Genomic DNA, 70,567 nt, shown 5'->3' with positions numbered 1-70,567 from the left:
AAACAGCCATCTAAGCTGTTTGTCTATCTGTCTGTCTGTCAGTTTTTTTCTTAGTTTAACCCCTCTCGTTCTCAGTGTGCATGGCACTGGAGTGAGTGATTTCACAAGTGCTTTTCTAACAAAGAGGCATGTTATAAACATGCTCCTTCACATGCCACAGACAGGGAGTCTCAGAATAGACTCCCCTCCCTATAAACACCTCCATCCTAGCGCACTGGCCAAGCAAACACACCTCATTCCTGGCGTATACGTATACACGTACACACACACACACACACACACACACACACACACACACACACACACACACACACACACACACACACACACACACACACACACACACACACACACACACACACACACACACTGATACTGCCCAGACAGGCAGACTGCAGCAATGAACTTTCACACACTAGGCTGGGAGCTATAGCTCACTCCTGGGCACAGGGCCAACACAGTACAGGGAAAGATATCTCAGGCTCGGCTCTCCACACTAGCGCGCACCACACTGCAGCACAAAGAGCCCTTTTCTTCCTTTTATTTTTTTCAAAATCAATATGAATCCTTTTTTCATACGGCGCCAAATTAAATGAAATGGCTGGTTACAGAGAGAGTTCAAGTGGTGTCAGCGTCTTGTGTGGTCTAAAAAAATAACCGAGTGTGCTTACAATTAGTCAGTATTGTTGAACAAGAGGAGATGACCAAGAAGAGCGGAGCCCACTTACTTTTGTCATGGTTCTAAAATCATTTTAATTTAATGACAGTCAAATAAGATGGGGGAGAGTGGATTCAGGAGAATGAAATATCCTGTCATCCTCCTGCTTGTTGGACCTCATCAATATGCAACCGCACATATACAATTTGAGCACTTTGTCCTGTGTAATTACAGGGGATGATGATTCCAATCAAAATTTCAACAAACATAACATTTTGATTGTATAGTTTCCAATACTCAGATCCAGATGGAAATGTTGTAGAATCATTGTTTGTTATCTTTCACACATAATGATAACTAAGCGTCTTTCATTGAGTGACCATTTGACCATGACGTTGCTCTGATATGTTGCTCGTGTACACACCTCTTTCCAGACAGGTGTTTTAATCTTTTAATCTTTGCCCTGGGGTGAACCTTTATCCAGTTATCTCTCAGCCTATAATTCGTCTCGTGGTTCCCCGAAAGACTGTGTGTTTGCAGGTGGTCAAATCTAATAAATGACGGGTTCAAATTCAATGGGTGCCCTTGGATGCAGGGAACGTCATTGTGGGCAACCGTACAACGCTTTCGCGCAAATGTCCCATTGGAGTTACGCGCGTAGATGTCGAGTTAAGATTCCACCGTTAGAAAAAAGGTTTCCACCTAGAACCAAAGACGGTTAATTAGCGTGTTAATTACATGGCACCAAAAGGGTTCTTCAAAATCGTATCATACTGGGACAGCTGAAGAATCATTTTACCTATCTAAAATGTGTAATTAAAAACTATGTTTTTATTTGAGGGGTAACTGCTGGAATAACCTTAGAAAAATACACTATTGCCACAATAGAGTTATTTGGCCTTCCTCTCAGCATCCCATAACGTCTGAATTAGAGTGCTGCTTATGGAGGTTCATCGACTCTCGGGCCGTTGTCATTATGCAACCTTCATATTATGTCACTCACCACTTTGACCACTGCTATCTTGATCATGCTTTCGTCATCCATCTCCATCGTGTCTGTCCCAGATCCAAACCATCATGGATAATGTGTGATCCCTCGTGTAAGCCAGTGCCATCTACTGCGTCCAGCATACCACACGATGTCCTACAATAAAATGTATTAAAGCTTTCAAAGCTTTCAGTCACAGATAATTAATGGGTATTGGGGGTTCTAGAGAGGAGGCTGTGCCAGTGGGGAGCAGAAGGGGCACAGATTATTATTATTATTGTTTTACTATTAAAGAATGTCTGCTGCTTAACTATTATTCATTAGAAATTACACCTCAGCATCAATAGGCACATGCTGTATTGTCACACATTCTGTATAGTTCTATGACATTCAAACATTGAACATGCTGTAGCCTATACTTCAGCTCAAGTGAATGCGGGCAATCTTTGTAATCTTCGTGTCTTTAGGGTGGAATCCGTACTCGAGATCCGCGCGCCTAACTCCGACGTTTGCGTAAATCTCGGATTCATGTCAATTGGAAATTTGCGCGATGATTCGATTTACGATTTCGAGTTAGGATTCCACCCTTAGTATATTGATATGAGAAATTACTCAGTAGCTACCGATCAAACTGTCTTTAAGGATCATGAAGTCTAACCTAGCTGATTACAGAGCTAGAGAGCTTTGAATAACACTTTATGTAGGTCTACTGTATGTCATGATTGTCATCACACGAATCAGAGCACTTCTGTATGATTAATGTTTTTACGCCATTGTGATGTACAGCAATATTCATTATATCAAGCAGAATTGGGGCACATTGTCCCTTAACCCTCCTATTATGTTAGGGGTCAATTTGACCCGATTCAATGTTTACTGTCTCTAAAAACATGGTTAACATACTTTTTTCAGCCAGATTTTTTATGACTTTTCCTAACTTTATGGGGTAAACATGGTAAACATGAAATGAACCAAAAAATTTTAAAAACATGTCCTGTACACATTTTGTACGCAACGGTCGTGTTGGGGTCATTTTGACCCCTAGCACTATTGTTCTATAAAACCCTGATTTCTATCTCGTTTTTGTTGTGTTGGATGATACTGAGGGCACCTACACGTTCGTCTGTGTGTGTGTGTGTGTCTGTCCTTCCTTGTGTGTGTGTGTGTGTGTCTGTGTGTGTGTCCATCCGTGTGTGTGTGTGTGTCTGTGAGGAGAAAACATAGTTCCCACGAGATCTCTGATCATTCAAGAAGCAATGAGAGAGGGAGGACATATTTCCCGTGAGAACTCTGACAGGACTCATAACAACTATGACAGTTCTCATAACAACTATGATAATTCTCACAGCATGGGGGGTGGGGCAAACATATAACCGCGGGAATAATTCTCGCAGTATGTGGGGTGGGGCAAACATAGTTCCCACAACAACACTGATAATTCTCGCAGTATATGGGATGGGGCAAACATAGTTCCTGCGAGAACTTTGATAATTCATGCAACATGGGGGCGGGGACAACCTTATAATAAGGGCTGCACACACAGCCCTCTAAACCATTCTCTTTGCATTTGTGCCTCAACTAAACATTTTGAAAATGACCACCAGACAGAGGAAAAGATTTGCTGCCACTGAGGTTCTGTCACAGATCTTTCAGGATGGAAGTGATATAGATGAGGATGTGTCTGAGACAGAGGATAATGTTGAGGAGGACTCTGATTATGCGGCATCCTCCTCTGACGAGAATGAAGCCAGTGAGATAGGACATTCTGACCCTCCTGTGGTTTCTCAAACACAAATAAACCCCCTTGTCATATCTCAACCACCAAGAAACATGACATCCAAAAATGGAAAGCTGCTATGGTCTGGATCCCCAGTTACAAGACAGGGTAGACTGACTGCAGCTAATGTCATCAAAATGGTTCCAGGCCCCACCAGATATGCTAGCAGTCATATAAAAGACATACAATCTGCATTTAAACTCTTTAATGAGCACTTAATATCAACATAAAGCCCTGCAAACACCAAAACATAATTAGTTTTTCATTTTAGGTCAATGAATGAGATAGTACAGTGATTTGCATATTTCGCATATATACAATACTTGATGTATAAGGGGAGGTTGGGGGCAGTCATGTATTATTTACTGGGCTATAAAGATGGTCAGTAGAAAGGCCTAAAGTAGCTGAGAAAGAAACTTGGTTAAGACTTTCCGTTAAAATCATTTTCTGCATGTTTACATTGCTCGGGTCAAATTGACCCGAAACATCAAAGTTGTAAGTTTATTTGAACATAATAGGAGGGTTAAGTAAAGCTTTGATAAAAAGCCTGTAAAAAAATTGATGCTGACACATCAATCTTTCCTGATAACCTTTGCTCTCAATCAAATGTTTACGCGCGAATCTATATATCTTTCGATACTACTAGAGTAATCACATCCTATGAAAATTTAAAATGTTTTTGTTCGTCCTATATCCTCCAAAATGTTAACCTCAAACGCCCGTTCATACTATCTAAAGGCCTACAGTCTAAACATTTCAATGTTCAACATTTCTCTGAAAATGAGAAACTGAGAAATCTGAGAAAAAGGCTGTAATGCCTTGAATACACGAAAAAGAAGAGCAAACGCCAGAGCAGATTCCAAGTACAGCCTTCATTACTTCATCGCGCTGGGCGCACACAGGCGTTTTGGAGAGCTTCCAGTTAGAAGGAAATCGAGGATTTTCTCTCCAGTGCTCGCGCCAGAGGCGAGCCCACATCAGGAAAACCCCGAGTCAGCAAAGAATATAGGCTAGCGTATTGCAATACATTCTCAATGCTAGACCTTTTAAAATCAGACAATTGGGAGTTCAAACAAATCCTTAAGGAAGCTTGCTTATCACGATCGCGCACGTTGCTCAAGATTACATAGAGCTGCATGTAAATATTAATATAATTCTAGTCACAGACCCAAAAGCTGGACAACTCATTCTATAAGGTTAGGGTCAATCAATTTGTGAAAGTAGACAAAATTATCTTTCCAATAGGCTATACCAAGGGCCATTCTGGTGACACTCATTATTCTCTGAAAAAGGTTTTGAAAACGACATGACAATTGATTTGGCTAGGCATTCAATTTCTTAACTCATATGCCTTTATGTAAAACATCTGAATAGCTATATCGCAGCATTAGCTCTTGCAGAAGTTCAAGTATAGCCTACAATTATTGTTATAACGGACTCTTCCCTTTCTCCGCAGTAGTAGGCAATGTCACTCTACAGAAAAATGCATTGCACCAGAGATGTTTCCATATTACTGATTACCACATATTACTGAGAAAAATACAGAAAAAAATATTATTTACCCTCCACGTGTGCGCAGTTTTGGGTTGGTCTAACTTCAGCCATCTGATTGGACACACCTTCGAAATAGTCCACGCCTATACTATTCCAACCCTTGCCACTGGGCGGGGTCTACGCCAAGATGCCCTTTGATTGGCTCAAAATAAGAAACTTAACATTTATGCTGCGGCGGGTCTGAGCTGAGCCTGAGTCCGACAATATAAATTCAGTGTTTTTGTAAAAGATGTGCACCGACACCCGACAGCCTTGCATTCAACAACCAGTCTACGGCCTTATCCAAGATGCTGCAGCAAGCCCTCAAAGTGTCCGGTCGGAGTGCGTCTCCTCTGATAAAGTGGATGGAAAAGTGGGCTGATAGCGCAACTGGCCTGAAGAAGACCGATGCGCGCCCGGTGAAGACTCTGAAAGAGATGCCGGGACCCTCGGTCGCCAACTTCGCGTGGGACCTCTTCGCCAAACGAGGTCTATCGCGCCTCCACGAGTTACAGGTACAATTGTCACGATGATCCGTTCATTTCTATGATTATTATTTGTAAAGTGTTCTATGCTTAGCATAATCACAGTGATGAATGTTCAATTACCTGCATAGGTAAATCTTTCATTCTGTTGTGTCTTGTAAGCAAATAACTGCTGTTGTTGGTTATGGTTGTTAACCCATGACCATAACCCTTAACCATGTACAAGGCTCTCCTTGCACACTGTATAATTGAACCTGTATAGTGTAATCATAGAGACAATTACTGTACAAAGGCATGGGATTGTCAGATGTGTTGGTTATGTTATGCATACATCAGTTCTGTTACATTAACAGCAGGCTACTGCATTTGGGGTACCTGTTTCCTCGTCAGGGATGATGGAGAACATAAGCAGTGAAGGAGAAAGATTTGGATCACAGTTTAGCAAGGGGGCTGTTCCAGGATGTACTTGAACCATAGTCACAAAACAGAATCTTTGAAAGAACAATAGAACAGTCTGCACACAACAAAATGATTCCACAAAAATAATATACAGTCTCTTCAAAGTGCGTTACAATATAAGCATGATTCAAAAGATGACATTTCCAGACACTGTTTTCTTGCCAAGGTTCACTCTTACATTTCACTTTTGCATTTAAATGGTGCATGGTGAGCTGACCTGTTGTTCCTTTCTCAGCTGGAGGGTGTTCAGCGGTACGGGCCGATGTGGAAGGCCAGTTTTGGGCCCATCCTGACAGTGCATGTAGCAGATCCAGCGCTGATAGAACAGGTGCTGAGGCAGGAGGGCCAGCATCCCATACGGTCTGACCTCTCCTCCTGGAAGGACTACCGGAAACTCCGGGGACACGGCTATGGACTGCTGACATCGTGGGTACCACACTTCTCCTCATCTGGCCTTTATTTTCTATCCTCTATCCTTCACTCTCCACTCTTCTCTTCTTGTCTTGTTTCTCCTTTCCTCTCTTTTCCTTTCCTTTCCTTTCCTCCCCTCCCTTCCCCTCCCTTCCCCTCCCCTTCCCTTTCCACTCCACTCCACTCCACCCCTCCCCTTTCCTCTCTTCTCCTCTCCTCTCCTCTCCAACTTTACAACAAAATTCAGACTGCCAGACACATCTCATATAGAACAATGACATTCTCAATCACTCAAAACCCAGAAACAGATGGTAAAATGACTGTGACTATGATGATTCATCAACATAGAAATCCCCTTATCTGTGATATATTGTGCTTTGCTCACAATAGCATCTGTTTTTCATGGGAGTCCATATTTCATAATATCTCTACAACATCATAACACCCCAATTATCTTCATGACAAATGGGATAGGTGTCTGACTCAATGACTTTTCATGCTGATCTAAGTGGTCTCTACATCACAATGGTGTTCTGACAAGAAATGAAATACCAGAGGTCAAACAAAGACTTTTGACAGAGGAGGAACTAGTCTGCCGACCAGACAGTGAGTCAAAGGAGTGAGAAAATGACAGGTTACACTCTACCTAGAACCGTAAAGGATTCTATTGTACCTTGAACCCTCTGTGAAGATATGGTATCTACCTAGAACCCTCTGCTATTTTCTCATGTATTTCATTTTAATTTTGGTTATAAACCTAACCCTAACCCACTATAAAAAAGAAAAAGTGTGTGATGTATGTTGATGTGTGCACGCTCATTATATCATGCATTCTGTGTTTGTGTCTGTGCTCAGTGAGGGGGAGGAGTGGCAGACAGTACGTAGTCTCCTGGGGAAGCACATGCTGAAGCCGCGGGCAGTGGAGGCTTATGAGGGAACCCTGAACGGTGTGGTCAGTGACCTCATCGCTAAGATCCGCATTCAACAGAACCAAGACCCCCGTGGCCTCATCACTAACATCGGCAGTGAGTTCTACCGCTTCGGCCTAGAGGGTAAGGACTATTTTTCACGTTTTCTGCTGTAAACAAAAACAAAAATATTGTGTGCTGTGTACACCTGAGTGTATACAGTATATTAGACGAGACCCTGGTTGAATTGCCATTAACAATGTCATTTTCAGTTGATTCTAGTGTATATCGACCCCATCCCAAAGTATCCTTAATATGGTTATCTGACAGGTCTCAGATTGATAAATGTGATCTTTATTGAAGAGGGCCAACCAGAAAGGACATCCTCCTCTCACCTTTTCACCCTGCCCTCTGTCTGTCTGCAGGGATTTCCTCAGTGTTGTTTGAGTCCAGGATCGGTTGCCTGGATCCCATTGTTCCCACGGAGACTGAGCGTTTCATCCAATCTATCAACACCATGTTCGTCATGACACTCCTCACCATGGCAATGCCCAGTTGGTTACACCAGCTGTTCCCCAAGCCCTGGGACACCTTCTGTCAGTGCTGGGACTACATGTTCCAATTCGGTGAGCTGCCATCTTGGATAGAGTCATATTTTGTTCTAAATTGTGTAGTTACACATTTCTCTTTGTCCTAAACTTGATGTACAAAGGGCAAAAGGGTAGCAATAGGATAGTAATGGGATACATTTTTACCAAAACATTACATTTTGCCCCCCTGACCTGAATTTCATGCCTCATGATAACCTGAGGGGTAGACAGTTACTTGGCAGTAAGGTCCTTTTCACTGTTGAACAAGACCCTAAGGGTCTTTTAATCTGGTTGTCTGCCATTCATCACCAATAATCCTGTTGTAAGATTTCCGAGAAATCATTTTAATCTCTCCAAACTCTAGTTGGCTAGGGCTCTTTAACTCTCATCTTGACCCCTGACCTCTCTCCTTCCAGCCAAAGGTCACATTGACCAGCGTATGAAGGAGGAAGCAGAGAAGGTAGCACGAGGAGAGGAAGTCGAGGGACGGTACCTTACCTATTACCTGTCTCAGGCTGGGCTGCCCATGAAGGTGGTCTACAGCAATGTCACAGAGCTACTTCTGGCAGGGGTGGACACGGTGAGCACCATCTCTCTCTTCTCTTCGCCATCTCAGTCCTCACCTACTTACCTTCGACCTAGCTCTTTACAGTTAGTTGATCACATAGCTATAGCTATGTAAGTATTGTATATCAGTGAGTAAATCACGCTTCCCTGGGCCCTCCTCCGTTTATCTTAAGTCTGACTACCAACGGTCAGGATAAGCCGCAACTCACTGTACTCTCCTTTCACTGGTTAGGTGACTATGGAGAATGACCTCTCAGTCCCACTGACCCTTAGGCCTCTTGTGCCCTGTGTGTGTTCAGATCTCCAGCACCATGTCCTGGTCCCTGTACGAGCTGTCCCGTCACCCTGAGGTGCAGGCGTCACTGCGGCAGGAGGTGCTGACCGTGCTGGGGGGCCGGAGCATACCCGGGGCTGCAGATGTGGCACGCATGCCCCTCATGAAGGCTGTGGTCAAGGAAGTGCTCAGGTAAAGATAATGATGATGAATTTCATTGACTGGGAATTACGTAGCGATTTTCCAACTGCTCAAAGCGCTTTACATAGTAAAGGAGGGGAGCTCACCTCACCCACTAGCAATGTGTACCGCCCACTTGGGGTGAACAGTCTGCCTTGTGTTTCAATCAAGCACTGCCATAGAGCAATCGATCAATCACACTAACATTGTCATGTTTTGGCTTTTCCAGACTTTATCCTGTTATTCCGGCCAACGCTAGGGTCATTGCAGAAAAAGACATTGAGGTCGGGGGCTACCTCATCCCCAAAAATGTGAGTGTTGACTTCAAGTACTTTTCTCCCACAACAGAGACATTATAAGGCACTTTGTATGGGGCTATATTTATTGCTGGACCTCAGTATTTCCCTTGATGGCTCTATAAATGCAGTACCAATAGGCTGTAAGTTACAGGACCTGTACTCGATTGACATTTTCATTGTATGTCTTTTTTAACTTGTTTTCATCACAGAAATTACTGTTAATGTATTTGTAATTATCCACCACAATTTACAGTACCTGGAATACATAGTTTGCTGCTCTACTGTAATCTAAAGGAAAAAGTAGATTTTAACTGATAAACGTTTAACTGACAGTAGAATCTCATGACTGTCCTATCCAGACCCTGATCACTCTGTGCCACTTTGCGACATCCCGGGATGCGTCAGTATTCCCAAACCCAGACACCTTCCAGCCCCAGCGCTGGCTGAACCGTGACCAGGGACACCACCCCTATGCTTCTGTGCCCTTCGGTGTGGGCAAACGCAGCTGTATCGGTCGCCGCATCGCTGAGCTAGAAGTCTACCTAGCACTTACACGGGTGAGTAGAGTTATTCTCCCCTCCTTGAAGTATTCAATAATCTGAAATAAATGTATGAAGTGGAAGCATTAGCCTGGGGTGGTCCAGCGGTCTAGCACCATGGCCTGCGGACCACATATCCTTACGTTCCTGTCTTTCTCCACTATCTCTATGCAAAAATCTTGAAAATTGTTATTTTTTTAAAAATGAAGTGAAAGCAAGGGGTTCCACTACGTATCCTTGACAGATCCAGTCATGTCAGACTTTGATTTCAAGGAAGGAGGGAAAGGATTCAAACTGGGCCATTAAGTCCCTGTTGAGTCACAATGGTTTACATGTCTCATTACCTGAACACCTTTCCTGGTCTCTCTCAGATTCTGATCCATTTTGACGTGAAGCCCGACCCGGAGGGCGGTGTGGTGAAAGCCATGACCCGGACACTTCTTGTTCCGGAGAGTGAGATCAACCTGCAGTTTATCGAGCGATGACCTGCTGAACCGTAAAATTACTTGAGAATGACTGAAAATCCCAGTCTCTTGGAAGCAGAGGAAAACACTTTGGGATGGAGGGAATGACCGGAGCTGTGAGCATGCTGCACTGCATTGGACCATGCCAGGGCAGAGCTATCCACAGACAATAGCCCCTGCCCCTCAGATCTGGCGCCCAGCCTTTTTGGGCTGGCGTGGGTTTTAGGTGAGACCGAATAGGGACAATAAGGAATTACTAAGGGCTGAGCTGCTTCTTTGGGAGAAGTTTTCCTTTCTACAGTACCTTTGTGTTTTTGACAAAATTCTCTCTATGGGCAGTCAAAAGTCAATGAACTGCACTTAATTCCCACACTTTTGCAAAGAAAAGGGGGCTTGGAGAGAGTTATAGGATAATGCAATATTTGAAGTGCATATTAATGGACAATGTTGATGTGCCCCCACATGCAGAGCAAAATGTGTAAAACTTGAACTACTGACTTAAACTTGAAAAGTGCATCAGGACAAATTACCTGACATAGTACTTGAAAGGGCATGTCCTAAATGCATGTGTTTTTTCAATATCAGTTTGATTTTTCCCTGCACTGCTGAAATCCCCCCCCCCCCCCCCCCCCACATACACACTTTTATACTATGTGTTGCTCTTATAAAAGGCTTATACAGTATGGTGCTTTGTAGAATCTTAGTGAAGATGGTTTACAGATACTTTTCTAAGTTTTTTTTTTTAATCTTTTGATTTGATGATGTATGAATACCCTATGGTTAAACAGTTTTTGTATTGTATTTATTCTCAATAAAGAAATCTCCTTCATGTCTGTGTGGTCTATGGCATGTTGGAAATTTGAAATTCTTCCAACCTTGTGGTAGCTTTTTTCCTGTAAATCGTTGTAGTCTAGTTTCTGATTGGAGCTAGTCTATAGACTAATATTTAGACATGTAAGATGATTCTGAGAAAGCCACTGCTGAGTACCGCTGTTCTTGTGGGATGTGTCCATTGGGACGTCATTCTACAGTGCATTGGTCAGTGTAGGTCAACAGTTTGCATCACTGAACTGCCATTCCCACTTACATTCTAACCCTTGTCCAGACCAACCCAAACCACACTGGAACCAAGGTTGGGACTGACAAGGAAGGACCCCTCTAGAATCTATCCTTAGGCCTAATGATTTCATTGCATTGGATATGCAACACTTTGAAATTGAAGTCTCAACCATACTTTCTCACTATCCAAAATGATGTGTTTGACACGATTACTGGTGAATTAGATTAACAGAATTGACTGTCCATATTTGTAATATAAGAGTACAATAAATTAATAATGTGTTGTGCTGCTGTGGTGGCCGACTTAGCTTAAACAATGAAAACATCCATAGCCCTTTCACCTGTAAGAGGTGAAGTAGGTAACCCTGCATAAGTAATGGGACAGTGAAGCATTTTTTCTTCTTTTGGCTCTACACTCTAAAAGTTGTATTTGAAATCAAACAATTACTATGAGGTTAAAGTAGCTTTTATTTAATGGTATTTGTGTACATATTGGTTTCACCACTCAGAAATAACACTTTTTATGCATAGCCCCCGTTTCAGGGTACCCAAAAGTGATGGGACACATTGTTTAAATGTCCCGATTAAGCACTCATGTTTAGTATTTGGTCGATAATCCTTTGCATGCAATAACTGCCTGAGTCTACGACCCATTGACCCCACCAGACACTGGGTGTCTTCTCTGGTGATGCTCTGCCATGCCTGTACTGTAGTCATCTTTAGTTGTCATTTGTTTTGATGTATTTTTGCCTAAAATCTTATCATCAGGAGATTTAAATCTGAAGATTGACTTGGCCAGTCAAGAAGAACTTTACTCTTTTTGGCCCCGAAAAACTCCCTAAATGCTATGGCAGTATGTTTTGGGTCATAGTCTTAATGTATGATAAAGCGCCATCCAATGAATTTGGAGGCATTTGCTTGTACTTGAGCAGACAAGATGTTTCTATACACTTCAGAATACATTCTGCTGCTGCCTTCAGCAGTTTCATCATCAATGAAGACAAGTTAGCCAGTTCTAGTGGCAGTGATACATGCCCTAACATTAACACCCCCTCCACCATGTTTCACAGATAAGGTGGTATACTGTAAATCTTGGGAAGATCCTTTTTTCTCCAAACTTTCAACTTGAAATCTCTCTGGTATATGATAATATTCATCTTATCTGTCCACAAGACCTTTTTAGCAAACTGTAAGTGGCCATCCTTTTTGACCATAACTAGTGGTTTGCACCTTGCAGTGAAGCCTCTGTAGTTCGGCTGGTGACATATTCTGCAGATGGTAGTCTCTGACACATTCAAGACTACCATCTGGAGAGTGTTCCTGATAAGTGGGAGAGTTGTTTTGGGGTTTTTCTTTTTTATGGTGAGCATTCCTCTGTTGGTCCTCCACTGTAGAAGTCTGCCTTGACCTACCAGCCTGTTTGCAATTGCTGAGGTCCACAGTGCTTTTTTTCTTTTTAATGATGCTCCAAACTGTTAATTTTGGCAAGTCTAAGGCTTTGGATTTCTTGACTTTCATTGACACCAATAGCAGACTCTAAAGACAAACACAAAGCCTAGAATCAATACTGAACGTTGACAGCTCTCTTATGCCTGCACAAATTATGTGACAGAACACACCTGACTTACCAGAAACATCTGTCAAGCCAATTGTCCCATTACTTTTGGGTACCCTGAAACAGAGGGACTATGCATAGAAAATGTTGTAATTTCTAAATGGTGAAACCAATATGTACACAAATACCATCAAATAGAAGCTGTGAATCTCTACTTTAACCTCACAGTAATTGTTTGAATTCAAATCCAAACTTTTGGAGTGTAGAGCCAAAAGAATAAAAAAATATTCACTCTCCCATTACTTACGCAGGGCACTGTATAATTCAATGGTGAAGTCAGTGCGAAAATGTACTTCAAAAGCGTAAATGATTAATGGGCTCCAGGTTAGCTGACTCTGAGGCTGACTAGGTCAATGTTGGGCTGAACTTTGGCAGCTGAGAGTGGTGTGTCTGTGCGAGCCTAACTCAGGGATCTTGCTGCCAAAGGGAGGCTACTTTAGGAGTAGTGTGTGGTTGTACGGTTGGAAAAATTCACAGTTCATAGAGATAGGAAGATTAATAAATTGATTACTGGTTATTATGAATGATTATTATTTCTCTTTAGTCTAATTGTTCCGCCAAATTTAGAAATAATATGGAAAGGACCCTCTATAAAAGAAAGTTATATGTATTACACCATGGGTTGGTAGAATAAATAATAGGTCAAATGGTGCAATAGGTCAAATAATTTCATAAACACAGGTTTTGCGGGAGGTTTGTGTGGAGCCCAGTGAATATTAATTCTGGAATTATACAGCAGAACTTTCATCGAGTAGGTTTACTCCAGGCCCGTAGGTTTATTCCAGGCCCGTTGGTTTACTCCAGGCCCGTAGGTTTACTCCAGGCCCGTTGGTTTACTCCAGGCCCGTAGGTTTACTCCAGGCCCGTTGGTTTACTCCAGGCCCGTAGGTTTACTCCAGGCCCGTTGGTTTACTCCAGGCCTGTAGGTTTACTCCAGGCCCGTTGGTTTACTCCAGGCCTGTAGGTTTACTCCAGGCCCGTAGGTTTACTCCAGGCCCGTAGGTTTACTCCAGGCCCGTTGGTTTACTCCAGGCCTGTAGGTTTACTCCAGGCCCGTTGGTTTACTCCAGGCCCGTAGGTTTACTCCAGGCCCGTTGGTTTACTCCAGGCCTGTAGGTTTACTCCAGGCCTGTTGGTGGCTGTACCGTCGTCGGTCAAAACAGCTTCTCCAATCTTGTTTACACCGGAAGTGTGGTCTCTGTTATCGTTAGCAGATCGTGCTACGATAAATGTAGCCAACTAGCTTGCTTGCTTATTAAATTGTAGCTTAAATAATTATATTGAAATAACAATACAATTCATTTATTTGAAGTATAAGGTACTTGACTACGCCAGTTGGCTGATAAATCAGTCTCAGAAAAGGTAAGAAGCGGAATGAGTGAAGACGTAGGCTAACCTCGTTAGCTAGCTAATGTTAGCCAAGGATAGCTAGCTAACTAGCTTGTAGTACTCAGAATGGTAGCTATCTACGTTTGCACGTTAGCTATCTAGGTTAGACAACAACAACCAACCGGTTAGCTTGCATTGTATTTACTTTCTATGTTGATTGATTTTGCTAGCTAGTCTAGGCATAACGTAACACCTTCCTATCTTCGACACAGTTCTTTTGCCAACTGACCTGTGATAAACTGACTGGGACTCGGGTCTTCATACTTCAACTTGCCGAATGTAGCTAGCAACGTTTCAATATCAGAAAGCGCTGAACAGTGCCCAAGAACATGGATAAAGGTATTAGTTTACAACTCGTTGGTTTATCTGACTCATGGGAAGCTATCTCTCTTACTTGGATTATCGACTCTTTGAAACTCTCGTATAATAATGCAGTATGTCATTTCACAGTAGCTTAGATGTTAGATCTACAAATGAGCCACCCAGGACACATGCTCTTGTACCTGAGTCATATAGCTTTCACCTCTTCATCTGTCTATTCTGAAAAGGCTAGAGTATAGGCTATGGTGTGGTACCTTCATCCCTGGTGTACAGTATACAAGTGTGTTCTTTTCATGATTCGATAACATCCCATAACAGGATGGGATGCTTTCCACAACTAGATAAACATCAGCATCCAGTTTTGGCTATAGGATGACATTGTCAGGGGCGGTTTCCTGAACACAGGTTAAGACTGGTCCTGGACTAAATCTTACTTTCAGTTGAAAATCTCCTTAGCAAATATGTTTTAGTCTCAGATTAGACTTAATCTGTGTCCAGGAAACTGTAGTGTTTTACTTGATATTTTGATTTGTGTCTCCGTATATGGACAGATATGCATGCAGGTGCTGCTGCTTCGTCTGTGGTTGGGGCACCAATGGGAGCAGCTGGAACACAGAGTCGGTCAGAAGATGAGGAGTCGACGGGGATGAAAGATGTGAAAAGAACGGCAACACAGGCTTTTTTAGGGGGTGGTGGTGGTGTGCCAAAACGCCGAAGTTCTTCCAGGTTTAACTCACTTTGCTGTCTGTTTTTTCAGTAGCTTTGTGGCCACTTCTTAACAGCTTCATAAAGCATGTATTTCTACTCTTACCCAGAGATGTGTCTTAGACTTAGACTCAAAGATGATCATGCAGCCATGTACAGTTCAGTGATTGGCCGTTAGATGGCACACATTTGGCTCACTCACAGTAATACATTTGAAATAGGCCTGTTTGATAATGCTGTGTGCAGTTCGAGTGGCCGTATCCAACCTGTCCCCGTTCTGCCATCAGGTCAATCAAGAGGAAGAAGTTTGACGATGAATTGGTGGAGAGCAGCCTGGCTAAGTCATCCAGCAGGGTCAAGGGCCCGTCTGTAATGGAGCCAATCCGTTGTTCTGGGAGTGAACCCTCGTCCAATGAGAAGAAAAAGGTATAAGAGTTCACACTCTTTGGAACACTCTCCCAAACCACATCAAAGAATCCAGCTCCCTCTCCTCCTTCAAATGAACCCTTAAAACCCATCTTATTTTTTTTTTTTTACAATTGTTGTTTTTACCGATTGTGCTTTTGTTTTACATTTTATTTATCTATTCTTGTTATCTCCATGGAATGTAGTCTCTTTGAGAAATGAGAAAAGTGCTAGACAAAATAAATGTGTTATTATTATTAATTAAAGCTTTTAAATCTAAAGTGAAAGTGCTATGTTGATGGGAGCAGGAGTTTATGGTTGAGAAAATTAGCTAGAATATTTAATGTCCAAATTATGTTTTAATTTTTAGTCCATCCTGTTAATTTTCTTTTATCAAGCTATAATGTTGCTGTTTTTATGTCCCTCTGGAACAGGTTTCCAAGTCCAGCACTGCTCTCACACCGCCCCTCACCATGGTGATCACCCCCCCGCCAATCACTAAGAGGGTGAAGAAGAGCAAGCAACCTCTACAGATCACTAAAGACCTGGGCCGCTGGAAACCCACAGACGACTTGCTGCTCATTAACGCTGTGCTACAGGTAACAGGCCTCGAGAGAATCAGAGTATGGATATTTATAAACCTTTGGTACTACGTTTTATAATGATTGCTTTGACTGGTGTGAATACTCCATGTGTGTAATCTGTGTGTGTGTGTGTGTGTGTTTAGACCACAGACCTGACCTCTGTTCACCTGGGGGTGAAGTTCAGCTGTCGTTTCACCCTGCGGGAGATTCAGGAGCGGTGGTACGCCCTGCTCTATGACCCCGTCATCTCCAAGTATGAGCACCATGACAACCCAAACACCTGTTCTACCTCACGCTTTTCTTCTGCTCCCTATTTTCACTTCCAGTCTTCTCTCTCCCTCTGTATCTGTATCCCTCCCTCCCCCCCCCCCCTCTCTCTCTCTCTCTCTCATGTCTTGTCTACCTTATTTTCATTAATCCCCACTTTCTCTCTTTGTTAGACTGGCTTGGCAGGCGATGCGACAGCTCCACCCAGAGGCTATAGCTGCAATCCAGAGCAAAGCACTCTTCAGTCAGGCTGAGGAGGCACTGCTGGCTAAGATTGGCTCAGTGAGTGAGAGCGGGGGAGTTATTCTATGGTGTTTGGGCAATATTGGGATAGGGAATCCTTGCCTCATAGCGAGATAAAAGTCTATGCATTTGATTTTGTGTATTTGTGTTAGTTTGATTACGTGTGTTATTGTTTCTGCATGGACAGACCAGTCAGCCAAAGCTGGAGGTGTTCCAGGAGCTGCTGAGTAAGCACCCCAGTGTGTTCTATCCTTCTCGTACACCAAAGAGTTTGCTGGTGCATTGGCAGTTACTCAAACAGTACTATCTGCTGGAGGACCAAAGCGGTGAGTTAAGCTGGGCTTATCAGGCCATTATGAAAAGACTGTTTCTATGTTTTCTATGTGTAGCATACCTCTCTTTTAATAGTACTATTTATATGTCACACACACACCCACACACACTTGAGGCTTGACTGGTGAAAAAACTGAAGCCTGTCTGTCAGTGTTCTATATTTGATGTGGCCTTTTTGTATATTTTTTATGTTTTGTTGCAGTCCAACCTCTCCCTAAAGGTGACCAGGTCCTCAACTTCTCTGATGCTGAGCAGCTGGTGGATGATGCTAAGCTAAAGTAGGCTTTAATTACATTTTCACTGAAGTCTGTTTTAGACCTCCTCCTGTATCTGTCATTGTAATCTGTGTCTGTTCTTTGTTACCCAGGGAAAGCAGGGATGAGGTGCTGGAACATGGTGAGTTATCTAAACAAAGACAGAGAAAGCTCACAACCTTCAACTTGCATAAAATTACATCCAACATCCGTCTCAAAAGGGACACCGGCTTAGATTTTTGCATGTTGGAGGTTTTTATGTGGATAACTGTCTCCTCTCACTTTTTTTTCTTTCTCACTCTCTTCTCCTCAGAGCTGATGATCTCTGACCGCCATCAGAAGAGGGAGATCAGGCAGCTGGAGCAGGAGTTGCCACGCTGGCAGGTCCTGGTGGACAGCATCACAGGTGAGAGCAATGTATGTGTGTTTGTCACACGTGTGAGAGCAGGGTGTATTTGTAGAGGTGCCTGCCTCTCCCACGAGCTAGATTGTGTGTGGGTATGTGTATTTGTGTGAGAGTGTTTGTGTGTGGGTATGTGTATTTGTGTGAGAGTGTTTGTGTGTGTTCCCTGTCAAACAGTGTCACATATCATGTGTCTGTGTGTATTTGTTACATTGTATAAGAAGCCATTCTCACAGCACCTTTTGTGTTCTCAGGGATGAACTCTCCAGACTTTGACAACCAGACACTGGCAGCGCTGAGAGGACGGATGGTCCGTTACCTCATGAGGTCACGCGAGGTAAACCGTCATCTGAATTTTCAAAAGGAACTGCACCAGACATACAGTCCTCACTCCAAGATTCACAGAGAAGTGTTAAATATATTTTAGGGCATTTCTGCTTTATTGGGATAGAGATAGTAGAGATTGACAGGAAGGGTGGGTGAGAGAGAGGAGGGATGACATGCAGGATATGTCGATGGCCGGAATCGAACCAGGGACCTTGCGATGATATGGTATGCGCCTTAGTGTGCTACACCACTGAGCACCCCAGAGAAGTGTTGATGAAACCATTTTTGAGCCATTATTCAAGCGCAGTGCATAACAGATTAACACTAAAAAGCCTTTCTGAAGTGGCATATTTGTCAACAGTGTTTCTCCCTCTTAGTTTTGTACATAGGTTGCTGCTATTTCTCATGCCATTATCAGGCTAATCTGACTGTCTTCCACCAGATTACTCTTGGCAGAGCCACCAAGGACAAGCAGATAGATGTGGATCTCTCTCTAGAAGGGCCTGCCTGGAAGATCTCCAGAAAACAAGGTGACAGACTAGCTACAGCACCATGCCATAGCCCAATTTCACTGTACCTGCATTACCTGAGTCTGAAGTTGAGCTGCTTGTGCTAGCTGGGCTTTAAATGGCATGAGTTTTTGCTTGTCATCACACTATTGAAATTGGACCCTATTGACATGAGAATGTTTGTTGCTATCAATCATGATAAATGTTGCTAAATGTTTGTGTGCAGGGATCATTAAGCTGAAGAATAATGGGGACTTCTTCATTGCCAACGAGGGCCGAAGGCCCATCTACATCGATGGCAGACCAGTTCTGTCGGGCAACAAGTGGAAACTCAATAACAACTCTGTTGTGGAGGTATGTGGAGGGGACTGAAGAACAAAGGGTGGATATGATGACATTGCTGACTGGGAAAGAATGATATAAAGGCAAAAATGTATCTTAAAAAAAAAAACTAAAACATTGTGAGCAGTTAAGATACCTAATTTTAATTCTGGCTTTAATGCACTTTCCCCATTTAACAAACATTTACACCAACAAATACACAGATGGTAAGACATTACTTTAAGAAACAACAAACTTCACATGTCATGAACAACACATTTGTCTCCACAGATTGCTGGTCTTCGCTTTGTGTTCCTGATCAACCAAGAGCTGATCTCACTCATCAAAGCAGAAGCAGCTAAGATGAACCAGCAGTGAGAACCATGCTGCCACAGTGGAGGAGGGAGGGGAGGTCCAAATCCAACATCTGGGTCCAGCCAGCCCTTTCTTTCAGGGCAACAAGCTGTGGTCTTCTTGATCAGACACACTGTATGCTACTAGGAACTTGACAGGCAAGAGCAACATGAAGGACCATAGATAGACCTGAAAGAGAGGAACCTTTGGCTATTGGTACACCAAGAAGCAAGATCAGGACACACATGCACAGTTTGAAACTTTGATTTTGGTCAAACTTTTTTTTTTTTTTTTTTTTATTCTCCTCTGCTGGACATTTTAGGGGCAATCCCTAAACCCTCAATGACACTTTTCTAATTACAGGACCGTATCACCAGTTTAGTCTTGTTTTAAAGTTTAAATTGGGATTCATATCAGGAGGTTCCACAGTGCCTATAAGACAATGCATTGATTATAAACTGTGTTTCATATTGTTCATTCATCATTTATGCTGAACTGGCACCTGTAAAGATACACCTGGATTAATAGGAAGTCACTTGTAGTAAAATTGTGTAACTCTTAGTACTGTTCAAGGTAAGCTAAAGCTGAGTAAAAGTAAATGTGTGGGGCTATAGTCGTTTTGAATTTAGTATTAAGGATTAGTTGTGTATTCAGGGAGACATTCCTAGAGTATTGTAAAGTGCTAATAAACACGGAATATGTTCATGGTTTATTGGAAAAGATAATTGAAAAATGTATTAGAAAAAAACCTGCCGGAATAACGATGAAGTCTTGGAAAGCCCGACATTAGCAACTAAACCTTGTTTTTTGTTGTAGAGCTTTAGTCAACCACAGGGTGCAGCTGTTGGACAAGAACCAACCAAACTGGCGCACATGTTATGGACATTTGCACAGGTCAAAGCGAACTACTCCTGCGCTTCCATTTGTACTTTCTCTTGCACTCGTGGAATTCGCCATGTTCATGCAGTCCAAGTAGATAGTTAATATCATGTAGGATTCAAACATTTAATCCGCCGCAATATACAACATAAAAGAGGCATACACCGATAAGGTAATTGTCAGACGTGTGAAATCGAGATACTGATGATAGATATAGACCTAGCCTAATAGATAAGGATATAATAACTGAAAAAACGTGTAGTAGAAAAACTGTTCTTGCAGGTCATAAATGGTTTTATGACTTCCATAATAGCTCCAGTCCAGATAAAATATCTTTCTTGGTTAAACTTCAATCATCTTTTGACGGGGAAACAACTGGCAGAATCATACAGCGATTCTAAATTGACTTTTTTGAAGTCATCCCCACCCAAGACAATTGATGCAATGCATAAAGATCAAGTAACCACCTGTCAATTTCTAATGATTTCCTATCAATTTCTAATGATTTCGTGCGACTGAAGGGAGAGCAACAGACGTAGGCTAGGTATTTGTGAATACATTGGGGAGACATTGAAGCCAGAATCGGTTTACGTTTGTATGCCTGTTTATATCGCGTTATGTGACTTGTTTCTGAACCACTCGTGTTCGGGTTGTTTTTCTGCTGAAGTTTTATTGGGGGTTGAACTTTATTTAGGCAGGGCAGGGGGGTCTACTCGTTTTGCAAGTCAGCACTTGTCTGAAGTAGGTATGGGGCGGAGGAGAAATTCACCCAATGATGATTTAAATACACTAGTTTACCTTTGTAATAGAAACAAGTACCAGGGTTTCCGTTAGGTATAGAACCAATTATATTAGATACAGTATGTTTGTGATTTAGCTAGCTACCTATCTATCTTTGAGTTAAGAAGAATTTTTAAAATCGGGTTAGGGTTAATCGGGTGTAAACTCCTCCCAATCAGGTACAGCAGGGTTACCCGTGACTCCAAATCGTGCCTGCCGAATGATTCCATACTACGTAATCAACCGGCTTGTGTGCTGGTGGAGGGCAGCTCGGGCTTTGCGTTTTTGGAAGCACACCAGTGCATCTGGAATAATAAACTAAGACACAAGAAAGGTTTAGGTGAGTAATTTCGCTTGCTCTTTAGCTAATATGAATGTCTAATTTAGCTATACAGAAACGGCTAGTCCTTTGAATGCAGGTACATATGGACCTACCCCCTGACTCTTTTAACGTGTGATGAAGTGTGCCAATGGTTGGCTAGCATAGCTAGCTAATGTTGTCTGTAAACTTGACAGTAATATAACCTGTCAGTTAATGTGATGTGAACAGTGTTGCCTGCTGCTACTTATTTGGGACCGCTTAAAGGAAAAAGTCGGGACTTTCTCAGACTGACCACCATGTGATGTGATGCTGTTCTGTGGTTCTTCTAGAGATTTCGAAAATGTTTTTGCTGCTAGCTAGCTATTCTGAATAACAGCTGGCAGAAAACACTTTTATTCAGATGAATAACATCCACTATCTGTAGCTACTCCTGTCTTGACCCTGCAAGCCACCACTCGCATTTTACCCCATATATGTCCGATGGTAGAAAGAGGCTAAACAATCCCCAGTACATCATGGTGATCATGGTTGAAAAATATACAGTCAGACACTGTATTGTTGTGGCTTCAGTCTCAGTTGTCTACACTAGGCAGATGGTCCGTGATTAACAGTTAGATTTGCATTTTGGTGGGCAGTTGATAGCCATCGCTGTTTCACGAGTTTCAAGTTCAAGTTTATTTGCCATTTATTTGGTATTTAAAATGCATGCATAGGAATGTGTCTTTGTGGAGCTCTCAGTATACAACTACGCAATACGAGATGATAATATACAAAAACACACTTGATTAAAACCTGATTTCACTCACTGCCTTCACATAAGAACTGTCACTGTACCTGGTGGAGGAGGTTTAATACACCTGTACCTCCGCCCAAGTAGGGTTCGTTGGCGGATCCAGCAACTGTTATCTGAGTCAGGTGACATATTTATGATGAGCAATACATCACTTAAGAACTCGCGGTTTCTCTCAGACCTGTTACTCTGGTCACAGTTCTGGTCACAGAATTTCTACTCATCTTCTATCAGACTCAAGCTGCCCCTCTACTCTGGTCACACCCCTTAATTCGGTTGGTAGGCAGGTGGCCCCTGATTGGCCAGGTGAGGAGGAGTTGAAGGAGTTAGAAAATCCAATTGGTCACTAAAGCGGTAACCTTTTTGTAAGCTTTAAGCCTTAGCTCTGCTAGGGTGAAATATGTGTTTTCAGCTTGTTTACTGAATTCTATTTCTTTTCCTTCAGACTACCAATGCAATGCTTCTTCTCAGACACTGTCAATGCCTAACCAGAGTAGGCCTTCTCAAAACTCAAAGGTATGTATAAGTGAAACAAGCCACTGTCCCTTAACTACCTTTTGAACTTCTAAGTAAAGTGAAAGTCATAAATAAAAAAATAAAAATCTTAAAGAAAGCCTAAATGCCTGACCGTTTATAGACCTGACATCTGCTTTGTTTTATTATTGCCCTAGTATGGCTTTAGTGGCCTATTTGTTTCTTGCCCAATCAAAGGACAGGTTTTAGTAGAGCCAACGCAGCAACAAAAATCTGTCATATCTCCACACAAAAAAAAACGGTTTGTACTGTATGTCCCACTCTGGGCTGCCAGTGATGTGCAAGGCAGGACCAGCCTTTATTGACCTCCAGTAATCATTGTCTCCGAACCCAGTCAGATTAATCATTGGCAAGACACGAGTAAACATACTTAATTGGTTCCTTATCAACAAACTTCTGAAATACAGATTAGAATCAGGTCTAGACATCATTTTAACAATGATGAAGTTCAATGGGCCAAAACTTTGAGTATCAAAAGAAATAAAACAAATGCAAATAGTTGAATAAGACTACCTGCTATGGTATTACAAATAGCCTAGTTTTTCACAGTTGCATAGTCATGTTTCTGGTCATTTTTTTACTACCAGGCTCTACCAATGAAATTTGCACTTACAATTTACCACAATTAATGGGAAGTGGTTAATAGAAGTCATGACTTTAATTTCCCACTTCCCAAGAATCCATGCGATAACACTGTGGGTGTAATGAGTATCCTGAGTGAGTAAGTGGTTCCTGGTTGTCAGATTGTGACATTTCTATTACCCCTGTGTTATCTCCTCCAGGATACAGTTGTTGCAGGGTGTGGCTTCTCCTTTGGCTGCGTCTGCAGGCAGCCTCTGTGCCCGCTGGGGCAGCAGTCATGGGGGGCAGGAGTCAGGGGAGCAGTACCTGCGTACCCACGGTCCCAACTGGAGACATGCCTTGGCAGGGCTGCTGGCTGGGACGGGTGCTGTGTTGGCCTATGGCCTCCATCACAGCCAGGTGAAAGGGGAGATACTGTATACTTGATGTGTCTTAGATTCCGCTACAGGGGGTGATACTATAAAGAGTAATTGTTCTTCCATCAACATGCAGTGTTAACCCACTTGTTTTCATGTAGTTTGCTCATAGTGTTTGTCTGTCTGTTTCCTCTCCAGGCTGAGCGCGCAGCCACTACTACGGTGAAGCCCATAGACCAGGCCTCCTCTCTGCCCGTCTTCACCCAGGACGAGGTCACCAAGCACTGCTCTGTGAAAGAAGGTGTGTGGGTCACCTACAAGGGTAGCGTCTATGACATCACTGAGTTTGTGGCCTTGCACCCTGGTGGGGATAAGATCCTGCTGGCGGCAGGCGGGGCTCTGGAGCCCTTCTGGGCACTGTACGCCGTGCATGGCCAGGACCACGTGTTGGACATTCTCTCAGAGTACAAGGTGGGTCAGCTTTGGTGTGTTTGTTTGTTTGTGTTAAAGGGGCAATCTGGGATTGGTACATACATGTTTTGACTTTCAAATTAATGATATAGAGTGCCCTCCATAAGTATTGGAAAGAGGAAAAAAAATAAGAGTAAAAATATCAATTGTTCACAAAATACAGGTGGGCGTGCTGAGTGCAGAGGACAGGAAGCTGCAGCAGAGTATTGTCTCGTCTGACCCCTACTCCAGTGACCCCGCCCGCCATCCTGCCCTGCGCGTCAACAGCCTCAAGCCCTTCAACGCTGAGCCCCCGCCCGAGATCCTCTCCGACAACTACATCACCCCCTCGGCCATCTTCTTCAAGAGGAACCACCTCCCTGTGCCGCAGGTGGACCCGACCTCCTACCGGCTGCAGGTGGAGGGGCTACCAGGAGGGTCCTTGAGTCTCTCCCTGCAGGACCTGAAGACACGCTTCCCCAAGCACACCATCACCGCCACGCTACAGTGTGCAGGCAACCGCCGCTCAGAGATGAACAAGGTCAAGCAAGTGAAAGGGCTAAACTGGGGCATTGCTGCCATCAGTAATGCCACCTGGAGTGGCGCCAGGCTGCGGGACGTGCTGCTTGCGGCCGGCTACGGGCCAGAGGTGGCTGGTAAGGCCCAACACGTGCAGTTTGAAGGGCTGGACAGCGATGTGACCGGCACCACCTATGGAGCGTCCATCCCTCTGAACAAGGCAGTAAATGAGGAGGGTGACGTGCTGCTGGCCTATGAGATGAACGGGGAGGATCTTCCTGCTGACCACGGCTATCCTGTTCGGGTGGTTGTTCCTGGCACGGTGGGTGCGCGCAATGTGAAGTGGCTGGGCAAGATTGTGGTGAGTGAGGAGGAGAGCAGTAGCCACTGGCAGCAGAACGACTACAAGGGCTTCTCCCCCGGCACAGACTGGGACACGGTGGACTTCAAGTCGGCCCCAGCCATCCAGGAGCTGCCCATTCAGTCGGCCATCACCCAGCCAGCAGACGGTGCCGTGGTGGACCGCAGTGCTGAGGAGGTGACAGTCAAGGGCTATGCCTGGAGCGGAGGAGGCCGGGAGGTGGTGCGCGTGGATGTATCTCTGGACGGGGGAAAGACGTGGCACGTGGCCCAGCTGAAGAGCAGTGAGAAGGGGCAGACACCGTCACCCTCGCCCCCTCCGGGCCGTGCCTGGGCCTGGAAGCTGTGGGAGCTGACAGCCCCTCTGCCCCCTGGTGCCCAGGAGCTAGAGATCATGTGCAAGGCAGTAGATAACAGCTACAACATGCAGCCAGACTCGGTGGCACCCATCTGGAATCTAAGGGGCGTACTGAGTAATGCCTGGCACAGAGTGAATGTCAGGGTCAGAGAGGATGAGGAGGAGGAGGAGGAGGAAGACTAGAGACTCTAGGGTGGTGTTCATGCTTCGAGAGTGCAGAGGGACATGGTTGATGGCCCAATACCCTGCCTATCTGGACTGTCTGGTGATCCACTCAAACACAGTGGGGAAACTGACCACAGGTCTTGTATGGTACCCTGAAAAAAGACTTGTCTCCTGTCTTTATGCATGGCAACCACTCAGTCTGTGCTGTGGAAATGGAAAACCAAAGGTGGGCATCTATCTGTGCCAAGGTTAAGCCTCACATTTGTACAATGTGGTCTGTAAGGTTGGAAAGAAACCCAAACATACAAAACACAGAACAAGATAAGAGGGGCAAGTCTGTTGGTGTCAATCGTTGCTTAAGGTCAGTCGTTGCTAAAGTAAAAACAAAAACTTTGCCAGTGCATATCTGAAGTCTTCTCTCATAAGAGAAAGGATCCTGAGGTCTTGTCATTTCACTCGAGTAAACTATATTATGTTATAGTTTTGACTTGGACAATAAATCAATGGCTTTTTATTAGTATAATTTGTGGTACCCTGAGGGTATTTAAATAATTTGTATAAGTCACATTGTCTTAACTATGTATTATAGCAATTTCTAAATTCATTGTCATGTAATTCAATAGTTCGGATTATGTCTGTCTTCAGACAGTATTTACCTGCAGCATTCAAATGGCAACATCCATTTTAATCAGTAGTGTTCAGAAGTCAGATACTATGTTGGTTTACTTTATTATACGACAAAACAGTTCTCAGAGTTATATTTTCAGAGATTATTCAGAGATTAAAATGATTGTTTTTTAATTGATGCATTAAACTAATCAGTTAAATTGCTTTTGAGATGTATTTTTTCCACTATCAAGTGTAATAAAAACATATTTTCTCCACCTTCTGACTTATGTTCATTTCGATCCAGTAAATATAAAACTTGATAAAAGGATTTATTAAGGATGTATGTACATTTATGGAAATATACACAATACTCTGATTTGATACATTCTCACTCAAACTACAGACATACAAATTGTTATGAAATGTTTCCTTTCAGTCGACTGGTCTTATTTTTCCACTGTCTTGAGTGATACATTGCTGCCACCCAGTGGCCAAAACAATATTTACAGAAGTTGAGGTCATGTCCGGTATGTCCGGCTGTATTTACATAAATGCAGTACATTGACTGACCACTGTCCTGTTGGGAGACAGAAATATGGGAGACTGAAACACCTACTATACAAAGTGCATTGGCAAAGGAAGGGCTCAAGCAATCCTATTAATATTTCTAAAGTTAGTTATAATAATAAAACATATTTTGCCCATATTCCACTTGTGGACACCCTGAAAAAGCTGCCTGACCCCCATAGGCTGTCTGTTACATCCCTGCCACACAAACGTTCAGCCACACAGTAATGACCAAATATGACTAATGCCAGAATATAGGTCAGATCAACTTGACTACTCACCACAGAGCAACACATTCTAGGTAAGGTGACCAATTACTAATAGGGACTATTAAAACAATATAAATTGTGACGTCCTGTATAATGACAAAACTGGAGTCAGACTGAGAGATGACGTTGTTCTGACTTTATATGATGAACAACAACTTACCGCACTCTCTTAGTTGCCATAGTGAGCAGCAGGAAACCACGGTAACGTCTCTTAGTTGCCATAGTGAGCAGCAAGAAACCAACTCTTGGACGTCATAGTGGAAATGTTTTGTGGGAATTTGAGACAATCTTTTTGAGTGGACCCACAACTATCAGTAATTCCTCAAATCAACTGCAAAGCAAGCAAATACATATTTATCTATTCAACCATTTCATTAGTTCGGCTCAAATTGCAAATGATAGCAGCAGTATCATCTCTGTTAGAAGCTAAAGGCTCATACATTTGTTGTAGAACATTCTTCCAAAGACTTTTTTTGACTCATTTGGGAGTGAATTTCAGTTTTTACGAGGTTTGCACTTTAGAGTCACCTCTTCCCCTTTCTCTCTCCCTCACACAAACACACACATCTGTCATCACTTGTGCAGTTTACTTTGTGATGTAAAATGGAGGCACTGATCGTTTGTTCTGCTCATTGAACTCAATGATGCACAGATGTGGTGACGTTGGACACGAGATGTAAATTTGCAGAGACAGCTTCCAGGAAAGGAGGGAAGAAATCCAGCTGGCAAGAGAGGAAGGAGAGAGAAAGAAACAAACAGGGTGGAGTAATGGAAGAACGAGAGAGAGTGTGTGTGAGAGAGAGAGAGAGAGAGAGAGAGAGAGAGAGAGAGAGAGAGAGAGAGAGAGAGAGAGAGAGAGAGAGAGGACAGTCAAAATAAAAAAAATACTGGAGGAAAGCAGAGGCGACCAAACGAACACATGTACAGACCACTTTGGGTATTTGTGTATAAAACAGCATGTGAGAGTTTGCTTTTCTGTAGTGAAGTCTGATCCAGAACAAACCTAATGTCTCAATGAATGGGAGGAGAGGGGAGGAACGAGTGTGTAAGGGCATAGTTCCAGACAGAACCACGCAGGTACCCTCGTAATGTGCAAGACACGAGACTCGCTGACGGTGCACATTACCCCCACCCGCCACAAAGGATGGACCCCTAGGGAGAGAGGGAGGAAAGAAAGAGAGAGAGAGAAGATAGCAGAACATCCAGCACATCAATCAATACCTAGTTAGCTACATTGTTTTGCATGAGTATAGAGGCTCAAGTACATGTTAGGTATCAACTGGATTTGCATTTCATTTTTGTATCCTTCCAAAAGGAGTATTCTTTGCTGGGAAACCTAGTTGGCAGGCATCTGTATTCCCTTCAAATGGTATTATAAATTGCTGTGCTTCCATGCAGATGTGACCTGATGTGTACTCTATGTCTTTTTTTCTATGACTCAAATCTGACTAGTCTTGGGATCAGCAGCAGAGAGCACACTGGATATATACAAACACCATATTAGTGCATTGTTTAGACATGTATAGGACCCTTCTTTGGATTTACTGTTTTGTTTCAGAGAGTGCCCTGGGATGTCCTGCTACGGAGGCTTACTCACACATGACCGGATGCTTTTATATTTACAGAGTGGTATACATCAGTGTGTGTCATAGGTCTCTTCAATACTCATTTGATTGTGTTAGTAGTGAATTAGAACTGGAGGGAGAGATCTACAGGAGGGATACAGCAAAAAAGAGAGTCCAAAGCACCTGAACAATCAACCTTGACAATGTTCAGTCTAATTCCAAGTAAAACCTTTACTTTATATAGTGACCTTACTGTAAGCACAGAAATTTATTTCAAAACAATCACCTTTCTATGTAAGCATTCGTCTGGCCATATATCCATCCCTCTTCCTGTTACACACTTATGCCAATATTCTGACCACTGGCTCTGGCAAATGATCTAGGATCCACAGTGCACATACACACCCAGTGGAGACCGAACATTGCCAAAACCACACAAAGCCTCCGACCTGCCCCCGAGTGTCTCCGCTGTCTGCACCTCTTAAGGCTGATGCGTGATCGGGAGCAGGTAGCATTTATTACAGTGGGTGTTAATGACAGCTGTCAACTCCTGCATACTCTTCCACACCAGCCTATCATCTCGCAGCTGTCCCACGACATATCTCCACTGGCACCACCATTCTTCTTTTCCAGCGTGACATGATAATAAGATGAACTGACTGTCTTGTTAAGATATCGTGCAGATGAGTGATGTGTTGTGTGTTGGTTAGATGTGGGAGCCAAGTAATGCTCAGACTACCCTGCAGCCATATGCGGTGAGGCAGAGAGGACCTGCTGACAAACACCAGACACGTCATCCAGAAAACGTCTGCTCTTTGTCTTTGTCTCCAACACCCTCTCCCTGTCCTGGCCTGTGAACGTCCCGTTGTAATGTGCAGAGTCAGAGACGAGCCGCTGTATAACACAAGACTGAAAGTGTGCCAGCTGTAACGTACTCGTGTTGACAAAATAGCCATACTGTTACTATAGCGACACACATACTTTACATGCACGCATACTTTACATGAGCTGGGAATTTCAGGGGGATGCACAGCATTTCAAGATTGTGTCTGAGTTATGGTGTTTCTTCAATCTCTTTGGGGCCAATGGTAAATGGATAATAAATGTTTACTTGGTTGCTGAGAAAGCAACCCTGATTCAAATCTGATTCACTTCCTCATTAATCTTATGATGGATGTGCAGCAGCCCTCCGGAAGAAGAAACAGATACAGTCATACATAATGTCCACACAGGATGGGAAGCAACATTAATAAGACAACCTCAGTACTGAAAAACCTCTAGGGTAGGACAAAAAAATTGCTGATGGTACGATTTTATCAGTGGATAAATAGCAGTCATCTGTTAGGGAGAAGGACAGGCCACAGCTGTAATAATGACTATTGGTGAGGTCATCATTTGTGTCTTGATTAGATTGTACTGTAAGTGCACATCCTAAATAATGTGTTTAAAAGGTCAATGTTTCCTTTAGATAAGTGAAAGAAGGCTAAGTTACTCCAATACACAACAACAGACTTCATTAGAAACAACACAGAAAATACACTAAGAACCAAAAACCCTGTTGTAGGCTGACAGTCCACTGACTGTTACATTGTCGCCATGCCGACAGGGCCACATTCTTCCTGTAGAGATAATGAAGGGATCAACAATAAAGTGCATAGCAGTCTGTCCTTCAGAAGTGTATATTGTAACATCCTCATAATGATGATGACAAACCGGACGAACAGTGACTTGAAAAGGACACCAATTCTTCCCAGTCAAATCCTGATATTTCAGGATTCTGCAGATGCACTACATGTCAGCACATTTATTGAATTCTAACACACTGCCTGCAAACCAGTGCACTGTATTTCTGGGTCTGAGGTTATCCTGTGGTTTGGTCATTAGTATCTGTCTATAGCACCTTGTTGCTTGTTGAGGAATGTGCAGCTGTGCAGCTTTGATCTGGTCTTCAGCATTTCTCCAGAAAGTGTCTCTTTGAGCTCCCAGTGATGGCAGGAGTGCATGGAAATCTATCCAGGAAAACCTCACTTAACTGTGTGGTAGATTACAACTTCAAAGCACTTATCACAAAATCTCTTTTTGAGACCCATTCATGATTAAAATGGAATTTATAAAGCTGCCCTTGTGATAGTCAAATAAATAGGTCACCTAAAGGAGACAGTTTTGTAAGAACTGATTTACAAATGCATCTTTACAATTCTTGTATCATCCAAGGGAGAATTATTTAACCATCCACTTATCTTTGGTATCTTGCTTTGGTATCTCTATGGAGAATAAACTGCAGATATCATTGTGCCAATGGTTCACGAATCCAGGAAACGTTTAAATGTTCCCTTGTACCATGACGTTCGAAGACGTTTGTACCATGTACCATGACGTTTACTCTTCTGAGTAAATAAGTAGCCTCATCAGAGATTTACAAGTAAAACAAAAACTCAAAGTGCATTTGGCCAACCTGGATGTTTGCACAAAATCAACTCCAGAAACCCTTTAATAAATTCTACATCATATCCCATAACCTACAGTAGCCTACGTCTACTCTTTTCCCGCCAAAAAATACATGTTTCGAGTTTATTACAGAATCAATGACTCGGAGTGTGGGAGAGCTTCGAAAAGCATTACAGCTGCACAATTTCATTGCTAGTGGCAAGCTGTCGCTTGGCAGCTGTTCCAATTCTCATTCTTCGGGGAAGGATCATCATCATAGTGGTTTAAGGGTGACTCACTCGCCTCTTGAGTTAAAAACCTCCTGAACACACGATAGGAAACCAGAGTAAAAGTTGTCGAGAGTTGGCGAGACTAACGGAGCGTGAACCACGGAAAAAACCGTATCATACTGTGAATGTTATGCTTCAGGTTAAATTAGCAGTTCGGTAATTAACAGAAGTAGGCCTACTTTATTCTTGCAATCTGTGCGGTAGGTCGACCATACGGACTTTACATTTTGGTTTGGCATACCTTAGAGCCGTTTGCACGCATCGAACTTTTGAGGGAATGGGTTACCTGTTGCAGGTGACGGCGCTCGCCGCACTTCAGCTATGCTCGATGACCGCAGTGATGGATAGGGAGATGGAGTCCACTGAAGCAATTGTAAGTATATGCTCTGTTTCTTACTGTGACTTTCACTGTTCTGTTCAGCACAGCAGAATATATAGCACGGTTACAGCTTCTAGATATTTACTAGGCTGTCCACCTATAGGGTATGTTCACACTTCAAAATATGACGCATGCAGAACGAATACACAACCTACATGAAATGAAAATGGAGGCAGACCCCTAAACGCCTTTCCCACCTCATCTACTGTAGGCATTGTCACCCCTGTCTCTTCAATATGAATATGATCACATTGAAACTTCTAAACTATTTTATCTCCACTGTGTTGTCATTATCTTACCAGGCATACCTGAGGAAGTACGGCTACCTGAACACTCCTCTGGACCCGCAGGAACAGGGCTACCTGGCAGAGGACCTACCAGAAGCCCTTAGGTAAAATGAACCCTTGGCAAAAACATCACCTCTGTAATTATGTAGGAATGCAATTCCCAACACACATGAGCAAGAGTAAATCTGAACATCTAAATTCTAAATAATACATCTTTATGTGTACAGATCTAAACACTACTCTTCATACTACAGTGCCCTCCATAAGTATTGGAAAGAGGAAGCATTTTGTTTTCTTTTAGTTCTATACTCCAACAGTTTGAACAGTTTAAATCAAACAATTACTATGGGGTCAAAGTAGAGATTCTCAGCATTAATTCAATGGTTTTTTTTCTTTCAGATTGTTTTCACCATTTAGAAAGCACACATGTTTTTAAACATATTCCCCTTATTATAGGGCTCCAAAAGTATTATATAATGTCCAAATTGGATTTAGGCACTATTTAGCAAACTGTAACTAGTGGTTTGCACATTGCAGTGAAGCCTCTGTAGTTCAGTTCATAACATATTCTGCAGATGGTAGTCTCTGATACATTCACACCTACCTCCTGGAGAGTGTTCCTGATCAGTGGGACAGTTGTTTTGGTGTTTTTCTTAATTGTGGTGAGCATTCTTCGGTCATCCATTGTAGAAGTCTTCCTTGGCCTACCAGCCCAATAGCAGACTCCAAAGGAAAACGTAAAGGCGAGAATCAAAACTAGGCATTGACAGCTCTCTTATGCCTGCACAAATGATGTGACAGAACGCACCTGACATACCAGAAACACCTGTCAAGCCAATTGTCCAATACTACTGGTTCCCTGAAATAGAGGGGCTATGTATAACAAGGGTTGTAATTTCTAAATGGTGATACCAATCTGAAAAAAGAAATGACTGAATTAAAGCTGAGAATGTATGATTTCAAATCTAAACTGTTGGAGGACAGAGCTAAAAGAAGACAAAACACTTCCTTTCTAATACTTATGAAGGGCACTGTTTAATTATAAGCCCTTTGCAATTCACTTTGATAAATACAATGCATTAAGCATCAACATGCCCATTTGCAGGAAATGTTACCCCATACAAATGTGCCGTATCGGCAGTTCTAGCTTAGTCCCTAAACCCCTCCTCTACTCCAGGGTGTTCCAGAGGGTGATGGATCTGCCCATCACTGGAGAGGTAGACGACGCCACCCTCGAGGTGATGAGGCAGCCTCGCTGTGGTCTGGAGGACCCCTTCAACAAGAGATCTTTTAAATACAGAGTGCTAAGTGAGTGTCAGCGGGGGGGAGACGCCTTTTTTACGCACTTTTTGAATGCGGGTGAATAGTGCTCACAGTGTTTTGGACGCGTGTGTTAATTGTAAAATGCGTGGATGTTCTCTGATAGGCTACTGGCGCAAGAGGAGCCTGACCTACCGCATCTACAACTACACTCCAGACATGGGAAAGTCAGAGACAAAGAGGGCCATCCGGTCTGCCTTTAAGTACTGGAGTGAGGTGGCTCCCCTGAGCTTCAGGGAGGTCGAGGTCGGACGAGCCGACATCAAGATCTCGTTCCACAAGAAAGATGCCACCTGTGCTGAGCCATTCGACGGACGTGGTGAGTGTTCCCGGGAAACGTAAACAGTTCTGTGTGATTACACTGATGTGTGATGATGCAACACAATGGCTGCCCAGCCTATGTTGATTCCCACACATTGTGGTTGTGTTCCCTCACACAATATAAAGAAGGCTACCTACGGTTCATCATTGAATTGGAATACAAAATGTCCAACATATACAACATGTGTGTCATTATCTCCTTTAGGTAAAGTGCTGGCCCACGCTGAGCGGCCAGAGTCGGGCATTGTCCATTTTGATGAGGATGAGTACTGGACCGAGGGGAGGTACTATGGCACTAACCTGCGCATTGTTGCAGCCCATGAGATAGGCCACGCCCTCGGGTTAGGCCACTCCCAGTACAGCAGCGCTTTAATGGGCCCTGTCTACTCCGGCTACCGTGCAAACTTCCGCCTGCACTCTGACGATGTGAAAGGCATCCAGGCTTTGTACGGTGAGTGGAGCCTGGTCGTGACAGGCGGCTTTGCCTCTGGACTCTAGATTGGAGTCTAGGGGCAAGTCTTCCTATCAGAGAGGTCTGTTACAATGATTTGAAAACATTAAAGAAAGCCTCTTATGTGATTATCTCTGTCTTAGGTAAACGTGACCCCAGTTTTCCAGTTCCATACTCCACGCCACTCCCCACAACAAGCCTCCCTGATACAGGGGGAAACATCCCAGACCCCTGCACTGCCAAACTAGATGCCATTATGTTGGGTAAGTTGTCTGCACACATGCTGATGGCAAGTCTAGAGCAGCGATATTGATTAAGCTAATTTGGTCGCTTTTAGTTTTATCTCACTAATATGCAAGAGTGTATTGATATTTCTTACTCTGACTAATTCAGTTAACATTTTGGCTTACTGCATTGAAGGACCGGCTATGAATAGATATGAAAAGTTCTATTTCTTGCTCCACTTTCCAATAAGGTCCATGGAGGAAGACCTTTGCCTTCAGTGGTGATTATGTGTGGACCGTGTCTGACATGGGTCACAATGCACCAATTAAGATTGATTTGCTGTGGAGGGGACTGCCGGGGAACCTAAACGCAGCTGTTTACTCTCAAAGAACTAACAAGACCTACTTTTTTAAAGGTACATTACTTTGACTTTATGGGCACATTAGGTACTGTATAGTGAAATGTTCCATAGTCTCCAAAATAGGCTGGAATTGTTTGAGCTTTATGATATTTTTTAGTCATGGACAGCCTTTTGGCCCAGAATTTATGAATATGTTGATGTTCACTGTAACTGCCCACCTCAGCCCTTCTCAATGAGATTGTATCTGATCACAGATGATAAAGTGTGGAGGTTCACCAGGTTTAGTCTGGACAACGAATACCCCAAACAGGTGAAACGCATCCCCCCTAACATCGACGCAGCCTTGTACCTGGAGAAGAACAGGAAGCTGGTCTTTTTCAAGGTGAATTCAACACAACCAAATCAGCACCTCTTTAACAAAAACAATACATACATCACAACTAAGTTTTATAGTTTGTGCTATGTGACAATATGTGATAATATTACAAATACAAATATTACAAATATTGACAATATTTGACAAATAACGATAAAATGAGCCATTCACAGCTTTCTACCCACTTGAATGTCATGGATTAATCTATGACCTCCTTTTGAAATAATGACATCTATTTGTGTCTGTCATGTTTCTTCAGGGCTCTGGGTACTGGCAGTGGGATGAGCTGTTGTACAATAACCTCAGTGTGTACCCCAAACCCCTCTCCAAACTGTTCACTGGGCTGCCCCCCAGCCCCGATGCAGCCTTCACCTGGACCAACGGCAAGATCTACTTCTTCAAGGGAGACAAGTACTGGCGTGTGAACAAGCTACTGTCCGTGGAGAGAGGCTACCCACTCAGCAAGAAGGAACGCTGGATGCACTGCTAAGGGTCAGACACTAGGCGGCAGCAGACACCATAAGGCTCAATAGGGTGCTGGTGTGATGTGAGCTCAATTGACATTCAGGGAACCACACAACAACCATAACCACACTGTGATAACACTGTTCTCACTGTGAGGGTGCTGGTAACCAATAGCAATGGGATTTTCTTGGAAATGGAATGGTCCGTGAAATGCAAATGGTATGCAAAATGTATTCTTCATTGTTTGCAGACTATTTGAAGTGTGTCACGAGTGAGACATTAATTTGAGTATTGTGCTCCACTAGGCATCATTTGCAACAGTGTGGAGAGGTTGTTTGTTATGATCTCAGATAGGTGACCTCACAACACACTATATGTGGATGGGGTTGTTCAGTTAATATGTCCCCTTTTCTCCGTATTTATACTGGATTCAATGGCGTCTATACATCACTTCACATTTCTCTTGCAGATTACTGTGGACAGGTCTGATAAAGTGGTTGTGTAGCCAGTCACGTTCTGTGTTTGTATGTCTTTGTGAATATTCTCACCACTCATAAGAGAATCATGCATTGTAATGATATCACTGATTTCCATTCAGAACCTACATCTGACAATATTTTTTATAAAGCTTTACAACCTGTTTATAACGATGTACTGTAAATTGCTAACGTTTGTATAATAACTCATAAGCTGAAGGAAATCACATGACATTGTGTACCTCTTGGCATTGATTTTTTTTTACATTTGTGCAATGACTTTTTCATGATTTATTTGCTCAAAAAGTAATCTAACAAATCAGTCATGACAGTTAACAATAAAACATTTTTTACACGCCTCGTTTCCTTTATGACCTGAACCTACCCTGACATCATCAAAATGGCGAATGAACAACAGAGACCTAACGATTAAAACAATACTTGATGTCAGATGTGAGGAAAAGCATTTGCTTTCATGCATGATGCTTATAGGCTACTAAACTCTGGAGCTGCCACAACAACACCACTACTTAGACCAATCAGGTGGCAGGCAGAAATTACACCCTCCATGATTCCTATCACAAGGCACAGTTTGGCAGCTGTTGCTAAGTGTAGATGACCAATCGGAAAAAAAAATAGAACAATTTCTTTGCTTCAGACAACTCAAGACAGCTTTTGTTTTTAAAACTAATTTAATGGTTTATCTTTTCAATTTCCCATCAAATGTTCTGTACAGATTCAGAATAGTTGTGAGAGTATTGTCCCTGTAAAATCTAACAGTCTAAAAGTAAAATAAAAATAAAAGATATTTCCTTTAGGCTACTGTATAACCTATAAGATTACGGCAAATGTACGCTCAAGTGAATTTTACCTAGGCATAACGGTTCCATAGAGCCATGTTATTTATCATATAAATAATTGAATACAGGTACTACATAGGTAAAACAGTCCAATAAATTGCACCAAAACAACTGACTTTTGTAATGACCAAGTGTGGTTTCATAAAACATAGTATTGTAGTATTGCTTTTTCGATAATATCCCCAAAAGGCACTGTAGTTCCTATGAAAGCATTTCATTTGTTACAGATGCCCATGTTATCCTCATTGTATTGAGGCACATAATGGCTGCTGAGTATCTCTGAGGTGTGTACTTCAGTTTCTCATAGCATCCTAAGACTTGAAATATTCTACACAAAACACTGTACAAAAGGCAGTTATATTCACCAATAACCAAAAAGGGTCCAGTAAACATATAGCATCAACATACACACATTACAAACACACTCACATACACACACTGTATGTACGTGCACACATACACAGCAAACATAGAGTATGCTTCAATGGCTGATGTGTCCGCTCCTTTCTTCCGTCACAGTGCCTTCTCAACAACAGTTAGGACTTCTGCTGTTCTGTGATGCAGATGTCCATAGCTGCTAGCATAATGTACATGCCACTGGTTCATTCAAGTCATAAAAGCACAGATTACTTCAGTTGCAAAAGTTCATGTCCTTCTAGGAGGTATCTCGACTTATTCATAGCCATTTCAATTTCTGTGCAAAAATGTATTTTTGTTTCTCTCATAAGTATTCAACCATATTGGCATCAGACAGAGAGAGAGAGTCAATGGCCTCAGAGTCAGAGTACTTTGCCCAATTCTGCTTCTTTTTACTTTGTGTTCTCTCAAAATCCACAGGCAATTCAGATCATGCCTCTCTCTTTCTCTCTCTCTGGCAGAAGTGACCTTCAGACTTTTCACATTGAGCTGCCAGTGCCCAGAGCAGACACAACACAGGGAGAGGTCCCACAAGCCCAGTCTATTGACAGAGTGGTTACAGCACACATTAAACAGGGGCCCCCCTAACCCCCCCCCCCCCCCCCTCCCACCCATACCGTTCAGGGAACAGACAGAGAAACCATCCCATTGAACTCCAGTCTTCACCCAGCAATGACAGGTCGAGAGGTATACTGGTGGTGTACTACACTGCGTTGATCTTCAGATGGAAGGCATTCAAAGGCCTATTCCAGCACAGTGGAAGGAGATTCAAGATTCAGTTGACTCTCACATTGTCTAAATAGTGGATGGTCTTACAACAGAGATCAGAGGCCCCGGAGGAGCCAATACTATACTACAGTACATTGGGAAAGGCTGTAGGGATGGAGAAAAAAAAACCAAGTAATTGTCCCTGCTTGTCCTTCGGTCCCTCAGACCCTGATGACAGGTGTGGTGGCCGTGAGCGGCACAGTGGAGCCGGTCTCATAGTCAAAGTCGATCATGGTGTGGTTGGCAGTGCCCAGACTGCTGAGGGAGGTGCCTGTGCCCATCTGCCTGTCCCTCAGACTTTGCAGGTAGCTCTGAGAGGCAGAACAGAGAAGAGAGAGGAGAGAGGGAACATGATCAGCAGGGTAACGTAGAAATGGGTTCGACACAATGGAGTTGAGAGTAGAAAGAGAAGCTTCACAATGACATTGACAAAACATTGCACTATTACACTGATGGTCATCAGATTGAACTCTTTAGGTAGGAGTCTAGTCTGTGCTGTGTGTCTGAGACTCACTGGTGCCAGTAGATCTCCAGCATAGCGTTTGACAGGGGTGGGCTTGCGGCGGTAAGTGCCCTCCTGCCCCCCAGCCTGCTGACGCTTCTTGGCTTCTTTCTGTCTGATCCGCATCAGCTGGACCCTCTTCTGCCTCCTGCTGATGATGACTAAGAGAGAGAAAGAAAAAGTTATGAAGAATTCTGAGTCATATTCTTAGTCATTCTCTAGACAGCATGAGGAAATAAGGTGAATCACACAGACCAGTGCAAGCCAGCAAAACAATTTGTTTCCATGACAGTTGGGAGTTCTTCCTAAAAACGTAACACCGTTGCACAGATAACAGAGAACCCATTCCACATACAGTGAACATGTACATCACAAACAAACCCCTACCACAGTACAGTACACCCCCCCTACTTACCCTCAGTGTGTGAGAACCCCTCGGCAGTCAACTTCCACTGCACCAGTACTCCCATCATGCTGAGAGCCGGCCAGATGCCCATGATGACCCAGCTGTACCAGCAGAGAGGCAACGCAGGCGCCAGACGCAGGCACTCATACACGTGCATGCCCAGTGCCAGCATCTCCACAAAGTAGTCGGCACACACCGTCATGATGGCCGCCCCGAACACGGACGTAGAGAGCACGGTGAAGGGCTTCTGCCACTGCAGGGTGAGTACAGCAAACAACATGCCCGCGCCCAGCAGTGCTCCCAGGGGCACCCACACCGTGGTCGGGGTGTAGAACTGGTGGGCCACCAGGAGAGCGGCGAGGGCGAGCAAGAGGCCCAACAGCAGGCCTGTCATGAAGAGTCCCACGCTGCGCACCAGCATAGTGACCAGGCCGCACAGCAGGCCGATGCCCAGGCCGATGCCTGCGCTGGCCTCCACACTCAGCTGGGTGTCCAGCACGCGCTCTTTGTGGCACAGCAGGAAGATGATGACCGAGCCGAACATGAGGCCCGATAGGAACATGACCGCCTTGAAACAGCGGTAGCCTGGAGAGAAGGAGAGGAGAGGGGGGAGAAGATAAATAAGGAATGAGGAGAGGGAGAGGGTGAGAGAGGAAAGGGTTACATTTGAGGTCCAATTCTATCACCAAGGTTATACAACATATCTCCTGAGGCTGTATGCTATCACATGAGGAATGTATGAATGTAGAGATTCCAAGCGATGCAAGCCATGGATAAATCAAAAATAAAGACAGAGATAGTGTTGAGGGGTAATCAGCTAACTGGGGTAATTCAATGAATCTGGTGAGAGAATATGCTCTGTGGTGGCTGTTCGGCCCAAAATCCTTAAAGCGTGAAGTAATCTCGCTGGGTAATGATTTTCATCTGGGTGTGAGGGATGGCTAACTGTGATTACCATGTTGTGCACACACAATAGGGTGATAGATGCAGTCATCACATAACTGGCCAGATGTCTTTAATTTCTCACATGAGTTAGGCTTACATAACACTTTCAACACTGAGGAAGGATGCCATAACAGTTATAAATGATTAACAACTGACTATTAGTTGTGCCATATCAAAGGCTGTACCAAAGCACACAGCACTGACGCATGATGTGTTTGGATATACACATTCTATCCTCTGACAGGTGTTGTTATGAAGCTTTAGTGAGTTTATTGACGTTAACATCTTTGAGGGTCCCCATGACCTAGTGGCCTTACCGAAGAAGCAGTAGATGATGCCAAACAGGCAGCACATGGAGCAGATGACGGCAGGGATGATCTCATACGTCCTCTCAATCTCCAGGCTACAGACGTCGACCTCAGCCATGTCCGCCCCAGCCCCGTCAGGGCCCAGCCCAGAGGGGTCCGCCATCTTGGGCCCACGTCAGACCACCAGGGAGATGAGATGGAGGTGAAGGAGGAGGGGGTGGTGGAGGGGGCTGAAGTTTGGGATGGGGAAGCAGAAGAACTGATGGTGTTATATAGAGTCCATCAGAGCAGCTTTGGTGCCTGCGATAGGAAAGAGAAGGATCTGGATAAGTCACAACACAAAGCATCACAAAAGCTTTAAAAACTAAAACTGTGTAGTGTGTTTGTAGTCAGAGAACAAGGTGCTGGCAAAGAGAACTGAGCATCTTGACACAACTTCACAATCTCACAAACAGTCGCTTCGAGATGGCCATATGCACAACATTGAAGACACATAGTGGTGAGATGAAGTGAGTTGCAAACATGGTGGACCATTCTCAACCTCCTCCCCCCTACCCCACCAACTCTGCCTCAGACTGCCAACCCCTCACCCCCGTTCCCCATGGTGTTCCCCGAGGCTTCAAGGGAAGTGTGAAATCTGTCGGCCAACTGTGACTTCTCCCTGGTGACTCTGCATATGTGACTGACTGCCAGAGACTCCATATGCTTTCCTCCCATAACACACAGTACTGTTGTATAATACACATAGCCGACACTGGGTTTCCATGGCCACAGTCAGATTTGGGCACATACAGTAAACATGGCCAACTAAGCCATAGAGAGACTTCCCATTCTGTACAAAAAGCAAAGTCAATTCATGCCTTCAGTTTCATTCAAAACCACCACACTGAAGACAACAATGCTGTATCTGTCTGCTCTACTAGATGAAGACTATGTTACATTTCACTTAGTGGCAGATGTTCACTCCTAAGTTGGCCATTTAACTCAGCATTCATTTGACCGCTTTTCTAAAGCATATGCAGAACTGATGCAATGATAACAACACTTACTCAAGTTTAATGGTGCCAAAGTAGAGGTCATTCAAGTCTCTCTAAATGTTACCTAGTTGTAAAACATTAAAACTCTGCAGTAAAAACATTGGCGCAAAGATACAATAACTGACTGTATCAGAAGTGTTGCTACAGATGATTGGGACACGTGAGGGGTTAAGCGGGCAGGCCCCCCCCCCTCCTGTCAGCCTGTTGCACGGGAGAGAGAGGGGTGACGGGAGGGAGGGGAGGTGTGGGGACTTGGGGCTCAGGGTAGGCCGCTCTCTCTGGGGCTGCTGGCAGGCCTCCTTTATGATCTCACCACAGTTCCGATCCGATTACAGCTAACTCACGTTTTCAGCTCAGGAGGAAAACAGTCAGCCTCTGCCTGCTCTCCTCATCTGCTCCCTTAGTCCCCCCCCCTTTTTTTCCTCTTCATCTGCCTCTATCTCCCTCCCTCCTTCCTTCATTCTCCAAAATTGTCTCTCTCCTTCAAACTCCCCCCCATTCTCCTCTTTTTTTCTCTCCCCCTCTTTCTCTGAGACACAGACACAAGGCTATACATTATGACCTGCCCATGACTTGACATGGAAAGAATGAGGGCCCGTTGGAAAGTAGCTAACTTGTTCACTCTCTTTTTCCAGAGATGGTAGAGCTCTCTCACTGCGTTCAGCCAGTCCTTCAGTGTCTGCCTCTCTGTCTCTGCCTTGATAGTCATATCTGTTCTGTCTCACTTGTTTTCAAAAGAGAGAAGAGACAGAACTCAAGACAAATGATCTGGCTGGCTGAGGGCTCGAGAGTACCACTGGTCTTTAATATTATTGTATGTCTGGGAGCTAGGGGAAACCAGTCAAATAAAGTGAATTGAAATGTGATATTTACATACAATAAATTCTGTACAGTATGCGTCATAATGTATATACATTATATCAGTATACAGTCAACAGCCCATTCAAACACGAATAACCCTGTTCTCAGCTGTAACAAAAGCAGGAATAAGAAAACATTTGAGCAAGAGACTACTTGATAACTTCAGAGGATGAAAAAGCGATTTCTTGGGTACTTAGTGGCTATTTCAGCAACATCCCACTGTTATTCTATGGAGCAAATATTTCTCAACTTATCCTTTGGCAAGACAAACATGGAGCCACATCATTTCCTTCTTATCTGGTGAGAATGGTTGACAATATTAGCATTCTAGACTGCAACCAGTAACCGCCTCTCCCACACACACACACACACACACACACACACACACACACACACACACACACACACACACACACACACACACACACAGGGACTCCCACGTCCGTGTGTCTGTCCCCGCATTGTTCCTCTGTGAGTCACAATAGCAGCCAGTGTCTGAGAGGCCTGGAGTCCGTGCCTCTCTGGGAGAATGAAACCATTATGGGGAGGCACAAAGGCTCTGAGGCCCAGACCATGACCTCTACTGACCCCGCTTGGAGAAATAGGCAAACCACTTAGAGATGGAGAACATGAAGAAAGTGGTAGGGTGGGTGAGTGGGGTATGAGGGGTGGGGGGGGATCTCACTGGTTGCAGTCTAGAATGCTAATATTGTCAACCATTCTCACTAGATAGGGAGGAAGTGACGTGGCTCCATGTTTTGTCTTGCCAAAGGAAGTTGAGAAATATCTACTCCATAGAATAACATAAAAAGTCAAAACTTTATTGCTACGTTTGGCAGTGAAACGTTAACGCTATAATGACTACAGCTGTATCAAATGATGACTAGTATTGAAACAGTAAAATAAATGAACGAATGTGACGATGTAAAACAAACATAAGTGGATGACTTATGACAGTATGATGGCATTAACTGACCTTGGAAGAAATTAGTTCAGAATGTCCCCTCATGCTTGCTGGATAAACACATTACAGCAGGGGGCAGGGTCCTCAACAGCTGAGGGACAGGCAGGGCCATGCCCAGGTTCCCCACATAGCTAATTTGGGTGTGTTTAATCAAGGGGGTGAATGGTGTGAGAAGGGTCAGGGATTCCAAGGGCGCTCTGGCTTGAAGGCAGGGGCAGCTGAGAACCCGACTTTATAGCCCAGCTGTTCAGAGACACCGCTTGGCACAGGAGAGGTATGGAAGACAGGGCTGTCTCTCCCTGACTGGGCATCATGCCCAGGGGTATAAAACTACACCCTCTATACAGATACAGCCATAAATCCCATCCCCCATGCACTCTAACACCAAACACCCTGCCCGGCTCAGTGACTGATGGTAGAAACCGAGGAACAGTACCAGGACATGATAGGATCAACACGTGGATGGTTGTTCAGTGGCCATGGTTACCACGCAACTTGTGCTAACCATGGTTGCCCTCTCAAAGCGAACAACAGGAGAACTTCATGCATATCACAGGCTTAAGTGACCAATTGGGTTCAAAACCAGGTTGCCCAGCGCGCACCAAGACTGTGGAGTGCAAGAATGCAAATGTTCAGGTCTCAGCCTAGGTTAGGGTACTCATCATCACACAAACACGGATCACAATAACACCTCTGTCACACTTCAAAATTCATCTCTGCAGAGGTGTTTCATGGCACCAAAGTGACCAACTGGGTTCAAACCCGGGTCATCTCCACAATAAAAGACCGTTTTAGCCAGCGGAGCTAAAGCCAAGGCATTCGCACGGGAATCTAACACAAGTCTTAAGGTCTCTGGCAAAGTAACTCATCACATGAGCATATGGTTGCCATATGGAACCATCTCTGTTGCCCTTACAGATGTCATAATCACATGAACCACACTGGGGCTTTAGCAGGACGTCATACGTCTACTCATCCCATCTGAGATACGCATGTTCTGTTAGGCTTCCTCATCCACCATAAGGCGGGAAACGTCAACCTCTGACCTCTGACATTTAACCACCTTTCCACCATTTAACCACCCCCTCCTCTCTCACTGGCAGGAAGCGCAGGCCCAGAGGAGGAAGTGGAGATCAGTGAAGCAGACTGTTTTGGAGGTGACCTTTCCCTTTGGGGCAGGAAGCAGAGGCGGAAGTGGAGAGTTGGATTTTTAAATTGGAGCGTCAACACGAAGACTCCACTTATCTGACTGGTTTCATCTAATGGGAGAACTACACAACAGGCAAACAGAGAACCTCAGGAAACCAAAAAATGTGGTTTGCATTTGTTTTTGAGAGCAATCATCTCGAAACAATTTTGATTAAAACACTCGTCCCATATGTTCCATAAAATTAGCTCAAAACCAATATAAAAGGTTGCCATTATTCAAGCCTCTCATCCATGAATCCAAATTAAGTGTCCTGGCACCATCATTTTGTTGAAAAGAGGTTAAAAAACATTGATGGATTTTGTGGATTGTAAGCTAATGATCTAATGTTCCACAACTTTTTCACAGACCTGCTCAGGACGAAAAAAGTACCAGACAAAAAAATATTATTCAAACTGATATATTCATCTGAAAAGTGAGTTTAGATTATATTCAACCATTTTGTAAAATGTTTATCTAAATAGCTGGTTAAGGAATGCTAAGCAGATTTCACGCATAAGTGTTGCATTAATGGTGGTTTTGAACACAGAGAACGTGAAAGTCCTGATATTTAAATAAAGGCTGTCGTTTGTACTAATTTGACAGAAAAAATACAGGGAACAAGAGTCGTTTGTCATCTAGCATCTCCAAAATGGGGAGAAAATGAGATGCACTCCACATAAGATCTGACAGTGTCTGACTGGGCAACTGGGCACACATCAGACAGCCTCCCTTTCATCTCTTTTAGGGCAAAGAATGGAGACTATGTTCTATTGATCACTAAACATGAATACCATGGTTCTAGGTCATCAAGCTATAAACCACAGATAGACTACGATAGTAAAACCACATCTATGATATCCTTTAGGCACTGACGGTGAATGAGCTTGAGAATGCCATCTGAGTCAAGAATATGTAATGCCTTCTCTATGCCCCTTTCACATTCACATTTTTCCAACGCTGGTGATAAACCGACCATTCTCTCTCTCTCTCTCTGTTTCTCTTCTCCTGACTAATGCCTCTCAAACAACACTTTGTTTCTCGGAGTGAATGAGGCGAAAGGGGGACCTGCAGTGATTTTGGCTGGCACTGTTGCACCCCTTAACCCCCTCCCTCCTCCTCTCCATGCCTCCAGCCCTCATTCAGCTGAGCTTGGACTGAGAGCAGAGAGATCTCATCTCATGAAAGTCCCAACTGTTTTCTGGACTCTTCTCTACAAAGAGTGAAAGAAAGAGAGAGAGAGAGAGAGAGGAGAGAGAGAAAGACAGAGTGAGAGGGCGAGAGAGGGAGAGAGAGAGGGAGAGAGAGAGGGCGAGAGAGAGGGCAGGCTATAAGCCATTCAGAGCGATAATTACAGAGTGTGAATGTATAGAATTTAGAAAGTAATTTGAGGGGGAAGTAACTTCACTCGAGCATCTAAGGCTGACATGCACACAGAGCAACATATAGTATGTACTTACAGACCTTTCTCACACTTACTTCTCTCTAAAAAGCAGATGCTCTGTTCAGGGGAACATTGTACTAGGCTGAAGCTAATGTCGATTTATGTGTACAGTATTTACAACTGTGTGCGTTTTTCACATGGTATTAAAAACTATTTGATAGTGCAGTGCTGCTACTGTAAAGTGGACAATACAAGACGGTGTGACCACCTTACCAGTCACTCACCAGGCAACTGTAAGCCAGGCCTACAGAATACAATACCATGGAGGCAGGATAACATCTGAGAAGTGAGGGGGCAGAGTAACATATACCATTTTTTTTCCAAGGCTATACATTGATACAGGCACCTATGGAGACTGACTCTAATGGCAAGTACATACCTTCGATGGTACATTTGGATGAATTTGAGAAGCAAACTGTTTAACAGTAACACACTCCCCGACTCACTGTATAGCTCTTTAAATGTTTTAATCGTTTTATCTGTCTCCCAGAGTTCCTATTCTTTCTGAAGCTCTTCCACTCCACACCCGCCTTTGAGAGGAGCCCAGACAATGGGGGCCTTTCAACTGAGATTGTAGAGAGCTGCTTACAAAAAAAGGCAGGAAAAAAACACTTACAGTAAGTAAAAGAACAGAGACACAAAAAGAGGCTTTTTCAAGAAGCAAAGTCACATGTGTGACACACACACACACACACACACAGACACACACATACTCATATGTCCACGCATGCACTGACATATGCACCACTACACTCCTCATGCGCAGCCACCCACACATAGATTTGCAGAATTGCACACACACACACACACACACACACACACACACACACACACACACACACACACACACACACACACACACACACACACACACACACACACACACACACAGTGTCAATAGACCCACATAAACACCCACACACAGTCAAGCAAATATACTTTAAGTTTAATCCACACAAACTCTAACAATCATCCCTCCCATGCACATCCAGCAAGAATTCCAAGTTTACATAAATGTGGATGCCTTTTTCTCGGAACAGCTTGCAATCTAAATGCAGTTCAGAGCCAAGAATGCCCTCCCTCTCCCCATAATTCTAATCAGTTGTTAAACAAAAACAATAAAGCTGCTGTAATAACAATATGGGATTATGTGGATATACAGTATGTAGTGTACAACTGCAAGCATTAAACAGAATGAGAGGGCGGTTTCAAGAGATTTTGTGGAAGCTACTATTGCAGCCTGCACTTCACAATTACACTGAGAGGAATGAGCCGAGTTTAAGGCATATAGAAAGTGGTGATTATAGTGAGTCAGTGATTACCATGTGATTAAAATGCGAGATTAGAATAGATGTGTGGGGTGTTACTATGAACACGTGACTTTCCACACGCAGTGCACATTTCTGATTGAGAATACTCCCCTCAATGTTGAATAATGTTAAATGTACATGTAAAGCAGCAGTATTGTTAGCCAAGTTCTCTTTGTGGAACTTTTTTATCTTTCTGTGGGACCCATTTCTCAAACTGTCAAGAGTAGGGACTATCATCAAAAACCTATGGGGTGTGATAGAGTGTAGCTGTGTGTGGTGAAGTGTAGCTTTGCTGTATACAAGTGGGTGGGTGGGTGTGTGTGGTGGGGGGGGGGGGGGGGGTAGTGTACATGCAATGTAATCGTAGGAGGGGGGAGCAGTGGGGTTCACCCCACACATCGTCAACTCTACACATCTCTGGTCTCTGCCACTTCCAGATCAGGTCTGTCATTTACAGCAGCCCAGAGCAGCTATTTTACCCCACACGTCTGTCTGTCTGTCTGTCTGTCTGTCTGCCTGGTGCCAGTGTATAATTGTACAGTAACTCCTTAAGGGCTCTCCCCATCTTAAAATACCTCACTTATCCCTCCTTCATGGACACTACTTACTACTTTTCCAAGGTATCTTCTCAGCCAAAAGAAAACTACCCATACTTTTAGTGCCCCATTTAGTCTATGAATGGGTGTCTACAGAACCTAAAACCCACTGCTACCCCTCTTTTAGGTGGCTCTTTTTGACTTGCTCTTTGAGACAACAAGGGCTCTCCTAAACCCAGATCAACCTCTATCGCCCCACCTACATTAGTTCTACAGGACAGGAATATCTGAATCTTCCTCGCCGGTTAGCCCACAGCAAGCATCTTCACTTGCCAACTGGGTTCAACATAGAAACTATTTCGAGGCCCTCTTTACTGTAGAGGCTCATTTGTGGGAGATCCTACTGTGGTTTGTGTATAAATACACTGTAACAGCGCAGGGCCTACGTACACAGCGAGAAGAAGAGTATACCCTAGGGAGGCCTGTTGCTTCAACCAGGCCTCTGCTTACAGAGCACTGGGTGACCTTGAGAGAGGCACAATCAGGACATGTAAGCCCATAGACTAGTCTATTAACTATTAACAACGTTGTAGAAATCATGAAACACACAGTGTACAGTGAGTCAATGTATATACCAATGTATAATCAGCAGCTCTTACACCGAGTGCAATAACTTCACTTCACAGTCACCTAGACGATGTAGTCCTGACCGGAGCTTAGAGTACTAGCGTGTCCCCTCTCTCTAAGACCATTAGAATCAGTGAAAATTAAAAGAGGGAGGGTTAAGCTGGGAATCAGAGCTAATCCCAGTCACTCCTCAGCGAACTGCAGGAGGCATGGACGTGTGGCCAAACAGAGCTGGAATGCTAATCTGGGTTTTATTCAAGGTTCCAGAGGATGAAGTATTGGATAAAGTCATTGCACTGCGACAGGACATTACTGTACTACGCAGGTCCAGCACTTTGAAACAGAGGTAGCCTTGTTCTTTTCTTAACAGCTAGTTACCTGCAGGTTTGTGAAACAAATACAGCAAAGTGAGACTTTGGAAGTAGTACGTGTTTTTTGAGACTTACATTTAAGACCGCCATATTATCATCAACAAGTTCTATCGACCAACAAGCACTCCATTTATTATTGTGTAATCATGTGAAAGTCTGCCTCTGTCTGCCAACACATTCATAGATGGGCCTCCAAGACTTTATCACTCTCGAAAGTAACAGCAAAGCTTGTATCAATGCTAATGAAGACGGCAATCACATTTCAAGGGTAATAAAACCAGGAATACCCAAGCATAAGGGCAAGTCTACAGAGAGAGATCCCTAGAAATGATAACATCCATCCATCTCAGGACCTTAGGAAGACGGTGTCAACAACGAGCATGCCCCTACAGGATGGACTCTGAAACCCCTCCACTGATGGTATATACAGCTGTCTGAGGCCCTGCAACAGCCGTCCTATTTAAAACACAAGCCACCCCTGCCCCCTTCTCCTCCTACAGATGAAGAGATGCCATGCTAAAAATGAGACCTTTCAACTTCGAGTTAGGTCATGTTGTGGACGAGGCCAATGGGTTGACCTCAGCTGACACCTCTGTGGGTCTCCAATGGGTGTGTGGAATGGGAAGTCAAGTCAGTGTAAAGACAGTCAGTTTAGAGGCAAACAGTATACTACTATAGACAGTCAGTAGAGACAGACAGTCAGCTTGGAGAGACAGACAGTGTAGCCTGCTACTAGAGAGAGTCAGTTTAGAGGGACAGACAGTGTAGAGACCTATTGTATCCACCTCCTTGTGACAACACTGATAGACTTGCTTCTACAGCAGGGCCAGATGAGGGTGACTTGATTCTCCTAATTGAATTAATTTCCACTCCCCCCTTTGTGAACTGCTTGATAGTGCAAGGAATGGATAAACTTATGATGTGTCCTTATTATTATGTCCTTTCAAGGGAGTGGCCACTGGCTCAGACAGGAAGCCCTGTAAAATCAGTAACAGACAGAGCCAGGACACCGCTGGAGGCAGAGCGAGCCCCTCCTGAGGTCATTCTCAAGGCCAGGTGGAATAACCCAAAGAGTAGAGAGCTTTAATGCTAATTGAAAGGTAACAATGAAAAACAGCAGCTATAGTCCAGGCTCTCAAGCACAGGGGTTAAGTGAAACCCCAGTATTTACCGTCTGCCTCTCTCTCTCTCTCTCTCTCTTACACACACACACACACACACACACACACACACACACACACACACACACACACACACACACACACACACACACACACACACACACACACACAGGGATGGGCCCCATCTCTGCATTTTCCCAGGGTGGTTGAGGCAAAGCCATCTGGCTCTAGCCGACTGGCTTTGGGGAGGTTTGGCTGGGGGTGGTGGTGGGAGAGCGTTGAGTGGGGTGTAACTAGAGACACAGTGTGACTCCCTGTGACAGAGGGACACAGGCTATCATTACATCCCCCCAAAAGCAAGGCACACCCCCCTCACTGAACACTCTTGGCCACAAGGCCAATGCTATTTCATGTCATATCTGAGAATATGGAGAAGGAAGGGGGAAAAAAAACTTGAAAAAAATCGAATCGAAATCTAACAGAAAAGGTTTCTGCGTGAAGACTAAAGTTTATGTGTAGCCTAGTTAGCTATATATTAATGCATATTCCATGATAACTATGGTTAAAAGTTAACGTTAATCAATCAGCTATCTTTTTTCAACATAAGCTACAAGAAAAATAAAACGAAGTGCTCGAGATATAGCCCTAAAATAAATAACACTGTTTCGTGTGTTGAAGTGCCATTAGCAACATTTACTAATACATCGGCTATTAAAGTTTACTAATACTTATAATAAATAAATAATCATACAAAAGAATCCTTAACTCTTCAAAAACACAATATCGACACAGACCCCCTACTCAAAATATCCTACAGCATTTTAGGACTATAGGACTTGGACAGGCGATACAATGTAGGCTAACAACAGAAACACTTTGCCTACTGTATCGTTTCAGTACAAACTTTATCTTTTTCGAAAATGTATCAACTAAGCACGAGTCAACAAGTTTAACTATTAAAACACAGAACAGCACTTACCGCTTATGTTCGGCTACGTGGATCTTCCGTGAGAACTGTCAGATGAAACACAATGGAAAACAGCACAAATCGAGGCGGCAGTGGGATAACCGGTTCCAATGTACACAATGAACAAATGTCCCCAATATATTTTTTTAAACAAGTTGACAATTCAAATTGAATCGGCCCGGTCGTTTCAAAACTGCATCAAAATAGGTCTGTCTGATGCTCTTGCAACGGACAAGCGAAGTTTGCATTGAGGTGAACTTGAAGCTCTTTTGGTAATTAATGTATGTTCATAAACCGGCATTTGCATTAAAAATCTGTTTTGTCGGTTGGCAAGCTTGTACGTCTGGAAAAAGTTACAGCGACCAAATGGTTCCCCCCTTCTGCCCCTTTTCCTTTACACCTCCCCTCTCTATCTCTATCTCCCTCTCCCTCTCCCTCTCCCTCTCTTTCTCTTTCTCTCTCTCTCTCTCTCTCTCTTTCTCTCTGGCTTGGACTGTATACCCAAGGGATTTTTAGCTTTCTCGTGTACTAAACTTCTTTTAAAAAAGCGAGTATTTTTTTTTATCCGTGAGAGGACCACTCTCTGCCCCCCCCCCCCCCCTCCTCTCCCCTCCAACCAACGTCCAGTTAACAGCTGAAAACGCTTGACATCATAGCCAACAGACCATCTGTTATTGCCGGTTGCATTCAAATTTGGGACAGGGAGGGGGAGGTATGTCGTGCGAGACCTAAGGCTAGGTTTGAATTGAGTTTGGTCTTCTTTATTATTAATAATAAAAATAAAAATAATAATAATAATAATAATAATGTAATCATAATTGTAGTAACTGAGTTTTACAATTGTGTACATCCTGTGTAAAAACAGGCACTGGATTAGATTGAGTAGATTTACACAGTGTGCGTGTGCGTGTGCGTGTGACTGAGTGAGATGAGCTCGTGTATCCTTCAGTAGTTTTCAATAGAGCTGTGTTGTGTTAACTGGCTATTTTCTAATTGGGTGATTTGAACACAAACAATACAAAAACAGACAGACCACCTTCAAAATAATCAGTTAAACCATTGTTTATTCCCTATGCTGCTGGAAACCATAGTTTGGGCCCTAACGTTACCACAATCCTGGCCCTAGCCTTTTCACCATGTAGCCCCTTTTCCATGATTTGAGAGCTAACAGATGTTTTGATGTTTCACTACCGAAACGAACGTACCTTTACTCTTTCAAATGTTCTACACTTTGTGCCAATAACTATGTCCAAGCGGAGCAACAGCTTTCAAACACATTAGGAATTGGGTCAAAGCAGTACACTCTGAGAACCACCTGTGCTTAGAACATTGCATTTTAAGTCATAATCCTCACATTTCCCTTAAAGATCAAGTAAATGAAAACGTAGCCCACATTTACATTGATATATTTATCAAGGTGATGTGTAGTATCACATTATACAGTATTTTACTGTATAAGGTGTTGTCATTAAATAATGTAATCTAATCTGTCACCATCTGCCATGACAGACAGGCAGCATGACGAGACGAAGAGTCTGTAGTGCGTTGGGGACGAGGGAGCAGTGCTCTGTACACACATGGCACACATATGGGTACCAAGGAAATGGGGGATTTGATGTGTGCCATGTTTACAATCATTATGTTGACTGGAGGTGCAGAGGCTTTGAACTGCCCTATAAAACCCCAGCTCTGGAAGATGGTAGGTAAGCGTAAATGAGGAGTCCGTTAGCAAAATAAACTTTGGGCATTACCTTCTTACACCACAGAATACGAATATAAAATTGACCTAACAAAAATGTTCCCCCATATCCATATCTCTCCCCAGGCTGACTACGGTTAAGACATCCGTTTTGATATGAAAGAGACACAAATATGTTTTGAGTTATACACTGAAATACACTTTTTTTCTAAAAGTGTAACAAACCAATATGTCAAAAAAGGAAATGTCGTACAGTATGGAATGTTACAGGTTCTCTACATGACTTAGACTCAAAACTCTAAAATCTTTAGCTTTCACTGTCTAGTATTCGGGTACACTCTAAAAAGACACAACTTGTGTTTGTATTTGTACGGGCCCAGGCCACTCCCATACCTCTCCCTCTCCTCCTTGGGATTGTGGGATAGGGGGCTAACCGGATGCTGGCGACAGGAAGTGGCTAACACAGTCCAGATGTGGGGACCACCCCCGCCGCAGCTGGGAAAGGTGGGAAACCTCGGGCTTCAATTGTAAACAGACTGGGATCCCTCTAAACCCACCCACTTTCCTCCCTCTTCCCTGCAGATTTGGGGTCAGGGTAAACAGAGAATGTGTACATTGAGACAGAGCAGAGTGAGAGAAAAGAAAATGAATCAATTATTCCACATCTAATCTCATTAAGATTGGATATTGCACAAGTGGATACAAAATGGTAGTCAAAACTGTGATCTTGAAGAGAAATACATTTGTCCATGACTTCAGTTCTCAAGTGCAAAAGAGATAGGACAGGAACATTATATTGCCATTTCATGCAATTAAATATTTCAAGTTTTTCCCCTGAACAAATCAAACAGGAAATTGAAGGTTGGTTGTTGGCGAAGTTAATCTACTGTAATGTGCCCCCTAGTGGTGAAAGGCAAGGTGATAGTCTGTCAGCATGAGTTGATATGGAACTGTAAATTTACAACAAACTTCACTCAATTTCATAACATTGTTTATTTATTCATCAACATGCACAGTATGTTTGAGCCTGAACTCTGAAAACTACAGTTTAAGCACAAATAGCCCAAAACAGGGATAAATGTTAACCAGAAATCTGCCGATTATATACCTGCAGTTTTTATACTTGGGTATAAAAAGTATAACCTAGTTTGAGGTAACACTTCCCAAAACCAGGGCATGAACAACAATGCCTGTATTGCCTGGTTCTTTGACATACATACAGAACAATAATAAAAAAGAGAAAGAATGAAGATTCTTTTTTTTTTTCTTTTCAAAGACCTTGCTGCCAAAAGAGAGAGAGAAATACTTGCCCCCACCATGGTGGTTGTTTTTATACTGACAGAGGTATTTGACATGAAAACAGCTGTTTTTACAGTGGGACTAGAACTGGGTAGCATTGCTTAACCTCAATCACAAGACGCCTTCTCATCCATTCCTTACAACAACGATGAAACAAATGTATGTATTATATTCCTTAGCATGAGCCTAAACTGGGCTACAATATTTTTCCCATTGGTCAGTCCAGGCACCATGGGAGGAGTCAGCATCATGTTTTACTAAGAGGGCTTCCTCGACACCCCAAGCTCACTCTCTCTGGTCTTTGGGCTTTCCCTGAGAAGGCATACCCTCCTCTGAGAAATATTTGGTAAGGGCAGTGGTTCATGCTCCCAAACCTCCTCAGTCTTCACTCCCTACACACAGCCCTGTTGATGTGTGGTGTGGTGGTGTCTGTCGCCTCGACCAAACACAAGACTTCTCCTCTCATCTTAATCTTCCTCGTCATCATCAATTAGGACCCTCTGTCGTCGGCGCTTGGCAGGGGCAGAGTAAGCCTCCCCGTCCGAGTTAGCATCCCCATCACCCCCCTTATCCTTCGTGGTGGGGGGGTCCTCTGTCAGGAGAAGAGGGAGCATTGTAAGCAAAGTCCTTTGAATGTCATGATTCCATAGCCTGGGTGCCAGTCTGTTGCACTTGAGTCTACTTAAGGCAACAAGAAAGGCCAAATCAGAAACTAGACTGGCACCCAGGATATGATTTCTAGCTAGTGGACGAAACGGCAAAATGTTAGGCTTCTACAATACCTTTCTCCTCATCACTGTCCAACATTCGGCTTCTCTTTGTGGAGGTCTTTTCTAGTGGGGATCTGGAATGGAGAGGAGGGAATCACAGTCAGGGGATTGAACAGACATATGGTACTGTGGCTTTAGTAATTAAAACAGGAAAATATGAATGTCTCACCTCTGAGTTGCACTGTCTGAATCTACATCCTCAACAGGGATGAAATCTATGGAGTAATAGAGAAGAACAATTCATTGTCACTTGTGTATGGTTTAGTTGTTTCTAAATATGTTAAAATCTGTATTATCAAAGTATCTGCAGTATTTGTTTTGTTTTTTTATTACCAAAACTTTACCCAAACTTAATCAAACACATTAAATACAGTAAAACGTTGTGCCCCATAGATGATGTAGCGCCCCCACTCGTGTGAAAAAGACGCATTACTGCTTATTTAATTCATTATGAGTCTTGCTTCTTACAGGTTTGCCCACGGATTTGAGGTAAGCTGAAAAGTTACCAGAGCTTGTATTGCTTATTTGATTCATTTCCAAGGATTTGACTGTATTACTTGACAAGAGTTAATTGGCCAAAAGGTAGTCTGGAGGTGCGCTCTCCTCTTTGCATCCTATTAAGCAGTTTTTATTGATAACAACCCATCACTTTAGCCGCACCATCACAAGACTAATCGGCGTCACCTTGACACTCCTAAACAATCTCTATGGCAACACGCATCATTCCCCCCCAAGTTCCATCAAAGCTGTCCCAGTGGTGACAGAGATAAAGCGTGTGCCATACGAACAGACAGAGACCGATCCATAGTCCCCTCCCCGATTTCATCGTGGGGGACGATTAACTATTGATGGCATTCACATCAATAGCACCACAGACTAGTGTCAGTAGTGACCATTGAGGACACCTTACATGGTTTTAAATTTCCTCTTAAATAATCTCTGATTGCCTCTGTAGTACTAGTATTGTGCATGGCTACTCAAAGGCTTCTAATGTTTGTTAATCACCACTCACAGTCCAAAAATGATATTCTGAAGTAGCTCTGACTCAGTTGATATATTTGTGACTTGAACAACAGTGAAATTTCAAACTCTGAAACAATATTTTGAATTCAATTCTGTGCCGAGCTCTTAATGGAGTACACCATCATAAGACTTTGAGACTGAGTTTTTTTTTATTTTATTTTTTTATTATTTTATTCAAGATATTATGATCATTGGTTTGAGGCCTTTTGGTGAGGGTGTGGCTCTTCACTTCAAGCAAATCTGGTTGATATTCCTCTCTCATACCCCACTCCATCTTCCACACTCTTAGCTCATGCACTCCTAACCCTCAGCAGCTCCTTGGCCCTCTGCTCACACAGGGTCACAATATCCCGGTTTCTCTGCTGTCCATTCAATTGGCTCAGCTCCTGGACCACATTGTCCAGTTTGTCCGTCAGGTGGTTGAGCTTTAGGGCCACATTGTTCAAGTCCTCCGCTGGCCCCCGCCTCTCCTTCCCTACATAAATATCACTCTGGGTAGAGATTGGCTGAACTTTGCCCAGGACCTCTGGTCTGTCTCCAACAGCAATCTTTTGGTCCCGGGAGGACCCATCTAGTTTCTTATACAGCTGCCCCTTGATATTCTGAAATGGATGGGGCTTTCCATCTGGCCTGTGGGACGCAAATGACTCCTTCTTGGTTATAGCTGGTGGCTTCTTACACTCAGCAACTTGACTGATACTCTTCGAGGCGCCAACTCTGATGGGAGGCAGTGGCTTGTTGCCACAGCTTGTTTTGCTCAATTTTCCAGTTGGTCTGGAGGCAGGGAGGGTGACATCTTTATCCTTGCATGTTTTGCTGCCATTTTTCACAAGGGCATTAATGGGGGCTTTCAGCTGTAGAGGCTTCATTTTGGGGACAGTGTCCTCCCTCTCACTCTCTGCGTTAGCCATTGGATTGTTCTTTAGCAGTTTTTCCATCCTGAGGACAGGGGAGTTCATCAGCACAGGGATTCTTGAGGGTGGATGTTGGGTCGTAGAGACCGTCTGGTTCAACACAGGGAGTTTTGAGGGTGGATGTTGGGTGGCAGAAACCTTCTGGTTCAGCACAGGGAGTCTTGAGGGTGGATGTTGGGTGGAAGAGACCTTCTGGTTCAGCACAGGGACTTCCTGTCGGTCTCTGTCCTTCCTCTCACTCTCTGTATTAGACACTAGATTCTTTTTGAGCAGTTTATACTTTGTGAGGACAGGGCAGTTCAGCACAGCGATTCTTACGGGTGGATGTTGGATGGTAGAGACCTTCTGGTCCAGCACAGGGAGTCTTGATGGTGGATGTTGGGTGTTAAGGACCTTTTGGTCCAGCACAGGCAGCATGGTGCTCTGGGACCGAGGTGGTGGAGCATTCCGAGGTAGGTCTGCAACATCATGGTCCACTGCTGGACTTCGAAGATTCTCCAGCTGCAATAGTCTTTCCTCCATCCATAAAATCGCCGCTGTCTTTTCCTGCAATTCCTCCTGCAATATGCGATTTTGGTCCACAAGTTCTATGTAGCCTTTCTGATAATCCATTCTCTTCTGCTGAGTATCTTTGCTCAAGTGGGTCTTTCACTTTCAGTTGTCAACCACATAATGACTATATCAGAATGTTTCAAATGTCATGATCAATTACAACATTGTCAATGCATTGTGTTGGTCTTGTGATGTCATAATGGGCCAATGCACCAAAGTTGCCCATTATTGTTTTAATAGAGCTAGAATGTTCAGCACCATAGAACATTGCTGTTTCCATGGAAATTAATAAACTATTTATATCAAATCAATTGTATGATATCTTATGGTTGTTTCCACAAATATATGGACATAATGCAGCATACCCATTTTCAAATGCTAGTTGTTTGACTTGAAGTCCCACAGTCAACTTCTGTAAGGGTCCAACTATCTCAAAGATAAAATAAACTTTCTTCATATTTTCCCTATATATCTACTAGCAACAACCTTTATGGATAATTTGTAAATTAACTCTGTTGACCCTGGTGTTTTATCAAAACAGTTGGACAAAGGGTGATTTAACGAAGAATGCCTTTTATCTACAGACCTGTGTGCTCAGCTGTGGGATGTTTCCTCTTGCGCGCCAGAAGAAGTGCCCTAATGGCCTGGGCCCTCTGTTCATGGGAGTCTGTCTCCACCAGGTGCTCCTGGACGGGGCTCCCAGGCTGCTCTGCCCCCTCTCCCCCTGATGGTGCCTCTTCACTAGGGCACAGGGCTGCAGCCGCCCCCCTCAGCTGGGATGGGCTCATCTTCACTGGGATCCTCCAGAATGTCTCCTGATCACCAAACATAAACATCATATGTATAGGCAATGAGAATCTTGAAAAGTGCTAAAAAAAACAACAACTTTGGAGCGATAGAATTATAAAAAGGCACCAACGGTTTGTGACATCTTAGTGGTTCATAATCATCATCATCATCATCTTTTTCACATGAATACCTTTTAGAGGTTTTGAGGCTTTTCACAGTTGTTACAGATTAGCAAATTAAGTATGACAAAATACAATCATATCTTAGCGTTTTGGAGTATAACGGACACGTACAACTTTGGTCCCTCCTAAGACCCACCTGCTCGTCGGCAGGTGCTCGGACCCCCAGTTTCCGTATTAACATCTTGAAGCTCTTATTCTCCATGGCATTCTCGTTCTCCTCCGTCAGAGGGACAAGAGCCACAGGTTGAGACAAGCCTGGTGACCAAGTCACATGTTAATACAGAAAGATACAGCAACATCTACAGGATACAAAAATGTCCTCTCCTGTTAATAATAATAATAATAATAATAATAATAACAACAATAACAATCCTTCCTTCCTCTAGCTTTGTGACTGCCAATGGCACCTGGTCCTAGCATAGATTTTTTCCCTATGATGGCGGATGTATAGATGATTCACTTACTTTAGACAAATGTACTTGTAAGTCGCTTGGATAAAAGCGTCTGCTAAGCGTCTGTCAAGAATTTAAAAATGTTTCTCTAAACACTTCAGAGTGCACTCACCTTCTTCTTCACGGTCGTCTGCTGTTCTGTTCAGGCAGTTCTGTAGCCACAACAGGGGTCCTGACATACCTGTTATGAAAGAATAAAGTTTAGGAAAATTAATCAACTATTCATACTTTGTAACCAAGTGAAATCAATTGTATTAGCGTGTTGTGTTAGATAGAAATTGAGAAGAGTACATTTGTAGGAGGGTTCTGTAACAAAAACTTACAGTAACCCTGCTGTGTTCTCACCTTCCTGCCGTAGAGTGTGTACCATGGTCCCCACACCGGCATTCTTCTCCAACGTGCCCCTCCTTTTCCTCCCTCCATCACCTGACACCTCCCTCTCCTGCTCCTCACCCTCCTCCTCACTGTCCTCAGAGTTAACTTGCTCCTCCTCCTCCTCCTCCTCCTCTTCTTCATCTCTGTCCATAGGCTCCTCTGTTTGACCTCGAGTGAGGTCAGCAAGGAACTCCTCTTCAGTCTGTCACAGGGGAAGAATTTATGATACCTCTTTTACGAGTAAAGAGTGAAACATGGACAGAGTGTACTCAACTCTTCCATAAAGCTATAAGTTACTCTTTAGGTTAATCACTACAGTGCCTACTAACATGCCTAATACCTAAAACCTAAGCTACTTTAAAGTAAAATATCCATCCCCACATAAGATTGTTACATACCTGGCATCATCAAATGTTCTTATTTCCAGGCCAGACCAAAGGTTGCACCATAGCAATCAGAGCAAAAGAGGTTTCCCCTTACCATTTCCTTTCCATTGCTCTTCCCCGGAGCATTGCGGCGCCTTTTCTTGTAGAGTTCCCGTCTGTCAGACACCACGCCCAGGCTGAGTAGCTTATCCACGACACGGGCACGGGAACGCTTAGCGGTCACCTTCTTCAGGATGTTCCCCAGCACGTCTACAGGAATACGGAGAGCATTATTACCATGGACACAAGGAATAGCCAAGTATTACAATCAGCATGGACAACGGAGGGCAGCATTTTGGGACTATTTTGGTTTCAGGTGTTTTAATGGCTCATAATGAAATTATAATGGCTTCAAAAATGTATACTTCAAGCACTGTGACAAAAGGCGGATTCAAATGGAGGTCAATAGTCCTCTTGTCTAAGAACATACCATCAGAGTCTCTGTACTCCTCAAACAGCATCTGCAGTTCCTCCTCCTGGTCCTCAGTCCACAGTACGATCCGAGTGCCTTTCCTACAGGAGGAGGTCGAGGCTACGGGTTAGGCTCTGTATTTACATTTAGGGGTCCTTCCTATATCTCAACAAATATTTAACATGTGATGTCAGTATGTAAAATCGGGTGGCAAGTGCTTGTGGACTAAGGGTAGAGCCCTAACTTGAGTCCTGTCCTGAGTGCACAAATCTTCTATTGACATCAATGCAAAAATCAACAATAATGCCCTTTCAAGTCACTGACTTCTGCTTCTTCAGGTCTTTGACGCTGTCCACCAGGCCCATCTGCACCATATGCACCACCACCTGCCGACGTGTACGGGTGCTGTTGCTTAGCAACGGCAGCAGAGTCTCCACTAGGTCTGGCACTGTGGGCATGAGTCAGAGACATTTACATCTATGGCATTCAGCAGACACCTTTATCCAAAGCAAACACATTTGTCTACGCAAGTGAATAATCTATCCATCAGTCATCATAAGAAAGAGTAACAGAGGTAGGTAACACAATAAAACAGGGTGAAAGGATTTGAGATTAAAGGGTCATGAAAGGGGTGGTGATGTAATTGTCATTTACCTCCAGAGTCATGGTGCTCCTCGTAAAGCTTACGCAGCTCCTCCTCTTCCTCGGGAGTCCATGTTGCTATTTTGTTTGACCCCTCTCTGAGTCCAACAGGAGAACAGGATAGACATTTTTAAAATGGAAGACTTCAAAAACATACCACAGAGTTCAAATATATAAAGACACGCAGCCCCACACCCACATACCCTTCTTTGTTGTAGCCCTCTGTCATTTCACGCACTGCTCCAACATTCTTCCAGAACAGCAGCTCTACATACGCCTTGTTGTTCCGTGTTGCAAGTGCAAAGAAACGGCTCAGCACAAACTTAGCAAAGGTCACCAGCTCCTGTCGGGGGAGAGAGAGCGAGTTTGAACTCATGTCAATGCAGATTTGCACAAAGTATTAAGTTAGGATTCAGCCCTACTATTAGCAGTAATGAAAAATGATGTTTTGACATTTCATCTGGTAACAATTCACTTAAAAATGGCAACAAATCTATATGTCCAGATGTCCCCCATGTGTGACATTCCATTAAAGAGCACCCTGGAATGCAGCTATCCACTCCCATGGCCTGAGGTGGTGTACTGTACCTTGTACGCAGCGGCAGCGGGATCGCCCAGGATCTTGTTGAAGAGGCAAAAGACTGAGAGCTGGAAGAGCAGGGCCTCCATCTTGAGGTCAACAGCAAGGCGGTGCAGCATACGTGCGATGCAGTGGTTGGTGTGTGGGGTATTCTGGGAGTAAGTCTTCAGCATGTGCAGGTATGGACGCACAATGTTGGGGTTGGCAAACCTGCAAGGGAGAATGGACGGAGTAGGCCTTCAGTGAGGTCACAGAGCAGCTGAGATTTGTCGTCATCTATATTCTGTCCTATCAAAATTGTGTCATATTATTTCTAGTTTATCAGGAGAGGAGCACTGAGGAATCGTTGGCCTATCTGATTTAGACTGTTAGAATGACAAATGAAAACGTATTTATTTCCCACACCTTTTGATGAACTCTAGGAAATTGAACTCCTGCTCAGACACGCGTACACACTCCAACTCTTCCTCCTCCTCCAACTCTGCCGCTCCATCCTCTTCCTCCATACCAGGATCAGGGGGAGGAGGCCCTGAAAAAGAAAAAGGTCTCTTAATCTGCCTTATTAGTGCATCCAACAATTTTCTACAGTGTGTATACAACAAATACAATGATGTTGGTCTCTAAAGTAGTTCCTACTGTAACTCAAAACATGTAGACTCACTGGGCAGGTTGGCAAAGAGGATCTGCTTGAGGAGCTCCAGTTCCTCTTCTGGCTCCACATCAGCTGAACCAAACACATCTCCTTCTGGCCAAATCTCCCTGTGCATGGAGAGACAGAAAGAAGAATAGCAACAACTATAAGTAATACCATCGATAACTGGTGGATTTATGTGATTTGTTTTACCCCAATGAACACAGAGGGGTACTGTTTTTGAGGTGCTGTAATCATTCAAAGGTTGTCATCACATGATTTTGGTTAGTGATGCCAGTGTGACGAGCAGGGGGGAGTTTGAGATTTAGACACACTGACCTAGCAGCACGTAGCAGGCCCAGAGCCTCAGGTCCCAACTTGGCAATCAGGGCATCCTGCACACGCACCATGGCCTCTGTCCGCTGCTCCTCCAAAGGAGTCTCAGACGTAGCATCAAACGGCACAACGGCCTCCGTCAGAGCCTCCGACAACTACAGCCGGACAGACGGGGAGACTACAATTCAGTCTTCACTCAGATTATCCTGATGGCAGTACTCAGTATAATGTGTATTCTATCCCAGTGGTCACCAATCCTAGCCATGGGGAGCGACAGGGGTGGCAGGCCCAGGCTTAAAACACTTGATTCAAGCAAAAACAGTCTAGAACAAAAGCTTGCATACCCTGAAGCTCTCCGGGGCCAGGTTTGGTGTCAGTGACCTCTGCTCTATCCTAACGATCTCTAAACAGATTAGTAAAACCAAAACAATCTAGAATGGAACCCCAGTCTGATGGAGACAAGCTCCAAGTGTCAACTGTCCCCTTTGCCATGTTTGATTCCCGCAATTACCTGAAACCCTGTGGACCTCAGCTCCTCTGCAACGGCCATCCAGCTCTCCTCTAGGGCCTTAGGAGTGATGTCTACTGCTGAGGGCTTCTTCTTAGGCTTCTTCTTCTTTACCTGCTTCTTCTGCAGGAGATCCAGGGAGGCAATTAAGTTAGAAAACACTGTACTCAGTAGTTACATGTACTGTGCCTAGACCAGACAGTTGCCATTGGAACTGAACTAAATCAATAAAATAAGTATAATAATACGTATCTATTCACTTCACAGTGTATACAATCACATAGCTGTATAAATTAGAATAGGGGTTCTACACTTATATCATCCAAACCATGTGAATTACTATATTGTCCAGGTGTGATGGATGTGCCTTCTCTACAATCCGAGGGCTCACCTGCACCACCAGGTTGTTGCGGCCTTTGCAGAAGCGCTCCAGCATGCGCAGGAAGAGGTGGGTGGACTCCACCAGGTCCTTGAGGAAGGAGCGCGGCTGCTTGGTCTCATCAAACTTCCTGAGCAGGGTCAGGAAAATCTCCCTATACTCCATCAGGTAGAAAATGTTACCTGGAGGGCAGAAAGGAGGACAAGGGAGAGGGTGTTCAGATTAGAGAATTAATAACAAGATGATAAAAAAAAAAAGAAGATGAGTACACAGAGAGAGGTGGTGGTGGCGGCGGCTTACTTTTGATGACGTTGGAACTCTGTCGGATGTTCTCGTCGCGGGAGTGGTCCATCTCATTCACAGTCAGGAGCAACTCCTGGTACGCTTTCAAGGCCAGATGCATCCTGGTCAAATGCACGCACACGCACACGCAAACACACACAGGTTTGAACCCAGACACTCATCTCACAGTCAGTTTAGAGGGCATGTTGGTTGGTTTTTACATTGATAAATCACATTCAGTCTGTCCTGTCCCCAACAGACCCCTCACCTGCGAGACCAGGATGTAGCCTCCTTTTTGTCTGTGAGCATCATCTCATAGTAGTTGGTGATGTTGCGCTCGATAAAGTGGAAGGCACGAATGGACATGGTCTCTGAGACGAGGTCGGCACGGAAACCATTGCCGCGGTTGAAGGACATGAAGAAGCTGAGAGCCCAGAGGAAGTAGGTCTCGTCATGTTGCTGGGCCTGTTCCCGGATCAGACCCTCCTGTGGACCAGACACACAAACTAGCTGTAAGCCACTGTGGCAAACTGCTCTGAGATCAGGTCTCTAATGCGACTGGTGTGGTTAAACGGGTCTCAAAATGTGAAGAATGTGATGTCTGTGCCAACTAAATTATTATTGGGACCATGTGTTTGACCGAATTTGGCCTGCTGTATCTTCATGTGGTATTGAAATGAGACCTGCTTACCTTGACCAGGTACATGAGGTTATTGTAGCAGTTCTCCAGGAAGTCTACGCAGAACTCACGAAGGAAGAGACGCACATTGAGGGCAGAGCGACGTTTGCCATCAGCGTCTTGTGCATGCCGCTTCCGCTTGGGTACGCATCTAACAGCCTTACCTGCGTCATGGGTGTAATTCTTAAACTGGGGAACAAAATGGAAGACACGAGACCAGAAAACTGACATGAGAACAATTTAATTGCTTGACATTTCAGCTTGGGAAAAAAAAAAAAAAAAGATTCATGCAACTTTTTCCATTCAATGCCTTATTTAATTGCATTGACCTTTTCAACAATTCGCGAGATCAAATGTCAGCTGACTGATGATACCATTTAGGGGTTTGGCTCAGGATTGGTGGCCTGCAGTCATGACTGTTTACCATCATACAGACACTCCTGTGGGCCCTTGCGGCACCATCTCACTCACATTATGAAGGCCTCTGTGGTAGATCACATCCTGTTCACCGATTGACTTGAGTCCCTGAACCACGTAGGAGCCCCCAAAGCGAGAGTGCCTGATAAAGAGGGAGAAACCAGTATACAATGACACACATTTCAAAACACACTTCCACTGTGGAATACAAGGGTGGTAATGAGGCTGTCCATAATTCTTACTGCTCTTAGTATTCCGGATTATATCAGATGAAACACTAGAGTAGGCCTATCGCGCTCTCCAATCACTTCCAGGTCAGTGTATTGTGCCTGGCTCCTCTCTATAGAGAGGATGTCTTACCACCTTTAACTGTACTTGGGTCGGTGTAACGGGTGGTGCAATGCATCTACCCTTTTGATTATATAATGTGCCAATATTTCAATTGTATCTTTCAGTATCAAATGTACAATTAGAAACTGAAATTAATATTAAAGTACCTCCTTATAGGCCTGTAAGTCCTGTCTTACAACCTTTAACTGTACTTGGGTCAGTGTATTTACCTGGTTCTGTGTATTTACCTGGTTCCTCTCTGCATAGTGCGGCTGCGTTTCTCCGCTTGCTCTTTCTGCCGCAGTGACTCCAGCTCCGTGGCGTCTTTCTGTTTCTCCTGCGCTGAGCGAGCGTGGCCTGCACTCACCAGGAGCTCTGGCGTCTGTAGGCGGAGAGAGATGGTCAAATTGTCAGATTATAGGCCTTGCACCAAAACATGTATATGAATGGAAAAAGGCTCCTGTATTTAAAACAATGTTTTAATCATGTGGGTCTTCCTCTAACTTTGCGTCTCTCTCACCTGGTCTCTGAACATGAGGGAGATGACCTCCAGCACATGCATGCTCCACTGCTGCTCGCTCTGGGCAGAGGCCAGGAACTTGATCAGGTCGTCTAAACCACTCATGTGGAGGGCCCACAGCAGCTTATCATGCACACTGGCGTCATCATCCACATTCTACAGCCACAAAGGAGAGAAAGGAGGGGTAAGGAGAAGGAGAGAAAGATGGGAAGGGAGATCACAGAGAGGGAAGGGAAATTGGGAGAGGGAAGAGGGATAGAGAAAGGAATAGAGTGTTGGGAGAAAGAGGGAGAGAGCAGGGGAAAGTAAAAGAGAAAAAGAAGGGAAAAGCACAGTGCATTAAGACACCAGACATGTCTTTCTAGACTGCTTGTCTAGAAAGCAAGCATTTACCAAGCATAAAACCACAGCATGAGTAGAGAATGCTCTGAATGAGGTCACAGTGAGCCCCCTGTTGAACTGACCTTCTCCACATAGGGATCAGCAGGGACATGCAGCACATTTCTGACAAGCAGCAGAATCCTCTCTATGAGCAGGTTGTCCTCCTCCTGCCTCTGCTCCCAGTCCTGAAAGTGAGAGAGAGAGACACAGAGATTGAGAGAGAAAAAGAGAAACAGACAGGTGGAGAGAGCTGTTGGGTTAAGATCAGGATCACTTTGAAGGATTGGTGCATTCAGCCAGGCAAATCGTTCACAATGTTGCAAATAGATAGGCAATTTATAGAGCAGTCATCATGACTCCCATTTGTGACAGGCACTCATACCTGGTCTAACATGTTTCTATCTGAGCATTCTGCATTGTTCCACACTCCTTAACTGGCCCCATGGACAGCAGGGCTCTGGAACACTCACCAGTTGCAGCAGGTTGTACAGGGTCTCACTCAGAACGGTAAACACTTTCTCATTGGCAAATGCCTAAGAAGAGGGGGGTTCAATGTCAACTATACACCCATTCAAATCATTATTCAGTCTAAAGCAGAGATTACTTCACTCCTGGAAAGTGGACTAAATTATATCATCATCTTCACTTTAGATAATGCGAAATATTGTAAGCTAAAGCATCATGGTGCAATGCATCTAGCCTTTTGATGATTTAATGTGCCAGTATTTTCATTGTATTTTTCAGTGTCAAATGCACTATTAGAAACTGAAATGAATATTAAAATACCTCCTTATAGGCCTGTAAGTATGACACTATCTGCAGGAAATGATGTCGGACAGCAGGGTCGTCTGGGACTTTCCCAAAGCAGAGCAGTGCAGGTTGGGTAAGATTGACCATAAGCCTGTGAAGTACCAGAGAGGCATCAGCATCAGAACTTGCATTGTTAAAGCACAACACAATATTATTTCACAATATCAAACTGTATGGAAACCATTCCCACAGCTCGATTGGAAAAGAACTGCGTTTCTTTACTGGACCACATTATTCAGAAGCTCTGCTATGCTAACAACAGGTCCAAGGTCAGATCATTAATTCCCCTCATAGTGGGTTAGGATATGGGGTTGGGGTTAATCTGATCCTAGATCAGAGGCATTAGGGGAGGCATCTACCTCCTGAAGACCACAGGATGTGCCACTGATGCTGTCTGTTTGTCTACCTGATGCAGGCGTCAAACAGGGGCTTGTCTTGCCCATGCTGGATGATGATGGGTAACAGGTCGTTCTGGAGTATCTGGCCCGCCCCAAGCTGCTGGCGGATGTCACGCGCATCGTCCTCATGGCGCAGGTATCTGATCAGGTCCTTCACACTCTCTACAGCAGTAAACATGAAGGCAGAAGTTATAACTAAGTCGTAGGCCTAACCCTTTAGTAATAAGGCCCTTTATGGCACAAGACAAACAATAAACAAGTGTTACATATTAAATATACGACACTCCCATTGTAGACAGTGACACTCACCTAGACAGTCGTGCTCTTTGTGGTAGATGTCTCCCTCCAAGTACCCCAGGGCACTGCATGTTGCCAAAAGCTCACAATTCATCATGTACAAGTCCATATATCACCAGCCTGCCTGGGGTGGAAGAGCTGCTGAATCTGACAGGAATAAGGGAGAAATAATGAATCGTGGGTGGTTCCAGGGAGATTCACAGATTCATCTTCTGTGTATAGTACACCCACAAAGGAAAAAATAGGCCATAAATGATGGGCCCACCTAGATAGGCTGGAGCAGAAACAAACAAGAGAGAGAGGTAAAAAAAATTATAATTCACCTGGATCTCAACAGCAGAACTGAGGTCTTCAGACGTCAGTTCATAGGCTGTTCAAAACCTGCAGAGAAGACAAAGTAACAGTCTGGTATAACTACAGGCAGCAATGCATCAGTCAAACAATAGGTAAATGGTAGGCTACAACGTGGTCACAGCCTCAAGGAACAAGCACATTTAAATACGCTGCTTTTAGAGGCATGTCCAATTCCTATTATTGGCAACAAAAGAGCAAATTCAAGTCTGAGACATTGTTGCAAAATGCCACCAGGACAGGACAGGACAGAGACTACTGACCTATTGACCTCTTTATTAACCATGTGACTTGATCGAGGCAGAGGATCACTGAGTTCCCAGTAACAGTCCAGTGACACCATCAGGAAGTGGCATGGTGAGGCAGCCTTATATGGAAGCTCACTCAAGGAACTTTGCTCTCCTATATAGTGTTGGACCATAAGAATGTATATTTCAGAGAGAGAGATTTTGAGCCTCTGACCTGTTCTAGTAACTGAAATCTATAAACGGATCTACTAACATCTTCCTTACCCTGTAGAGCTACCGACAGGAGCACAAAAAAACTACACCATTTGCAATGTGATTCCAATCAGCCCTAGGCTAGTCCGCACACTCATTACAGCAATTGGCTATTTAAAAAACCCTGACTTGAACTCAACTAACCTCTAGAACCACTACACAGACAAAACACAGAGAGGGAGGAGCAAAGGCTGACAAGGACAAACCAATTTCACCTGTCTGCAAATGGGCAGGAGGAAATACAATGACAGGAGAACAAAATGTCACAATTACTGTACATGCAAATCCCCACTCTCTCAGACATGCTTACCGGTAACTGCAGTCCCTTCACACAGAACACACACACTCTGACTTACGAGCATGAACTCCAAGCAGCATATGAAGGCAAACACCCCCCCCCCCCCTTATGAACTCCACAGATACTCCACCTTCAAAAGATGGGCAGATAGGAGGGAAAGATGCAAGCTGTAAGATCCACCATTGCGCAACTGTAACACTTACCCATAATGCCCTGATATTTTAACCTACTTTGCTCAGAGAAAGGATGAACAGGGGTTAGGGCTTTCTCAACTAAACCTCCAGTCATCCTCTTATGAAACCCTGTGCCTGCAGCCCTCTTCTTATGAAACCCTGTGCCTGCAGCCCTCTCAGCTAAAGAAGTGAACAAGAAAAATGGAATGAGACCAATGATGTAACTACTTTAGTAATACGCAAACAAGCGTTGTGTGATTGTGGGGAAATTTACGAAACAGAATCAAGCTGTGAGGTTACACAAGTGAGGCCTGATTCCTATTGAGCTCAACCACTCAACTAGGCCTAGGCCACAAAAGGCAGCAAGAAATGGAGTTACAGATTTAAAGATACCGTAATGCAAGGCCTATTCTGCCAATCAAATACTGGTGGTAGACAGTTTACCTTTATGGGAGTACACACTGTGTTAACCTGAATAGTCATAAGGATACAACAACAGGGCTGTAAATGGTTGATGACCACATTGGACGAAATTACTTGTTGCATAGCCTAATTGTAGTCTTTCGTGGCATTCTTAAATCATGACATACAATAAGGGGGCTTCAAAGGAAAAAGGCACACATTTTGCCAACCATATGACTACGCATCGGTTTGTTTGCAAACAGATTTCCTTCCAAACCCTTGGCAGCAGTATAAAGGAGTCTCCGTAGGCTGGCAGACATAGTAGTAAAAGCCTGCTGGATCTGAGTGAATCAACATCACAAACATTGTACAGTAGCCTTTGTTATACAGTGATCTATTGACAGAATATTTCTCGCCGACTTAAAGTGCGGTACCTTTAAGTCAGAAAAGCTGGCCCGACCGTGTGAGCTCAAGACCAGTGTTCCCGGCATCAGACACCGAGGAACACTTTCCTACACATTTCTAAATGTTGACATGTCGCTAGTTCTTAATGGGTGATACTGCGGACTCCCCCCCCCCACACACACACACAGTCTGAAATTACATTTAGTCTGAAAAGTCAACTGTCAACACAGTTGACTTTTCGTCGTCTCGAAATGTAGAAATGTGATTAGCTAGATTCAATACTGCTGCCTGCAATTGATTTATGTAAGGATAGGAGTCGGACAAAGTGAAATGTACTCAGGACTCCCGTTTTTAGGTTAATCTTGATCTTCGCATGACATGACATCACTCAAAGCGTAATGTGTATACATACCAGATCAAACCAACGTGAAGAAAAACGTTTGCCGTCTAACTTAAGTCTTTCGTAAATCCGCAAGCTAACAATATTTCTTATTATTCCCTGACATTTTCTGCGGCATGATTATCGGTGAGTGTTCAACTCTACTCATCTCAAAAGTCTCGCGCCTAAACTATGGCCGGATGTAGACAAAATGGGTTCGTTCTTAAAGGGGCCGTTTTCAGACACCAGCAGCTAGCTGCATTGGAACGATAACATTCTCAATCATGCATCCATAGGGAAACAATGAAAGGCACGATTGTTACTTATGAAATCAAATAAGATAGATAGCTACTTGCCAAAAGTACTGAATGTATAATGGAAAATGGAGTAAATCAAGCATACAGATGTTATGGCTATTGCTGTGACTTGCCTACGCCTGTTTTTTTGTGAATGCATCAGTCGAGTAGCCGAAATACAAAAGCAAACTAATAGAGAGGCATGTTATTTATAGTCTCCAGATGAGAGACTGCAAAACACAAGTACTGTAGATGAGCAAGGGATTGTGTGCCCGGTATGCATATCACTATAATCAAAGTAGATATTTGTCGTCTCAACATACCTGCTCACTACCAGGTTTAGACCGTTTCAAAGATTGTGACCGTCACTTGTCCAAACATCTTGATTTCTTGTAGCTGATGGCCAAGATATGACTCGATCACCTATTATAAGTCATACAATACTACAATTCTTAGTTTTTGGACTGTTCTAAGATATGATCCGAAGGAGAAGAGATGACGTGTGAATTGGTAATAATGTTAAAATGTTATCAATGTACGACATACACTCTCATTATATGCAGATAGATAACACATATGTAAGTGTGAAATTATGCAGACTTTAATACTGCTTTATGAAATAGTTATGCTGCATGCTACTAACAACTCCTTGATGTACCCCTTCGTAGTTGGTTTGGCTCAAGAGACAGTCAATGTCTGCGTGACCATAGAAATAGAATGAGTAGAACAGAAATGAAAGTATTAAACCTACCATTCATTGTCTTTTCTGATTCAGACGTAGGTGTAATTGTATCTAGGCCCATGCGTAGTGTTGGGTGGAGTACATGTGAAATACAAATAATAATAATAATAATAATAATAATAATAATAATAAAGCTACATAGCTACACAGATTTAGTTTTAGAATTGAATATGCTAATTTAAATCTGAAATTGATAGGAAAGTGTTTTAATCTGTTACTTGGAGTGAATTTGGTTGTATATGAGACAACAAACTGGGTGCCAACTAGGTGCAGCCTTAAAACACAATGAAAGTCAGGCTATTTCACTATGAACACCGGAACATAACAACAATGACTGCTTTGGTCCCTAACTGTATTTTAGTCCCAGTTGCTGGATAAGCACATTAAGAGATTTCCATGGGGGCGTAATGACCAGTCTCAGCATTACTAACCGGAACCGTATTTTGGCCCATGGTGTCTGGTGATTCACTTGCCACTCCCTCACCAGTAGCTTTGTTGTGCATTGACTCACTGTGCTAAATTGTACATATGGTAAATAGTACACCTGTCATGGTAAGATAGCAAAGAGGAAGCATCAGATTACTACTCAGTAGTTGATTCTTTAC

At 43.7% G+C, this 70,567-nt stretch overlaps 6 protein-coding genes across 9 annotated transcripts; 4 read left to right on the top strand and 2 right to left on the bottom strand.

Annotated features, from left to right (window-relative positions):
- Positions 1-5,264: 5,264 nt before the first annotated feature.
- On the top strand, positions 5,265-10,153 carry cyp27b1 (cytochrome P450, family 27, subfamily B, polypeptide 1; the record flags this gene model as incomplete). Its single annotated transcript, XM_083668894.1, has 9 exons — positions 5,265-5,471; positions 6,136-6,326; positions 7,167-7,363; positions 7,645-7,845; positions 8,226-8,389; positions 8,676-8,842; positions 9,060-9,141; positions 9,489-9,686; positions 10,040-10,153. 9 exons carry the CDS (start codon positions 5,265-5,267, stop codon positions 10,151-10,153), a joined length of 1,521 nt encoding a protein of 506 aa, XP_083525020.1.
- Positions 10,154-14,011: 3,858 nt separating this feature from the next.
- mcrs1 (microspherule protein 1) lies at positions 14,012-19,931 on the top strand. Of its 3 annotated transcripts, XM_083668068.1 has the most exons (15): positions 14,012-14,168; positions 14,408-14,534; positions 15,068-15,242; positions 15,509-15,647; positions 16,061-16,225; positions 16,354-16,463; positions 16,651-16,759; positions 16,908-17,046; positions 17,256-17,331; positions 17,421-17,449; positions 17,621-17,713; positions 17,965-18,047; positions 18,480-18,567; positions 18,773-18,900; positions 19,159-19,931. In XM_083668068.1, exons 2-15 carry the CDS (start codon positions 14,525-14,527, stop codon positions 19,243-19,245), a joined length of 1,431 nt encoding a protein of 476 aa, XP_083524194.1. In that variant the 5' UTR covers positions 14,012-14,168; positions 14,408-14,524; the 3' UTR covers positions 19,246-19,931. The 3 variants fall into 3 exon arrangements, with proteins under 3 accessions (XP_083524194.1, XP_083524195.1, XP_083524196.1); XM_083668069.1 differs by lacking the exon at positions 14,408-14,534; XM_083668070.1 differs by lacking the exons at positions 14,012-14,168; positions 14,408-14,534 and adding an exon at positions 14,723-14,921.
- Positions 19,932-21,094: 1,163 nt separating this feature from the next.
- suox (sulfite oxidase) lies at positions 21,095-26,193 on the top strand. The gene is made up of 5 exons (XM_083669158.1): positions 21,095-21,220; positions 22,438-22,508; positions 23,309-23,507; positions 23,663-23,935; positions 24,099-26,193. Exons 2-5 carry the CDS (start codon positions 22,450-22,452, stop codon positions 25,332-25,334), a joined length of 1,767 nt encoding a protein of 588 aa, XP_083525284.1. The 5' UTR covers positions 21,095-21,220; positions 22,438-22,449; the 3' UTR covers positions 25,335-26,193.
- A 5,127-nt stretch (positions 26,194-31,320) lies between these two features.
- Positions 31,321-36,043, top strand: mmp19 (matrix metallopeptidase 19; the record flags this gene model as incomplete). The annotated part of the gene is made up of 9 exons (XM_083668039.1): positions 31,321-31,416; positions 31,725-31,813; positions 32,887-33,017; positions 33,136-33,348; positions 33,556-33,801; positions 33,945-34,064; positions 34,277-34,441; positions 34,642-34,769; positions 35,023-36,043. The coding sequence occupies 9 exons, from the start codon at positions 31,321-31,323 to the stop codon at positions 35,251-35,253; spliced, it is 1,419 nt and encodes a 472-aa protein (XP_083524165.1). The 3' UTR covers positions 35,254-36,043.
- Positions 36,044-37,680: 1,637 nt separating this feature from the next.
- LOC310803204 (transmembrane protein 198-like) lies at positions 37,681-40,073 on the bottom strand (the record flags this gene model as incomplete). The annotated part of the gene is made up of 4 exons (XM_083667896.1): positions 37,681-38,060; positions 38,264-38,412; positions 38,667-39,242; positions 39,920-40,073. 4 exons carry the CDS (start codon positions 40,071-40,073, stop codon positions 37,911-37,913), a joined length of 1,029 nt encoding a protein of 342 aa, XP_083524022.1. The 3' UTR covers positions 37,681-37,910.
- Positions 40,074-53,285: 13,212 nt separating this feature from the next.
- Positions 53,286-69,644, bottom strand: timeless (timeless circadian clock). Of its 2 annotated transcripts, none has more exons than XM_083668335.1 (31): positions 69,544-69,644; positions 66,740-66,797; positions 66,429-66,563; positions 66,128-66,281; positions 65,698-65,812; positions 65,382-65,444; positions 64,995-65,096; positions 64,531-64,686; positions 64,259-64,392; positions 63,735-63,822; positions 63,276-63,452; positions 62,853-63,070; positions 62,603-62,706; positions 62,315-62,484; positions 61,927-62,046; positions 61,419-61,570; positions 61,110-61,207; positions 60,854-60,977; positions 60,457-60,658; positions 60,072-60,211; positions 59,881-59,966; positions 59,551-59,674; positions 59,245-59,327; positions 58,870-59,024; positions 58,360-58,591; positions 58,127-58,195; positions 57,699-57,817; positions 57,178-57,406; positions 54,272-54,317; positions 54,115-54,176; positions 53,286-53,924 (listed from the first exon to the last, which is right to left on the bottom strand). In XM_083668335.1, exons 3-31 carry the CDS (start codon positions 66,523-66,525, stop codon positions 53,800-53,802), a joined length of 3,744 nt encoding a protein of 1,247 aa, XP_083524461.1. In that variant the 5' UTR covers positions 66,526-66,563; positions 66,740-66,797; positions 69,544-69,644; the 3' UTR covers positions 53,286-53,799. The 2 variants fall into 2 exon arrangements, with proteins under 2 accessions (XP_083524461.1, XP_083524460.1); XM_083668334.1 differs by lacking the exon at positions 69,544-69,644 and adding an exon at positions 68,958-69,010.
- Between the last annotated feature and the right edge of the window lie 923 nt (positions 69,645-70,567).

The sequence above is a fragment of the Argentina silus genome (assembly GCF_951799395.1).
Source record: "Argentina silus genome assembly, chromosome: 4".
Lineage (NCBI taxonomy): Eukaryota > Metazoa > Chordata > Actinopteri > Argentiniformes > Argentinidae > Argentina > Argentina silus.
The sequence above is the reverse complement of the archived record's forward strand: the minus strand, read 5'-3'. Positions and strand labels throughout refer to the sequence as shown.

Bases quoted from the DNA above. Each gene is read 5' to 3' on its own strand.
- suox (XM_083669158.1), top strand. From the start codon at position 22,450: ATGCTTCTTCTCAGACACTGTCAATGCCTAACCAGAGTAGGCCTTCTC. The intron at 22,509-23,308 runs GTATGTATAAGT...TATCTCCTCCAG, and splicing joins GGCCTTCTCAAAACTCAAAG to GATACAGTTGTTGCAGGGTG. The intron at 23,508-23,662 runs GTGAAAGGGGAG...TTTCCTCTCCAG, and splicing joins ATGGCCTCCATCACAGCCAG to GCTGAGCGCGCAGCCACTAC.
- timeless (XM_083668335.1), bottom strand. From the start codon at position 66,525: ATGGACTTGTACATGATGAATTGTGAGCTTTTGGCAACATGCAGTGCC. The intron at 59,967-60,071 runs GTATGTGGGTGT...TGTTGGACTCAG, and splicing joins GAGGGCTACAACAAAGAAGG to AGAGGGGTCAAACAAAATAG. The intron at 58,196-58,359 runs GTGAGAACACAG...CTTTCATAACAG, and splicing joins ACACACTCTACGGCAGGAAG to GTATGTCAGGACCCCTGTTG.
- mcrs1 (XM_083668068.1), top strand. The intron at 16,464-16,650 runs GTATGAGCACCA...TCTCTTTGTTAG, and splicing joins TATGACCCCGTCATCTCCAA to ACTGGCTTGGCAGGCGATGC. The intron at 16,760-16,907 runs GTGAGTGAGAGC...CTGCATGGACAG, and splicing joins TGCTGGCTAAGATTGGCTCA to ACCAGTCAGCCAAAGCTGGA.